The following is a 72,089-nucleotide window of genomic DNA, read 5'->3' as shown; positions in this document are numbered from 1 at the left end:
CATAAAGTCCTGGAAATAATAAGGTCTTTAAAAGAAAAAAAAATAAAATGAAAGGTAGGATTGCAATATAATTACGCAGTAACTGCTAGAATACAAAGTGGATGCAGTCTCTCGGCCACATTTTAAAGCTCAGTAGGGAGTGTGGGCAGTGTTAGCCTGGCAGCCTCTTCTCGGAGGTGAAAAGAACAACCCATTTAAGGATTTGTTCAGAAACTGTATGAAGCGAGAGAAAACGTTATCCAAGAAAGGGGGAGAAATGACTCAGCTGGCCAATAGACCTGGGAAGTTTAATCTTCAGTAGCATAAGAAGAGCAGACCAGATGGCCAATCAGATGCTTCTATGGGAAGCCTGAATGCAAGACCACTTTTCCCAATTCTGATTCCTAGGAACTGGCATTCAGAGGCATGTTGTTTCCAACACTGGAGGAAGACCATAGGCATTGTAGCCAGCAGCCATTTGCAGCAAGCATTAACGGCCCCTGGGGCAAGCCATTTCTTTTCTTGACATATAGAGTCTTTGCTTAAAAAGAAGGAAACAGTAGCAATACATCTTAAAATATCTGCAGGGTTGTCACATGGGAGGTGGAGCAAGCTATCTGAATAGAGGACTGTCTAATGGTGAAAGGTAAAGGACTCCTGGACAGTTAAGTCCAGTCAAAGGTGACTATGGGGTTGCGGCACTCTTCTCGCTTCAGGCTGAGGGAGCTGGCATTTGTCCGCAGACAGCTTTCCGAGTCATGTGGCCAGCAAGACTAAACCACTTCTGGGGCAACAGAACACTGTGACGGAAGCGGAAGCTATAATAATAATATATTATTTATACCCTGTCCATCTGGCTGGGTTTCCCAGTCACTCTGGGCAGCTAGAGCGCACGGAAACATGGTTTACCTTCCCACCGGAGTGGTAACTACTTATCTACTTGCACTTTGATGTGCTTTTGAACTGCTAGGTTGGCAGAAGCTGGGACAGACCAACGGGAGCTCACCCCGTCTCAGGGATTCAAACTGCCGACCTTCCGATCAGCAAGCCCAAGAGGCTCAGTGGTTTAGACCACAGCACCACCTGTGTTCCTAGAGGACTGTCTATTCAAGTCCTACCCTCTTTCTCCAGCAGGGGTGCCAACTTGAATAAAATATTGGGGGTATGTACATCATTTGAATGGCAATGTCCTTTAACATTGGTGGGGCCCAGCTCCCTCAAATACAATATGGGGGCTGGGGGCAAAGACCCCTCAGTCCCTAGGGGTTGGGTCCTATGTGCTCTGGAGGGTAGGACTCAAACCAATGTAACAATAGTAAGAACAGTTACTGTATACAGATGAAAGGGAAGCACAGTTTGAGGACCCCTTGCGAGATGCAGCTAAGAGGAGAACTCACAGGCTGAGAGACTGTGAGAAGAGAGGGATGAGACCAGGTGGAAGGGACACTTTCGTCAGTAAGGGATGAAAGTTGTTATAGTGGTGAGAGAGGATTTTGTAGTTTCTGTTTCTGTTTCTTCTTTATTTAGTTTCTCCCTCCCCCCCTTTATTTCTCATACATTAGTTTGTTCTTTTAATTGTACAGTGGTACCTCGGGTTACAGATGCTTCAGGTTACAGATGCTTCAGGTTACAGACTCTGCTAACCCAAAAATAGTACCTCAGGTTAAGAACTTTACCTCAGGATGAGAACAGAAATCATGCGGCAGCGCCACGGCAGCAGCAGGAGGCCCCATTAGCTAAAGTGGTACCTCAGGTTAAGTACAGTTTCAGGTTAAGAACAGACCTCCAGAACAAATTAAGTTCTTAACCCGAGGTACCGCTGTATTGTGAAAACTTCAATAAAAAAAATCCCCCCTCAAAAAGAAACAATGGATTGAAGTTACAAGAAAGGATATTCCGACTAAACATCAGAAAGAACTTTCTGACAGGAAGAGCTGTTCAACGGTGGAATGGTCTCCCTTGTGAGGTGGTGGTCTCTCCTTCCTTGGAGGTTTTTAAGCAGAGGTTGGATGGCCATCTGTCGTGGATGCTTTCGTTGAGATGTCTGCAGTTGGACCAGATCACCCTAGATGGGATCCCTTCTAACTCTACAAATCTATGATTCCATAAATATCCAAAATTAGGCATTCCAATCTTCAGCAGTGACAGGTTGTGTTGATCACGGCGGGTCCAAGATGCTTTCCTGCCTAAAGTGTTAAGGGTGAGGAAGGAATTTGATTCAGATCACATTTAAAGGTGAATCGGCCTAATTTGCACTTTCCAGAAATGATATGTGAACGAAAAACACAACCACCCTTTGGCATTTGCTCTTTTCTGAATTTTGCAGTGCCGTTCTCCAGCCAACCAACATATACTAGAAGGATGCTTAGAAGAGTTTGGACTTGATATCCCACTTTATCACTACCCTACGGAGTCTCAAAGCGGCTAACAATCTCCTTTACCCTCCTCCCCCACAACAAACACTCTGTGAGGTGAGTGAGGCTGAGAGACTTCAGAGAAGTGTGACTAGCCCAAGGTCACCCAGCAGCTGCATGTGGAGGAGCGGGGAAGCGAACCCGGTTCACCAGATTACGAGTCTACCGCTCTTAACCACTACACCACAGTGGGATAGGGATGGAGATAGATGCTTGCATTATTGAAAAGAACATACAGAAATGCATGCTAAGAAGGGAACCTGCTTGCAAAAGTATGTATAGTGGAGAAAATTGCATACAAATTGCTTTGTGACTTGATGAAGCTTGGGATCTCTTCCAACTCCACAGTTCTGATTCTATAAGAAATACGTACTAAAATGCTGACTGTCGTCATCCCCCCCCCCAATTTGGGAGATTTCTTTTCAATGCAAACTGATGTGGAAATGTGGACAACTGAACTTGACCAGAAAAACGAAAATCAGAAAGAAATGGACATAGCATGGTACCTCGGTTTAGGAACCATTCCTGAAGTCCATTCTTAAACCAAACCTTTCTTAACCTGAGGCACACTTTCCCTAATGAGGCCTCCTGCCACCAGTGCCCTTCCACCATTCGGATTCCATTCTTAGACCGGGGTAAAGTTCACAAACCGGGACACTACTTCCGGTTTTGTGGTGTTCGTAAACCGAATCATTCATAAACAGGACTGTTCTTAAACTGAGGTACCACTGTACAGTGGTACCTCGGGTTAAGAACTTAATTCGTTCTGGAGGTCCGTTCTTAACCTGAAACTGTTCTTAACCTGAGGTACCACTTTAGCTAATCGGGCCTCCTGCTGCCACCACACGGTTTCTGTTCTCATCCTGAAGCAAAGTTCTTAACCTGAGATACTATTTCTGGGTTAGTGGAGTCTGTAACCTGCAGCGTCTGTAACCTGAAGTGTCTGTAACCCAAGGTACCACTGTACATTGATTCACCCACCCCTAGAAGTGGTACAGCAAATTTATTTTTCATAACACCAAAAATCACTTGCCTGAGCTGTTCACCTCATGGTAGGGCTGGCAACAGATTCCATCTCACAGAAAACAGAGCTGAGAGGTGTGTGCGAGACAGGTGAGCCCATGCTGCTGTCTGTACGCTGCAGTTTGTGAAAACCAGCATTGATCTCGATGCTTACAATGTTTTCCCCTGAACTGCACTTGGAACTTATTTTAGGGGGGGGGGCTAGTTTTTCCCCTTCTTCTCACAGTACATACTACCCTCTAGTGCTTGCAAAAGTTTATTACAATGCAGCCAGTATATGTTATTGATCTATATCAGCACAATTAAAGCTGGTCGCTATATAGACAGTTGCGGGGGGCTGAGCCTGCTCTACCACCTTCAGCAATTTAAATTTAATTTAATTTTAATTTGGGCGGAATTATTATTATTTTATTTAATCTAAAGCCCACCCTTCCTAAATCAAAATTGGAAACAGAACTGTTAGATCCTAAAACTAAGAACTTGTCAAGAATGTATAACTTGCTGCTGAAATGGAACACTCAGGATGAAATGGTGAAATCTGTTATGATAAAATGGGCACAAGATGTTGGACATATCATTATGATGGCTGACTGGGAACAGTTATGGACCACAGGTATCAAGTTCACGGCATGTAATGCCTTAAGAGAGAATATAATGAAAATGATATATAGGTGGTACATGACACCAGTCAAGCTTGCAAAAATTTATCATTTGCCCGATAACAAATGTTGGAAATGTAAAGAGATTGAAGGTACATTCTTTCACCTTTGGTGGACGTGCCCAAGGATTAAGACTTTCTGGGAGATGATCTATAATGAAATGAAAAAGGTACTTAAATATCTTTCAGAAGAAACCAGAGGCCTTTCTCCTGGGCATGGTCGGCCAATTGGTGCCAAAGAAGGACAGAACTTTCTTTATGTATGCAACAACAGCAGCAAGAATACTTATCGCGAAGTATTGGAAGACACAAGATCTACCCACCCGGGAAGAATGGCAGATGAAAGTGATGGACTATATGGAACTGGCGGAAATGACTGGCAGAATCTGAGACCAAGGTGAAGAGTCGGTGGAAGAAGATTGGAAAAAATTTAAAGTTTAGCTACAGAAACATTGCAAAATTAAGGAATGTTAGAAGGATGTTGGAATGAAGTAATGTGGTTTTAGCAGAAATGATATAAAGGATTAGGTAAAAATGGATTTGTTAATTGGTGAAAGACGAGAATGTAAAATTACAATATATTAAGATAAATTAATAGGATAAAAACAAAGCTGGAAAGGATTTGCTGAAATATCTAATTGAACTAGAATACAAAAAAGGGAGGTGTGAGGAGGTCAAGGAAATAAGCAAAGGAAAGAAAGTTATATAAAGGTTTGATCTGTGTGGTTTTTAAAAAATTGCTTGTATTTTTCTGTATTTTTTCTTTTTTATTTTTTCTCTTTGTAATCTTTAAAAGTTGAAAAATTATTATTTAAAAAAATAAAATAAAATAAAGCCCACCCTTCCTGCCAAAGGAGCAAAAGGTTGCAAACACCAAACATTTAAGACAATGCAATTAAAAAGAAAAGAAAACCATATTTTAAATAGTTTTAAAAAACAAATTAAGAACATCTAAGAACAATAAAAAACCAATCACATAATTTCAGGGTTGCCAGGAACTGTATTTTTCAGTCATCAAGCACTTGGAAAAGCACAAATGTTTCTATGTTGCTCCTGAATGTTATTAATGAGGAATACAGATGTACAGTACCTCACCAGGAGGGTCAAGAAGGCAGTTTCTGCATGTGCTGAAGAGGGAAGTGAGGGGCAGGTGAGGTTTGTCAACTTGGGAAGGTAGCCCATATCGGAGAAGGAAAACTCTGCTCCTAAACTTCCACTGCCTTCTGGGAAATGTTCAGGAAAAGAAATATAGGGAAGTTTTTAATGTTCGATGTTTTACTGTCCTTAATGTGTTTAATCTGTTGGAAGCTGCCCAGAGTGACTGAGGCAACCCAGTCAGATGGGCAGCATATAAATTGTTGTTGTTGTTGTTGTTGTTGTTGTTGTTGTTGTTGTTGTTGAAGGAGGAGGAGGAGGAGTAAACTCTACCCAAATTTGGAGTGAAGTCAACTCCTGGTGCCAAACGTGTTGCTCTGTTTTCCTTAAGATCACACTTGCATAGCCGAGAGGAGGGTCTTGTCCTAGGGATGCTGGTGGTGCTGTTGTCTAAACCACCGAGCCTCTTGGGCTTGCTGATCAGAAGGTCGGCAGTTCGAATCCCCGTGATGGGGGGAGCTCCCATTGCTCTGTCCCAGCTCCTGCCAGCCTAGCAGTTTGAAAGCACACCAGCACAAGTAGATAAATAGGTACCACTGTAGCGGGAAGGTAAATGGCGTTTCTGTGCACTCTGGTTTCCATGATGATGTTCCATTGCACCAGAAGCAGCTTGGTCATGCTGGCCCCGTGATCCAGAAAGCTGTCTGTGGACAAACGCCGGCTCCCTTGGCCTGAAAGCAAGATGAGTGCCACAACCCCATAGTCACCTTTGATTGGACTTAACCGCCCAGGGGTCCTTTACCTTGTCCAGGGCAGCCCAGAACCTCCAAACACTCTGCCCAGCCAGGCTTGTGCCCAAGGAGGTGACTTCAGTGCTGCTAACACAGTGCTTTGACTTCACTCCCAGAGGCGCACTGCATTGTCTCCCGAGACAGGCAGATGCCAACAGTAAGAAGTGAAATAAAGGGATGCAGCTCTTGCATGCAAAAGGTCCAGGTTCCATCCCCCCAGCATCTCCAGGTAGGGTTGGAACTGAAATTCTGGAGCGCCTCTTCCAGTTAGTGTATAAAATACTGAGCTAGATGGATCAAGGGGTTTATTCATCATAAGGTAGCTTCCTATGCTTCTACACATCATGGGCACAGGAGAGAGGGCCGCTTGGTTTTCGCTGCCTGCAAAGATGCATTCCACCTTAATCGCATCTTCTCTCTCTCTAAAAAAGAATGAAATTCCATAAGGCCCAGCTATCTTTGCAGGGCTGGCTGGCTGAAGTGCCAACAACACGGATTAGCTGGAGGATTAATGGTTTCCTATCTCTGAAGCACAGGTACAAAAGCTCGCGAGGGAGAGACGAGCTCCGGAGCTGAAGCCGCTGTTGAAAGATTTAGAGGCCAAAGGACTTTTCTTCAGGGGAAGACGCAGGCCTGCAGAACACCAGGCCAGGTTGACAGATGTGGAGATTTGCCTTCAGAGGTTCTCTGCGTGGTCTTTTCCACTGAGTTTAGGGCAGCAGGATTTCTCCATCTGTCCTAGCATCCGGGGGCAGAGGGAGGCTGTTGCTCATCGCCGGCAATCCTTCCAGGGTTCTCTCTGCATCTCACTCACAACAGCAGTTCAGCTGGGATAGTTCAGTTGGTGGGGCAGGAGATTCTTAACCTTGGGGTCGTGGGTTCGAGCCCCAGGCTGGGCAAAATATTTTTACTCTCATGGTCCCTTCCAACGCTACAATTCTATGATTCTGTGAGATAACTAAGAGTCAGAAGTGGCTACACAAGTCAAAATGCTGCTTCTGACATTTCTGACTCTGAAGACAAATTGACCTTGCTCAGATGTGTCCCAGTCATTCTCCCCTTTTCCTCCAAAGTGTGAGAGAAGCCTAATAAAATGGTGGTACTATTACTTCCCTTGATCAGGACACCTCTGGTAATGCAGCCTAGAACAGCATTAGGTTTTCATTTTGTTTTTGCTGTTGCATCACACTGTTTTCATTTGTATGTTTTGATCTCATCCAGCATAACTCTTCTAATGTTTTTACCCTGTTTGGGACAATAACCTCCCACCCACCTACTTGTACCAGCAGCAGAAGGGGGAAGCTAGGTTTTATTAAGTTTCTTAATCCTCCAGGCTGGTCCTGATTCATTGCTTTGGCTTGCATGCTGAGAACTGCTGGAAGAATGCTTACTGGCCCTGGAGGGAAAAAGAAGATTGAGTGTTTATTTCACATTAAATAACCCTCATCCGAGAAGAGGAATCTGCCACTCAAGCTACATTCCCTTCCTGCTTTCATTTCCAGATGACATTCCCTCTGCTGTAAATTCTCCAGGATGCTGTTATTGGTTGACAGAGTATGGGAAACAAGCAAGACGAATCTGAGCTATTAAAACAGGATGGCAAATATGAGCTCCCATTGCTCTGCCCCAGCTCCTGCCAACCTAGCAGTTCAAAAGCACAACAGTGCAAGTAGATAAATAGGTACCGCTGCGGCGGGAAGGTAAACAGCATTTCTGTGCACTCTGGTGTCCGCCACGGTGTCCTCTCACGCCAGAAGCAATTTAGTCATGCTGGTCACATGACCCAGAAAGCTGTCTGCGGACAAATGCTGGCTCCCTCAGCCTGAAGCGAGATGAACACCACAACCCCATAGTCACCTTTGACTGGATTTGACCATCCAGGGGTCCTTTACTGTTACCTTTTACTGAAAACTGGCGGGATGAGTCTCATAACTTAAATGGAGGAATTGAGGGGTATAACCTGCCCAAAAGGAATAAACCAAACAGGAAGGGAGGAGGAGTAACACTATATGTAAGGGATGTGTACACTTGTGAAGAGATCCATGACCTGGTGCATGGAAGGCAGATTGTGAGCATATGAGTAAAAATTGTAGAAAAAAGAAACAACCCTGATCTTACTATAGGTGTCTGCTATAGATTTCCAAGGCAGACTGAAGACTTGGATGATTTCTTCCTAGAGCAGATATGGTAGTCATGGTAGACTTCAGCTACTCCAATATCTCTTGGAACTAAAACTCTGCTGAGAATGTAAGGGATCTAATAACACTGACTGGTAGAACTCTGTGCAGCATATTCTTGGACATTTGCCAAATAAGCATATATTGACACCCCTAGGGATGGATGTCTTGTTGGTTGCATACCCAGTTGGCTGCTGTTACTGGAAAAATCCGAGGGCTCCCTTGGACAAAAAGTAAAGACACCAACCAGAGTAAATTGGAGCAAATCAGCAGCCTGTAGGCTTGGCCTTTATTGACTGTTGCAACAGGGTGCTCCCCTCACTTGCAGGTGAGAGGAAAGACACAGAAAAATGGTGTGCAAGACCTTATAAAAACTTTTGAAATTCCCATCCTCTAGGTCAAGCCCACCCCCAGAAACATCATGCATACATTACATAAAGGAGGGGTTGAGGGAGGAGTTGTGGTGGTAACCTGAGTGTCCTGTCACCTGGCTGGTTCCCTTCTCCTCCTCCCCATGAGTCATTTTCTGAATACAAAAGGTAGTCGCAGTTTCCTGCCCCCTGAGAGAAGATCTGATCATTGTCCTTTGTTCCAGTCCATGCTGAATCCATTCCCATATGCAAGTTCTTTGTGATCTTGATTGTCTTCTGTCTAGGACCATCAGGGTTGGCATAGCAACTGGGCAGGGCTCCTGTGTATGTGCTGGTATGCTCAAGAGATTATGCCTGCCCTGTATCAAGCCTTCCCCATTTTGTAGTCCTTCCTTCATGGAGTAAAATAAAAGTAGAACAGTGCAAATCCGATGCATGGTTGATTTTCTATGAATTTATAACAGAAGCGTAGCGTATGTAGTGTGTGAGAAGTTTCTACAAACTGAATGATTGGGGGGGGGGATTCTTGCTACACTGCAAAGATTCATTATAAGGCAAAAGATGCACTTATTTCAGTACAGCACAAGGAGCCACAAGCTTGAGGGCCACATTTCCTACTGGGAAACATTTGGGGGCCAATTGCCAGTGATGGACAGCATCAGGGGCAAAAGCAGGCACAGCAGTAAATAAGATTTTTACCTGTGTACAGTAGGAGAGTTTTTGTTTTTGTTTCATACTCATACATTTATCTCTGTCCTCCAGACAAGCAACAAATATCAGCAGAGTAGAAGGACATATTCCAGTTAGGCAAGTACACCAAAGGAAGGTGCAAAGCTGGACTGGTGAGTGGTGCAGCTCAAGAGGGTGTGCGGCCTGGAGAGAATCCTGAGGGCCAGATGGAGAAGCCTGAGGGCCACATTTGGAATCTGGGCCTGAAATTCCTTCTCCCTGCCTTACAGCTTCTAAGATGCTCAGAGTCGATCCCCCAAGGACTAGCTACCCATTCAACACTTTTATTTGGTGCCATTTTTCCTAATTACGGGAAGAAAGATTGGCTCTGTGAAGAGAGGATGGTGTTCTTTAAACTGATGCCGCTCTGGGGAGAGAATTATACAAGTCCCAGACGGTCTAGGTGGCTGGTGTGCTTTGAAACACTGAAAGGCTACAATTGCGGGGATGACTCATAGTAGTTATATAAGTGAGTTTAGGCTGGAAGGATTGTTTATTGGTGAACATGAAAAAGCACTTGCCCCTGGTTTTCCCCCCATTGTTAAAGTGTAGTTGTCAGTGTATCTGTGATTGCACTTCATGAAAATGGCCTGGATTGATCTGGCATAGCTATACAAGGGACTCCGTTTCATTTCTTGCAAACTCAGTGCAAAGTTAAGGAGTTGCCAAAGAGTCACTGGTCCCCCTGTGTTTGGGCTTAATCTGCTGACTGGTTTACAAGGGCCACTAGAATCCATGTGAAGACCACTATTATAGAACTGTAGAGTTGGAAGGGATGCCATAGGTTATCCAGCTCAACCCCCTGCAAACTAACAAAATGAATTTAAGCAGGGACAAATGTAAGGTTCTACACTTAGGCAGGAAGAATAAGATGCACAAATATAGGATGGGGGACACTTGGCTTACTAGCAGTACATGCGAAAAGGATCTAGGGGTCTTAGCAGACCACAAGCTTAATGTGAGTCAACAGTGTAATACAGCGGGGGGGGGGGGGGAGCTAATAGTATTCTAGGCTGCTAGAATACTAAAAAAAAAGCTAATAGTATTCTAGGCTGATCCCTGGAAAAGACTCTGATGTTGGGAAAAGGAGAAGGGGATGACAGAGGACGAAATGGTTGGGCAGTGTTCTCGAAGCTACCAGTATGAGTTTGACCAAACTGCGGGAGGCGGTGGAAGACAGGAGTGCCTGGCGTGCTCTGGTCCATGGGGTCACCAAGAGTCAGACACGACTAAATGACTAAACAACAACTACTATTACTACTACTACATGGCAGCAATTCATGTCATTGAACATGACCATCATTCCCAGTGGGCAGTGTGTGGGCTGGGATTGGCCCATGGTAGCACTTTCCAATTTTAACTAAGGGTTCTTCTAGATAACTGCCATTTTGGGGTTGATTCAATGACATACCAGCAAATTCAGGCGGCGCAATCACAGTTGATTTGGAAGTTTCACTCAACACGACCCCTTCTCCAATAGATGAGGCATTTTTTAAGTTACCGTATTTTTCGCTCTATTGGACGCAGTTTTCCCCCTCCAAAAATTGAGGGGAAATGTGTGTGTGTCCTAAGGAGCGAATGCAGGCTTGTGCCATAGCCGCACGCAACCCCTCCGGCAGGGAGAGGCTGAACAGGGCTATGGCTTCTTTAGCTCCACGCAGCCTCTCCCGGCAGGGAGAGGCTGCACGGGGCTAAAGAGGAAGCCAAAACAGCGAGCGGGATCAATCCCGCTGCATGCAACCCCTCCGGCAAGGAGAGGCTGCATGGGGCTATGGCTTCTTTAGCCCCACGCAGCCTCTCCCAGGAGGGAGAGGCTGCACAGGGCTAAAGGGGAAGCCAAAACAGTGAGTGGGATCCATCCCGTTCGCTGCCTTGGCTTGTTCCATAGCTGCGCACAACCCCTCCGGCAGGGAGAGGTTGTGCGCAGCCTGTACGCTGCTCTTTGGGGCTGGGGGGAAAAGATTTTTTTTTCTTGATTCCCCCCCCAAAAAAAAACTGGGTGCACCCTATGGTCCGGTGCGCCCTATGGTGCGAAAAATACGATAAGTGATGGAGAAATGCAGCTGAAAGTGTGAGATAGCACTTGCTTTGATGCATCACCATCTAACCTCTCCACAAACAAATTGGAATGAATACTTCTTAAGTTGCTAATCTCCCAGCAAACAAAACAGGATGAACGCTCAAGAAACAGGTCGTCTGGAAGCACCCTAAGGTGTTGAGAGAGGAAAACCAGGCTGCATCTTTTGCATGCAAGATCCCAGATATGATGGGAAGTTCTCTCTGTTAGATGACAGCTGATCATTATTATTATTGCATCTGGCAAAATCCATTTGTGCCCAGCCAGCTGCTCTTTTCAGAGACAATCCAGTATCATTGCAGCAACTCGGCCCTTAAATCTTTGAAGAAATCTCAAACAACCTTCACGTTTCTCTAGCTCGGAGCCTTCCACATCTTTGAACGGGATGATGATGCTCTTTAAATCAATTTCTGCCAGAAATCAGACAGAAGTCAGTACGGAAATTCTAGGAGCGTGATGAACAACACTGCAGGAGAATACATTTCCCCTCTAATACTGTTATTGCTCAGACATTAAAACAGGACCTGACAAAGCAACCTTTTCACATGAGCTGTTTCCATTTCCCTTTTCATCATGAGAAAATAATTCCTAGCTTTTTAACAACTCTCAGAGGAATCAGAGCAACACATCGTTAGGATGATGGCGCCTATCTTCACTCTGGCTTTATTATTTTTTTACTGTTTCAAAACTTTTAACAAGACAGCAAAATCGAGTGTTTTAGAAAGTTGCAAAGACATTCCCTTCCTTTTATCCTCTCCAACAGGTGAACTTGTTGAACTACTTTGAAGCGTCTGAATGCATTAGCTTTTTATAGACAGGGGTAGAAAACCTCAGGCCCAACTACCTGGCCCCTGGGGCTCTCCCCACACCGCACCCCCTCCCTAGGTAAAGGTAAAGGGAGCCCTGACCATTAGGTCCAGTCGTGGCCAACTCTGGGGTTGCGGTGCTCATCTCACTCTATTGGCCAAGGGAGCCGGTGTACAGCTTCCAAGTCATGTGGCCAGCATGACTAAGCTGCTTCTGGCAAACCAGAGCAGCGCACAGAAACGCCCTTTACTTTTCCACCAGAGTGGTACCTATTTATCTACTAGCAGTTTGCAGCTTTCGAACTGCTAGGTTGGCAGCAGCAGGGACTGAGCAACGGGAGCTCACCCTGTCCGGGGATTCAAACTACCGACCTTCCAATCGGCAAGCCCTAGGCTCTGTGGTTTAATCCACAGTGCCACCCGCATCCCACCCCTCCCAAGACACATGCCCTTATCTTCCCCTGCTTTGCTTCCTCCTTCAGAATATTTGCTTGGCTGGAGGGGGGCCTTAAAGACTCTCCCATGCTTGGATAAGGAGGAGAGAGAGAGAGAGAGAGAGAGAGAGAGAGAGAGAGAGAGAGAGAGCGCATAACCTAATTCACAACAGTATATTTTGTTTCTCCACCTACTTTTGCCTCTGGTCCTGCCCACCACTGGCATGTCCCCTACTCCCACCCCCTGAAAGGAGTATGGTCTTCAGGGTGAAAAATGTCCCAAGCCTCTGCTTATGATAACAGTTTCCCCAGACCCTGATTGTCAACAACAGAGAAGTTACGTTTTCAGCGTCTGGCCATTCTGAATGCCAGACAGCACACCTGAGTCCACTGGTTTCTGTGGACTCAGGCATCCCTGACACTGCGGAGGTTCTGAACACTTTGCATTTCAGATTTATGAATGCAAGGCTCCTGCAGAAAACCCCCGCTGCTATTGCTTTTATACCAACCATAAAACTGGATGCAATAAACTCCGGGTTCTGCATTTGCTGGAGCACAGAATAGCAAAGGGCAAAGTCCAGCGATAAAGGCTGCTGTACTAAAAAGCAGTGAGCTGTAGGGCGAGGGGATGCAGTCTTGGTTTTCTCCCAGGTCCCTTAGCTCCCTAGCATTTGATCAGAAAGACTCTCAGCTGTCTATCTTGCTGTATGGATTTAGATGAGTAGGAGAGGATATATTATTTCTTTATTAACCTTCCTCCTTTTCTCACTTGTGTGAGAAAGCAATTGCCTATTTCAGCAGGGTAATATCACCATCCGTGTACCGCTTATCTTTAGAAGCCTTTTTTAAGGAGAAAATTGCATAACCTTCTAGAACAATTATGATATCAAAGGATGCTTTAGGCAGACTTAGGTCATCTTCCCACTTTATGTTTCCCTCTTAACAAAGAAATCACTCTCAGGCTGTTTAAGGGAACAAGAAAAATATAAAGTTTACTCACTTAAAAGTATTGCCAGGATTCAACAGTTGCAGTGTTGAAAAGAAGCCAGGCAATAACCCTTAAAAGTTACAAAAGTCCATACTCCAGTTCAAAATAGAATGTGCTCCCTGGAGGAGTGCTTAGCTACAGGCATTCTATGCCATCACAGGTGAGAAGAGTGTGCCTTGGCAGGAAGATTAAGTTTCTATTGTTCTCCCTCCCCACACGAAAGTTTAGCTATGGCATCATAGAGTCCTCTGTTTGTGACTCTCTAGCAATCAAGCATATGTACTTTGGCTGCAGATCCTCCCACATATCTATTGCCTAGACCAGTGGTTCTCAACCTGCGGGTCCCCAGATGTTGTTGGACTACAACTCCCATCATTCCTAGCCAGCATGACCAGTGGTCAGGGATGATGGGAGTTGTAGTCCAACAACATCTGGGGACCCGCAGGTTGAGAACCACTGGCCTAAACAGAGATGTATCTCCTGCCAGGAGAGGACATGTTCTCCACCTCCAGCATCCCCAGCTAAAATGGTTTTGCTGCAACTAAGAATTTGTCAAGAATGTATAACTTGCTGTTGAAATGGAACACTCAGGATGAAACGGTGAAATCTGCTATGATTAAATGGGCACAAGATGTTGGACATAACATTATGATGGCTGACTGGGAACAGTTATGGACCACAGGTATGAAGTTTACGGCATGTAATGCCTTAAGAGAGAATATAATGGAAATGATCTACAGGTGGTGCATGACGCCAGTCAAGCTTGCAAAAATTTACCATTTGCCCGATAATAAATGTTGGAAGTGTAAAGAGATTGAAGGTACATTCTTTCACCTTTGGTGGACATGCCCAAGGATTAAGACTTTCTAGGAGATGATTTATAATGAAATGAAAAAGGTATTTAAATGTACCTTTCAGAAGAAACCAGAGGCCTTTCTCCTGGGCATGGTCGGCCAATTGGTGTCAAAGAAGGAAAGAACTTTCTTTATGTATGCCACAACAGCAGCAAGAATACTTATTGCAAAGTACTGGAAGACACAAGATTTACCCACCTGGGAAGAATGGCAGATGAAGGTGATGGACTACATGGAACTGGCGGAAATGACTGGCAGAATCCGAGACCAAGGAGAAGAGTCGGTGGAAGAAGATTGGAAGAAATTTAAAGTTTATCTACAGAAACACTGTAAAATTAAGACAAAACAAATTCCTTCCAGTAGCACCTTAAAGACCAACTAAGTCAGTTCTTGGTATGAGCTTTCGTGTGCATGCACACTTCTTCAGATACACTGAAGTGGTATCTGAAGAAGTGTGCATGCACACAAAAGCTCATACCAAGAACTGACTTAGTTGGTCTTTAAGGTGCTACTGGAAGGAATTTGTTTTGTAAAATTAAGGAATGTTAGAAGGATGTTGGAATGAAGTAATGTGGTTTTAGCAGAAATGATATAAAGGATTAAGTAAAAATGGATTGTTAATTGGTGAAAGAACAGAACGTTAAATTATAGTATATTAAGATAAATCATTAGGATAGAAATAAAGATGGAAAGGATTTGCTGAAATATCTAATTGAATTAGAATACAAAAAAGGGAGGTGTGAGGAGGTCAAGGAAATAAGCAAAGGAAAGAAAGTTATGTAAAGGATTGATTTTTTTAAATTATCTGCATCTTTTTTTCTGTTTTTTTTCTTCTTTTGTTTTTCTCTGTTTAAATATGTTCTTTATTTTTTCTTTTTGTAACCTTTAAAATCTTAATAAAAATCTATTGGAAAATAATAATAATAATAAAATGAATAAAATGGTTTTGCTGCAAAGCTAAAAAGTAGAGGGTGGGAAGGAGTAGATCTACACCCAGAGTAGATGACAGGCAGCGTGGTGTAGTGGTTTGTGTGGGAGAGCAGGGTTCAAAATCCCATTCAACTACAAAGCTTGGGCCAGTCACTACCTCTCAGTCTAATTTCCCTCACCAGGTTGTTGTGAGGAGAAAATAAAGAGGGGAGAACCATGTGGGCTACTTTGAGCTCCTTGGAGGAAAAGATGGGATATGAATGCAATAAATAAAATAGTTGGCTCCTTGTTTTATCCGAGGAAGCTCCATGTGATGGTATCTTGCTGCACAATTTAAATGCCCGTCTCTACAGCACACAGGCAATGTGGGCTGTCTCCAGTGTTGTGCACATGGGTGTTCTGCTCATGCAACAGGACTTCTCCTTTGTGCTCACTCTCAAAAACTGCCCTGGAGAATCGTCCAGGCTTCTGGAGCCGATTTTCAGGGCACACAGGGGGAGAAAAAGGAGATGTACTGAAGAGGAAGTTCCATTGTGCAAGTGGAAGTCTGCTATGCAAGTGGAAGAGCAACACTGGATACGACGTTGGATAACCCACCAAGGGTTGAGGGACAGTTTGAGATGACCTCGGAAAGTGGTGGGCTCTCCTTCATTGGAGGTTTTTAAGCACAGGTTAGGTGGCCACCTGCCAGGGATTCTTAGTTGTGATTCCTGTGTTGCAGCGTGTGGATGAGTCTCGGGATTCCTTCAGTAACTATGGACAGGACCAATATGGATTCCCCTTCTTGTGTTGCCTAGCAGTTGAGGGCAGGAAATAAGACTTCCAGAGACCAATGGTGGTGGTCACAGTATCGTGCTAATAACATCGCACCCCTGGCTTTGAGCTCCACGTTGCTTGACGTGGGCAGAAAAGAGAACAAGAAGAGTTATCTTCCCTTTGGAGAAGGGCAAAGCTCAGTGGCAGAGCACCTTCTCCATATGCAAAAGATGTCAATGTCAATCTCCAGGCATCTTCTGCAAAAGGCCGGGGATGTCTGAAATGGAGAGCTGCTGCCATTCAGGGTAGACAACACAGGCTAGAGGGATCAACAGTCTCACTCAGTGTATGACAGCTTCCTATGACATCCTTTCAGACAGACAATTTTGTTGTTGTTTAGTCGTGTCCGACTCTTCGTGACCCCATGGACCAGAGCACGCCAGGCACTCCTGTCTTCCACTGCCTCCCGCAGTTTGGTCAAACTCATGCTAGTAGCTTAGAGAACACTGTCCAGCATTCTCTTCCTCTGTTGTCTCCTTCTCCTTGTGCCCTCCATCTTTCCCAACATCAATAGTTCTCTGTAAAGGACACATGACAACCCTAATCTGCAGCACCGAAAGTGTATACCTGATTACAGCTGCTTCTGGGGGAAGGGATGTACTGAATGCAGGGATAGCTCAGTCTGTAGAGCATGAGACTATTAATCTCAAGGTCATGAGTTGGAGCCCCAAGCTGGGCAAAAGATTCCTGTATTGCAGGTTAGACTAGATGATCCTTGTGGTTCCTTCAAACACTACAATTCTATGATCTCCAAGAACCAAGGCTGTTCCCCATCTGAAACTCTGGAGCACCAATCAGTGCATAAAATACTGCGCTAGAATCAGTGGTTATCAACCTGTGGGTCCCCAGATGTTGTTGGACTACAACTCCCATCATCCCTGAGCTCTGGCCTTGCTAGCTAGGGGTGATGGGAGTTGTAGTTAAACAACATCTGGGGACCCACAGGTTGAGAAAGGCTGCGCTAGAAGGACCACTGGCTCAGATGCAGCTCCTTATGTTGTTTCTTGTTAGTGTCGCTATAGTGGCTGCCAAGGCAGTCAGCAGCTGCCAGTTGAACTGAAAAGCAGGTGAGCAAACTCCAATTAGGACCCTACTCCCCCAAAATAATTTTTGCTTTTTTAAAAAAACCACACACATGATGGGTTGGATTGTTAGAGAGGTGATACCCAGAAATTTTTTATACTCAGAAATTTAATGATGCTAAGCCGTTTGTCCATTGATTTCAATGGCTATTCACAAGGGACACCCTCAAGCATTCTAACTTGCTCCAACAGGTTCTCTGAGCTGGATTGCACCCACATACTTCCATCACAGCCTTGACTCCTAGTAGCATTCCCCAACCCCCCCAAACCGCCCCCCCCAAAAAAAATCTTGCAAGCTGTCATTTTCGGTAATACCAAATTCTATGCTTGCATGGTTCGCTTAGGGGCACGCAGTTTCTGAGACTGCACAGAGTGCAAGTCCCTCAGCATTGAAACACCAGAGCCTGCCACACCTTTTAAATTAGGAATGACACTAGCACTTCGAGATGGGCTCAGAATTTGTCATTTTAGTTTTCCCACGAAAGGCAGGCAGTGGACAAGAGCAAGTTGGGAATCGGTCTCAATTTGTATACAGAAAGCACTCTGGGTATATTTGATAAAAATGAGCAACACCGACATTTTGCAAATCATATCCACAGGTTCTCTCTCTCTCTCTCTCTCTCCACCCCCCCCCCCCCCGGCTTCCCAAAGGTCCTCCTTTACAGATTAGCTCTTTTTAAAGGTACCCCAATCTACACAAGCAACCAGCTCCGTTTTGCGTTACTTGATTTTATTTCCATTCATAATGAAAGCAAACCGAAACACCATCAAATTCCGCTATAGCTCGTAAAGCTCATTTACGAGCGTAACATTTTATGTATGCCTGTAAGTAGCAAAACTTGTCAGCAGAGAATCATTGGTAATTATTTGCAGAAAATATATTCCCGTAGATATTCTCTCTCTCTCTCTCTCTCTCTCTCTCTCTCTCTCTCTCTCTCTCTCTTTTTTTTTTTTTGAAAAGCTGCAGTAACTCATTAGCAGTTGCACAGAAAAAGCTAGGGTACAACACAAGTAAGAGCAAGAGAAGTAGTAGGCCAGCATTGTAAAAATAAGTATAAATATAGCTTCTCTCGGGATAACTACGGTTGCGATGGAAAAGAACCACCTTTAGACACGCCTATTGGGGGGGGGTGTCTCGATACTTCATGCCCTTGATTAGCTGAAACTCCCTCCCATTTCACAAACTGATGGCCAGAAAGGTTAAACACCTCTTGGGCTTCAGAATTTGATGTGTGGCTCTTTGGAACCATAAAAACTTTCAAGGTGAAAATAGTCATAGTAAAAAAGAAGATCAAAGTAAGGCCTTTTTATAAATGGGGAAATGCGTTGTTCTGCTCATTTTGCAGCTGAAGTCCGTGTTGTTGATAGCCCACACAGAAAATTGCACAAGCAGTTTGCAATTAAAGAGAAAGCAGCAGAGAGACAAAAGCAAAGGGGGCTGAACCTAAAGAAAGAAAAACACAAGGGCTGTGAAATGACTTTTTCTGAAGAAGGATTTATGTATGAAGTCGGCATGACTGCTGGAACCAGCCTAGGAGAAAATACATTCTGGAGGATACCAACAGCAGCAGTTGCTTCTGAGTAACTATACACAGAACTCCTTATCACATGCTTTAGAAATAATAAGAGATCCGTTTAGTAAAAATCAAGGACCTGCCATCATACAATGGACAGTGGCTTGTTTTCAAGAAGCGGACAGGGAAAATATCAGATTTGTCATGGCTGCAGCAAATCCCCTATAGCAAGCAGTGGGGTTCTGTGGCTGAGTCACTGCTGCATACCAGGATGGAGAATGGGAAGCGGTGGCGAGGTTGGTGCGGTGTAAACGTGTTGCCAGGATTGGCTCTGCTGGCATCCTTGCACCGCACCAACCTCGCCATCGCCTTGCCCCTCCCAGAATGCAACTCAGATGGTTTAAGGTCACTTGCCATGGGACAGACCCAGTATGCCTTTTGCTAAAGCATTTGCTGATCAATGAAACAATTAAAAACATCCAGGGAGAACACTCCTCTTTGCTCTCCCGGCATAAACTTTGGAGTGTGTTTTAAATCATTTCCATCTATGCAAGTTGATCTAAAAGCTCCACCTACCTGTACAATATGGGCAGGGCTTGGCATTCAGATAAAACATCTGGACACAGTGTGAAAGAGACACAGCTGGCCTCAGGCACCACTTACAGCCTCTGCCAACCTGGCACCCTACAGGTACACTGGACTAGAACTCCCACCTGTCCTAGCCAGCATGCCCATGAAGTGCTGGAGTTGATTACAACAGGGCCAATGGAGGGTAGGATTAATAGAATCATAGAATCATAGAACTGTAGAGTTGGAAGATGCAGTCCAAAATATCTGGAGGGCATCAGGTTGGCGAAGACCACTCTACTACTTCCAACTGAGTCTTCAGACCTCACTGCACTGCTGGTGAATAAATTCGGTGTTTTGTGAAAGCTGCATACATTACAGTTCCCTCCTGAAGATATCTGTGATTGCCTAAACACTCTACAGACACAGGAAAGCTTAATGATTCGTTTGCACGCCACTAAGCTCTGCCTGATGTACTAGACCAATAGGATTTGGCACCAATTTCTATGTCAAGGACAACTGTCCATCAAAAATAAAAGCCGAAAAGCCCATAGCAGAAACAAAAAGCAGTTTTACATTAAAGTATATCCATTCTTAAAGCTTCCAGATAGTTAAAGAGTTTTAATAAAGTGATTTGAGGAAAGTTGTAAGAAAAAGCTACCAAGCTCCAGGATTTCAAATAATCACGTTTAGTGGTAGATTTATTCGTTTGCTATGATGTACAATTATGTCTGGACAAAGGAGCCACTGAAATGAAACCTGATGGCTTTAAAGCTGAATTCAGAAGACCGTTGTCAATTATATTCGAGAAAAGAAAAATCAGCAGGTGAGCAGCACAGAGGGAGGTGGTATTTCTGCAGTGGCATGTTCGGACGGATCCCCTCCTCCTCCTCCTCTCACAGCATTTTCCTCTTCTCAAACTCCTTGAGGGATAAAGATGGAGACAAGGTTTCATTAGAGTTGGGACAAGCATTTGCCAAACCATCCTTTCTGTCAGTTTACCACCTTTAACATCTGCAATCTCTTCCATACCCTGGGCCCTCTCTGGCCGCTCTGCCCTTCTTAATAACATTGGCTGTTCTGTTCTCAGGCTCACAATGGGCTTGCAATGACGTAGCTGGAGAACACTAGGAACATGCTCTGTTGTCACAGAGAGGCCAGGTCGCTTCACTGCAGGGAGCTCAACTGACAGCTTTAGACTCTGAGCAGCTTCTGAGGGTCCGTGGCAACTTTTGGCAAACTGACTGCAATCTTTGATGTCCCAACTATGACTTTTGCTATTTTTCCTAATCCACATTGCAAGGGAGCAACAGCCGCTGTTAACTCTGCCGGCTCAGCTCTCTCCCGCCTCCTGTAGGAGCCAGCGATTAACAAGAGCAGGCACCGGCAGAGTTGTGGATATTTTCATCATATCCACATCATAATCCAATCCAATTAAAAACAATAAACTAAAATAAAAAAGCGACCAAATTATAGTCCAAATTGTAATTATTAATTTTTCTGGGCTCCCCATAGTCTGGACCACTGAAGCATATTTCCAAATCTTCGTTCCTGTCAGAGAAACTGGTTTTATCAAGGAAAAATGTATAACTGTGTCCAAAAGAACATTGGTTTTGCTTAATGAAAGCAAAAATCCCGATGCAAAATCCCCTGATAAAAACAGGGTGGAACTGGCAATGAATAACAGTTATAAATAAATAAATAAGGCACTCTGCTTACCCTCAGCGTCGCTGGGACCAGCGCTACAACCCAACACCCACACTCTTACATGAGGCTTGACCAACCCACGTGAAGGGCCTTGTGTGAATATTTGAGTGAATGCGTGAGTGTTTGAACCTCTCGGTACCAATTTATTAATGTATACTTGACTATATGAAATAAATGTTACATGAAAGGTGTGTTGTTGTACCTCAGAAATACATACAACGTGTTCCAGGCCTTTATCATCTGTCCATGGCCCACCACCAGTTCCTCCTTGTCTTTGCTCTTTTCTGAGAGTATTTATTAGTGTTGTTCATCGCCAGTTCCATCCTGTTTTTATCAGGGGAATTTTGCATCAGAGGATTTTTGCTTTCATTAAGCAAAACCAATGTTTTTTTGGACAGTGTTATACATTTTTCCTTGATAAAACCAGTTTCCCGCTTCGCCTGCCAGCATATCAATTCTCCATCTCCTTTTGGGCCTAACATTCATACTTGACATACATGATGATGGTGATATATCATGACGTTGAAAACCAGATTGCCCAGCCCTAGTGGCCAAGTGGGAACCTGAACCCAAGTATCCCTTGTTCATCTCCAACAACCTAAATCTGCATACTTTTACCACACCTGTTGCATTGAAAGAAACCCAACCCAACAAAAACCTTGTTCATAGGAATGAAGCAGAACATATTTCACAGTGTCCAATATTTCTGGCAACATCCTGGCAAGCTCCATTGCCTTCAAGTTGCAGAGAAGCAGCACTGTGTCCTTGAACTTCTAAATGGCTGCTGAACTAACCTTGTATATAGTAGAGCCCAGCTGAGCAGGAGACATACTGACGACGACGCCAGCATTCTGTAGGGCAGCAATTTTCTCTTTCGCTCCACCTTTCCCACCGGCAATGATAGCCCCTGCGTGGCCCATCCTTCTGCCTGGAGGCGCAGTGACTCCAGCTATAAACGAGACAACTGGCTTGGCGTCTGGACCCTGTGACAAAAGGGGAATCATTTAATAGAGGGGCGAGAGAGAGAAAGCAGAGATACAACTATCCCAGTGAGCACAGTTTTTGGTGTGGTTGGACAAGAAAAAGACATCCAAACCGAAGCACCAGCCTGAGGATTAGGGGCAGAGATAAGGAAACGGCCTGAGAGTTCTGGGCAGAGAAAAGGAGGGAAGTGAGTGCAACAAAATTCCCGTAAGGATCAAGCTTGTATAGCTCATGTATAGGCCACCAAGGAAATATTTAAGTAGTTTTGATTTTAGAAGCCAGCTCCTGCGGTAGATATACCAAGAAAAAGTCCACTTTAGGGGAGAGGGGATAATGATTACAGTTACAATTTCATTTTTGGTGCCGTTTGCTAATTGTTTTGCAAGCCAAAGTGTAAAATTGAAGTACAGTGGTACCTCGGGTTACAGACGCTTCAGGTTACAGACTCCACTAACCCAGAAATAGTACCTCGGGTTAAGTACTTTGCTTCAGGATGAGAACAGAAATTGCGCAGCAGCGGTGCAGCGGCAGCGGGAGGCCTCATTAGCACTTTACCTCAGGTTAAGAACAGTTTCAGGTTAAGAATGGAACTCCAGAACGAATTAAGTTCTTAATCCGAGGTACCACTGTAGATGTGTAGTAGCTGGGCCATAAAAGCTTTTGAGTGAAGAATAATGTGCAAAGGCTGACTCAAGAAACCAAAATCCAAATCTAGCCATGTTTTGTGGCCTTGAAGAAGCTCCTGGGACTGGTCCAGTTATTCAAGAAACCTCAATATGATCCGCCCAAGAGTTTCCAGAGAAACAATCATGCAACTCTGGCCACCTATGGACTTGACCACAGCTTCCTGGCACCATATTCCACAAACATGGGAAATCACTTCCAAGTAAAATGTGACTGTGCGCAAAAAAACCATCTGGATCAGGTATTACTTTTTCCTTATGGGACAAACACAGATTCTGAATGCCTTAAACCTGCCCCTAAAACAATTCATGCAACACTGTGGGTGATATTCAACCAAGTCCTACTCATTTTAGATCCATTGAAATTAAAATACACATATGTTATGAAAAGGTAAAGGCCCCTGACAGTTAAGTCCAGTTGCAAACGACTCTGGGGCTGCAGCGCTTATCTTGTTTTACTGTCCGAGGGAGCTGATGTTTGTCCGCAGTTTTTCCAGGTCATGTGGCCAGCATGACTAAGCCACTTCTGGCGAACCAGAGCAGCGCATGGAAACGCCGTTTACCTTCCTGCCGGAGTAGTACCTATTTATCTACTTGCACTTTGACGTGCTTTCGAACTGCTAGGTTGGCAGGAGCTGGGATAGACCAACGGGAGCTCACCCCGTCTCAGGGATTCGAACTGCTGACCTTCCGATCAGCAAGCTCACCCCATCGCGGGGATTTGAACCGCCAACCTTCTGATCGGCAAGCCCTAGGCTCAGTGATTTAGAGCACAGCGCCACCCACGTCCCCACACATATGTTAAGTCATGCCGATTACCTTCTGAATACCACCTTGTATGTCTCAAATAAGTAATCCACACATGCTACTCTCAACCCTGTGAACTATTCCGAAGTTTGTGGGCTCAGTCTGGTTGTGTGAGCAAATTTCACTCTCTCATTGCCCATTTGCCTGTGTAGGCAATTTGGGGAACTGTAGCATTCGCTACAAAATGGTACCACTGGAAATGCGCCTGCAGGCTAAATTTATGGGGTGAATCTTCCTTTCCATTTGGTGAGATAGTCTACATCGTTATTTTCATTAACGGGGAACGGCGAGGAGCTAGCAAATATGTAGCTGCATGTAATAACCACTTAATGCTTTTACTCTGCAAATGCCAGGCTTTCAAAAGGTTATTGATTAATCTCTCTGCTGGGCTTGGTGTACTTAATTGTGCTACAGGCAACTTTTGTTTGAGTCATGAAGAGAGATTTGGGATGCTTCTGGATGGCAGCTATTTTGTTGGTGGGATACAACTGCATAGTGGCAAATTCAGGTTGCAGAGTTATAGTTGATTTGGTGCTTGTGTGCAACAAATCCACTTCGGACTGGGCTTTTGGTGTTTTGGCAGTAAGGAAAGGGACAGGGAAATGCACTGCAAAGTGTGACATCACATAACCTCGCTGCAAATTTTATGCAAAGTAATCAGGATGAACATTCCAACATTCATGCCATCTGGAAGCAACCTCAGTTCTTATCCTTAAGAGGTCACACAAGTACATCTTTGGGATTTAGCTTCATCTTCCTCGTGCAACATTCTAGCGAAGGGTGTAAATTCCTTCCAAGGGGACCCTTTCGACCCAACCCATTGACTTTAAAAGAGTGGAATACAAACAGGTGAACTTTTAAAACAGTTATCACTCCTCCCTGCTCAATAAGCAGAATGTGCACAGGAGACACTCTCTCAAAGCATTTAAGCTTACAGAATTGTTTTCCCTAAGGAACTGAGCGGCATCCTCTTCTGCGTTTCCACCAATCTCGCCTATCAGTATAATTCCTTCGGTGTGCGGATCCTTCAGGAAGACATCCAGGCAGTCAATAAAATTTGTTCCATTGAATGGGTCTCCTCCGATGCCTGAAAGGTTTCAAAGAGTCCTATTAAGAGCAGCACATTTCTTCCAGAGACCAATTCTACTAACAGGGGCTACAGAACTTTCAGGATCACCAACTTGAGTTGCCCACTTTCAGTTAAGGATAACAAACAGTCTTGGAGCGTCATTTCAGCTATTAAATAGCTGGCAATTGGGTCGTTCAGTTCTGCCCCTACCAATATTTCTGGTTTCAGAAAAGGACAACAAAAAGTTGGTATATGGCTAATAAATAGTGAGTTATAAAATATAAGCAGCTGCCTTGAAACCATCTATGTTGATAGGTTCTCAAGAGAAGTCATTCTTAACCCTATGACCTGCAAACCTTTAAGAAGGGATCTTGCGGATTGAATTTGGGGTCTTTTACATCTAAATATCTACACCTCCAAAGGGCTGAACCACAACCTTTACATGCAGAGATTTTAAGTTGCCTTTTCACAGATCTTTAAGCCAGTTCCCAACTTGTACCTTGTGATACAGAGCATTCTCCAAGGAAGTAGTCCTGCCAGAGCAAGGATCTTTGCCTCTGTATAGGAACTTCCCTTCCCACTCTGTTCCCTTCCCCTGTTCCAGGGGTTGCCTTTGGAAGCAGATTTGGAGGAGGTGAAGAAGGTGCCCAGGGAGAGGAGAGGGAAAGTTCCATTGTGAAAATGGAAAACCTTGCACAAGTGCAACTACTTTGATGGATGCTGCCCTACAGGTTGGAAAATATGGCTGCAAACAGCAACCAAAAGAGCTGAGGGAAACATTTTATATGGTAGCCAATGTTACTCATACTCTGAGCAGACCCACTGAAATTAAGGTACATTATTTGCTTTGGTCAGTTAATTTTGATGGGTCAACTTTGCACAGAAATTAGTTGGGCATAACCCCATATATTAGATGCAGAATTACCAAAATGATGTAAAATCACAATCTGTTTCCAGCAAAAATTGTGAAGAATACAACCCTCAGATTAAGTTAAAAGAAGATTGAAGCATCACTCCTTTCCTTTACATTACATATTTAGCACAAATCGTACGTATTTATGAATACCCTCTTTTAGCACAGGAATTGGTACCCAAGGCCTAAGGCAATCCTTCAGCAGGCTACAACTCTGAAGGAGGAATGCAGTATCTAAGACTTGGCTTAAGTCCCCACCTTCATTTGTAGCAGTTAAAATAAGATAAAACCTTTGGGAACTTATGAAATCCTCCTCTTCTGGATTCTCACCCTGGTGTTGAAATTCTCTTGTGCTGGGCACGTTTACCAGAGCAGAACTCAAAATGTCAGACTCAGTTAACTGTTCTAGAGGTAAATTGCCAGAATTTTGTAAGTCAAGTGAGAGAGAATTCCTGCTTCCTTTTCTGCCTCTTTTCAATCAAAAATGCCAAAAGTAAATTAGACAGTGAATTCGTGGAGGCAACTCTTTCTTTTTATTTGCACAATAACACCAGTTTGGGAGACATGTGCAAACTACAGACTGAACCTCCTAAATCTGAAATTCTGGAATTCAACCCGAGTGGAACCAAAGGGATGCCAAAACAGATACAGGGTAAAAGAGTGAAGATTCACTCATCTCCTCTTCTAAGAGAGACTGATCTTTCACTCTCACTTGCAAATTGAACTCTCATGCATATAATCCATCCACTTGTGGCCCCAGTCATCAGACGGAGCCTCCCCAGTTGTGTCTCCCCACCCTGTTCACAGGTGCCATGGGGGGCAATTTGGTTTAGCACTACTGCAAAACGCACATTTAATGCAAAGTGGGATGTGAGTTAGCATTTCTTAAGTGGTTTCTAAGATCATATGTATTTTCTTACACACTGACTGAGCCTCTCTCAAACCCACCAACACAGAAGGATTGTCCCAGTCCAACTTGAGTTGTCTGATGAACAGCTTCGTATGTCAGAGTGCCTGATCTCGACACAATACCTGAAGGGTTTGGAAAGGAGAAAAGAAAGAAAAAAGATATATAGATAGATATACAATAGCTATACAAATTTACATATAGCAACTTACGTAACAAGCTGACCTTTGAACCTTGTAACTTCTAATTTCATGATCAGCACATAACATTCAAAAAGTATCCTTGCCATAAGTTGAAGATAATGTAAGTTAAGTTACACTAAAGATTCCTGAGCCACACAATGCAACGTAAGACAATGTAGGAACATTATACCAGCAGCCCCTGAAGCATAGGCCCCACACCAAGAGCAGCTTCGCAAAGATTTCCTGTTGTCTGGAGTTTACTTATTCAAAAGTATAGAGTGTGTAGAAGGGTGTCATTGTGACATTGAAGAAATGAAACCCCACAAGAACTCAGCAAAGCCTGTTGTGTTATCAACCACTGTTTGAAACTTAAAAGAGGACAGCAGTCGACTTTGAAACTGCCCATTTAAAAGAGCATGGCGTTTGAGTTTCGAAATAATGCTCACCCATGCGGCACATGGTTTTTATATGAAGTGCCTGCCTTTGCTGCATGCGCGAAAATAACAGTGCATCACCACTTGAGGAATCTAAAATCCAGTCCTTAAGTTGGGGAGAGAGCACTCAAGCCAACCTGGGGGTTCTCTCTCTTTTGAAGCCTGCATATGTCATGATGGCATGGGTTAGCACTTAACAGAGGCTGCAAACTAAGGGCAGACTTGGTTGGATATTTCAAGACTGGACTCAGTTGGGCCTTACTCAGAAGACTGCCATTCCAATTTCCCCCTCCGAAGACTTTGGGTTCTGCATGGGAGCACTTGGCCCTAGCTAATATGATAAGATGGCACACGTGTTTTATTTGAATTTGTCCCTGAAGCAAGCTCTGCTGCTTCAAACCTGCCTCTCTTATAGTTCCTGTACAGGACCTGCCAAATCAAAAGGTGGTGGGTATGTAGACATCGTCAACATTGACTAATATCTTGACGGCTAGGGTGTTAAGCCAAATGGAGACCCTATTGTATTAGAGCGAATATAACTGCAGGTTTTTATTATTGTTGTTGTTATTATTTTTCAAAAACACACCAGAAAAATCTTTTGAGATCTTACCAATTCTTCCTTTCTTGTGAATGTGGCCAGGCATGATACCAATTTTACATTCTCCAGGCTAAAAACAAAACAATCGTGATTGGCATCATTTCATACACTTATCCGAAGTCACAACCGCAACCTTCCTCTATAAGACTCCTTCCCAGTGTGTTTTTAATGCCCAAAGCGACCTCTGAACTTGCTGCAAGTCCTCTGTACTTTGCACGGGATTGTGGGGCATGTTCCAGGGCAGAGGCAGCCACCCTAGTGCCCTCCAGATGCTGATGGAAGAGGATATGCAGTCAATCCTTATGGAGTGTTCACTACACCTTGCATGAACAGAGCACACTGTCCCCATGGCTCCAGGAAGATCAGCTGCAGCATGCAAAGCACGGTGCAAGAAAGCTGATCTTCTCACTATTAAGCTCCAGGGGTCCCCAAAACGAAGTTTGGAAAAGGATGGTTTTTTCATTATAGTAGTAGTAATTTTATTACTTGTACTCCACCCATCTTTTCTATATAATTTTTTATTAAATTTTTTGTTATACTAAAATGCCCATTTTAACATCCTTAAAATATCAATGACTTCCTTTCTTCTCCTTCCATGGTTCGTTTTGCTTATCATAGATAATGAGAACAGAAATTGCACGGTGGTGGCAGTGGGAGGCTCCATTAGTGAAAGTGCGCCTCAGGTTAAGAACAGTTTCGGGTTAAGAACGGACCTCTGGAACGGATTAAGTTCGTAACCCAAGCTACCACTGTATAGAATTAGAGAACAAGACCATATGTTTAGAGAAGAGTGGAAAACGTTTATTGAATATACGGGGGGGGGGGAATTGTGCACACCTGAAAACGTTGGCAGCGTTAAGATAAATTCAACAGTGTAAATAAGGTTTGATGGATGTATTAATGGAATACTGAATTCTTTAGTTTTTGTAAAATACACAGGGATTTATGATATGCAAAATGAACCCTGGAAAGAGAAGGGAAGTCATTGATATCTTAAGGATGCAAAAATGAGTGTTGTAAATTGTAAAACAGAAAATTTAATAAAAATTATATACATATATATTTTAAAAAATGGTCAGGGAAGCTGGGAAGTTGAGTCAAGCAATACTGGGAGAACACTACAGCTCACAAGGATGGTGCCTACAAGACAGGCAAGCATTTTAATCAGGCGGCACGCTTGCCTTTAGCCAAAATATATAGGCTTCTACTTTCTTCAGAAGACCTCCGCTAGTTTTAACTTCACTTGAGCCCTTACGTTGATCACTCCTGGGCAATTTGGGCCAACGAGCCGAGTCTTGTCCTGACGAAGCAATCTGTGTTTGACACGCACCATGTCCTGCTGGGGAATACCTTCTGTAATGCACACAACGAGGGGGATTTCTGCGTCAATGGCTTCATTGATGGCAGCGGCGGCAAATGGTGGCGGCACATATATTGCAGAGGCAGAAGCACCCGTTTTCTCTTTAGCCTAAGATACAATTACATTTTAAAAAAGAAGAAGAAATCATCGATCTTTCAAACTGTTTGGCACTCCAAAAGAATATTCTCATCATCCGAAGCAGAAATTTGCCTTCTACTGCACGGATATTTGGTGAAACATTTAGATGATCTAGTCTGGATGTAACCAAGATGTGGGATCAGTTCTCATATAGCAATATATTATTACCTCCCTCACGGAGTTAAAGACCGGAAGCCCCAGGTGAGTTTTGCCCCCTTTGCCAGGAGAAATCCCTCCTACTAGATTGGTGCCATATTCCAGCGCCTGTTGACTGTGAAAGGTACCCTGCAAGAAGAAATCAAACATAACAAAAACTAGGTTAAGATAGGAGGACAAAAGTGATCCAAAGCTAGACTTCTCCTGCACAAGGCCAGTGAAAGAAATGGGAGCTGCATGAGAGCCAGAAACCATGATCCATTTTTTTTAAAAAAATCAAGCATACGCTGCTAGCATGAGGTGCTAGATTTCTAAGTGCAGAGGAATAAATGCTTGGCTATTTTTATCAAGCCTGGGAAGCATGTAAATGTGCCATCTCAAACCTGCAATATTAAGTGGCACAGTCCAAACAGAGATATTCAATTGTTCTAAACAGTAAATTCTGTATAGTCAGTCTGGGTCTTGGACTAAACTAGGGGTAAGGAACCAGCATCCCTCCAGATGTTTTTGGACTGCAATTCCATGACTTCTGACCATTATGCTGGCTGGGATTAATGGAAGTCCAATGATAACTGCAAAACCACAAGCTCCTCACTCCTGGACTAAACCAAATACTCCCAAGTCAATTCTGCTGCTTTCCTTAAAAACTGAAAAGTCGAAAGCAGAAAAATCCACAAGTTAACAGACAAGGAATATGCCCTACTGCTTTCTAGAACTAAGGCACAGCTTCATTTCTGTGACCCATGATGGATCAGCATTCCAAACATTAAGTGTGGCATGAGAAGCTATAAATAGAAGACACCATTTGCAGTATAGGCAGATACAAACTGTATGTAGGAGAACAAAAAATGTGTTTCCTCTAGTTTGTACTGACGTTTACAACTTGAACAATGGTTTCAGAACTAGATCTGTCGACCAGTTCTAATTACAACACATATGCAACATAAAAATAACCTTCCATGACCTTGGGCTCTACTATTAGTTGGACTAAGACTTCTCCCAATCCACTAGCTCAGTCACTAGAGCAGGAAACTCTTAGTATTAGGGCCGTGGGTTTGAGCCCCACGTTGGGCAAAAAGGGACCAATATTGCCTTCACACTCGGAAGATCTCAGGAGCATCTAGTTAAGCTACTGCGGTCCTTCGCTGTAAGCCAGCAGGCCTCTTATGATGTTCATGTTATTCTACCTCCAGGGATCCCTACAAACATCAGCATTCCTAACAACAAATCCATGTGTGTATCAGAAGACCTGGTGCCCCCAAACGTCTTAATGAGTGCCCAGTTCTTATCGAGTGCAGGTAAGTGGTTAGGTCTATGGGGCAGCACTGGTATGGTTCATATGTCACATGGCACAACTATGCTGGCTCCTAGAGAAGAGCTTGCAGCCTTTTTGCTCCTCCACAGGCTCTGCCAAATGTCTCTCCTTCTTCTGAGTAGGTGAGAGGAGGTGTTGCACCACCCAATTTTGACGCCAGGCTGGGAGGGGGGTGTATGGGTCAGTGTGGGACATCAAGGATTGACTTAGCACGTCTTCTGAACCTGGGATCGTGATTAAGGTGTCTCCTTCTTAAACAAGACCTGAAGCCATCGAACAAACATTGGCTACCGATTGTGATTCAGGAGAGACCTTAACCACAATCCTGGATTCAGAGAACTTATGAAGTCAAACCTTGGCTTCACTGCCAAGGAGATCTAAAAAGTCTGGGGACGGGCAAAGTGACTGAGATCTCCTCTTTAACAGCCAGCACAACTTCACATTCACAATATACCACAATATGTCATTTGCAGCCAGTGCTCTGCACAAGCTGGGAACATGTCCTAGAATACACCAGAAATTTCATCCCAGCTGTGCATTACGGGGAAGACGAACAGCAGCAGCAAGCTGTCTTTCAAGGAAGCTGGTCTGCCATCCCAAATCTTGCTAATGGACCATTGCAAAGTTCACCGAAGGAACCCCAGGGCTCCTCAAACCCAGTTTGAAAACCACTCTTCAACAGTATGAGAAAAGGTACAGCCAAACACGTACCTGTTTGCCGGTAAAACCCTGACAAACGACCTTTGTGTCTTTAGTGATGTAGAGATTCTTTCGTGTGGCCAAATAGGAACAATGTCGTACCCCATTTTTCTGCACTAGGGGAAAAAAATACAGAAAAAGCTCGATCACCTTATTTTGTGAACACAGGATAAATGCGCAGCTCAGAAAATTAAACTTTATCATACTTTTTTTGACAAATTGCAGGAGAGCCATGTCCATGCTTTTTAAAATGAAAAAAGAAAGCAGATCATTGCACCTTTAATATTAACACAAACAATTTTATTGAAAGAATAGGAGCTTTCAAAAGCAATTACCTAAGTAACTTTCAGAGCACGATGCTATTTTTCCAAAACCATGTCCATCTGCCAATTAGCTGACATCACTCTGAATGATGGGTGACATCAGCTGATGGTTGGGGTTCAATTCTGCATTGGCTGATTGTGTCAGTTCCCCACATGGAATTGACACGTGCAGCAAAAGCAGCAGTATTTGACCCATGCTCATCAGTGCGGGATTGAATCCTGCTGAGATCATGGCAGGGAGCAGGACTGAAGTCTCCGCTTATCAACTGATGAGTGGAGACTTTCAATCCTGCTGGGTGCTGCTTCAAAGCCGTTTTGCAAATAGTTCTGCCTTCTTCTTAGGACAGTTTCTCGCAATCACATTTTAACCTTAGAGGATAGGTTCTAGCAATCACATTTTAACTGGACCCTAACATTTGCAGTATAAGGAAGAAATCATAAACTTCATTCAGGCCGCAATAATAATTTATAATTTGTGTTCTAACACATCAAGTCATATGTTGTTTCCTCCCCCCCCCCATCAAATTTGGATTTTCAACAGCAAGAGAATGAAATCTAAAATTGTGTAAGGGGCAGCATTTGAAACCATGCGCTTCCTTTTGCACAAGTGCAAGTACCTGTCATTCAAAAAGCAGTTAGGGATGGCTCAGAGCCCTTGAAGCTCCAATTAGCTCTAATTAGGCTGATCAACAATCTAATAAAGCTGAAATGCTGTAGTTTTAAGATGGCACAATTTAATCAATGGGCTTAAATCCAAGTATTCTAGTCCCAATGAACTCCAGAATGGGTGGGCGCTTTACACTCATCATCCTGAAATATTAACTTCACCAAACAAGTTCTGAGACTCACAAAACTAATTACTGTAGCAATTGCTATAAAGCAGCATTGTTCATTGTGCTCTAGTTTAAGCAGATACGTGTCTGCAGTGTTCAACCCCTGCACATGCCAGGAGACTGGAGAGGGGGAGGGGGTTTGGGGGCTGCAACCACAAGTCACAGCTGTTTACTAAGAACTCAGTAAAAACTCATGTTGGTCAAACTAGATAGATGCATATAAACTGGGTGGAATCCAATGCTGTGTGAGTGAATGTTCCCTTGGCCAATGGGATTTTATCATCCTCCCTTCTGCACCACCCCATGCACCCCTCACATCTGCTCCAGAGGGTCCCCAAATCCCTCCCCCCCAGCAGATTCCGTGTACATGCAAGAAGAGAAAAGGGAGGTGAGGTCCCGTTTCACAAGTCCATTCTGCTCATGCAGGGACAGCAAAGGATGCAATAAAAAAAGAAAAACTGATGGTGTCTCATGAAACTCCAAAAAGAGGGAGGGGAGGGGAGAGGAGAGAGAGAGAGAGAACAAGGAAACGTGCAAAACACAGACACCTTTTTAAAAATTCTACACTCTTCATCCAGGCAAACGTGAACAGCACCCAGGAATACATCCAGGAACGAAAGAAAGAATGAGAGCATGGAGAAAGGCGCCACTCAACTTTCATGATATTGTTCCACTGCAAATGTGTACTCTTGGTTTTCTCATTGTTAAACTATAGCTATAAAGCCATAAAAAGCAATTATGGTTGAGATGAGGTGCCTTTCCCCCAGTAAGAATTCAACTACGCACCAAACCTCACATGGCCTGTGGTTTTTATTTTACCTGGGATTTTTGGTTGTTTGCTTTTAGTTTAATGGAAGAGGGGGAATACATCTCAAGGAGCAGCAAAGTGTTTAACTACAGTGGTGCCCCACAAGACGAATGCCTCGCAAGACGGAAAACCCGCTAGACGAAAGGGTTTTCCGTTTTGGAGGTGCTTCACAAAATGAATTTCCTATGGGCTTGCTTCGCAAGACGAAAATGTCTTGCAAGTTCCTGCAGGTTTTTTTCCCTCCCCCCCCCCCTTTTCTAAGCCGCTAAACCGCTTATCTGCTTATCCGCTAATCTGATAAGCCGCTAAAAGCCACTAATAGCGCTAATCCGCTAAGCCGTCAATGGGCTTGCTTCGCAAGACGAAAAAACCACTAGACAAAGAGACTCGCGGAATGGATTCTTTTCGTCTTGCGAGGCACCACTGTAATGTATTTTTAATTCCGAGGTAGCACTGAGTGTGTGGTCTGGGGAATTAAGATCTGCACCAATGAGTGCCCAGGCAACAAACAAAACAACCCAACGGGAGTGGAAGATTTTGCGGTACAAGCATGCCACAAACACGTGCTTGCATACATTTGAAGTCAACCAGCTGTGTTACAGCAAAGGGCTGAAACTCATAGGCAGAGCACATTTTTGCATGGCAAAGGTTGCAGGTTCAAGCCCCTCCCCCTCCTCTGAAGCATCTTTGGACTTGGAAAGCCCCTTCTGAAAACCCGGAGAGCCTTAGTGTAGACAACACTAAGGTAGATGGATCAAGGGTATGACTCGATATAAGGCAGCTTCCTATTTTCCTAAGTAAGGTAAAGGGACCCCTGACCATTAGGTCCAGTCGCAGACGACTCTGGGGTTGCGGCACTCATCTCGTTTTACTGGCCGAGGGAGCCAGCGTACAGCGGACATGTGGCCAGCATGACTAAGCCGCTTCTGGCGAACCAGAGCAACGTACGGAAACGCCGTTTACCTTCCCGCCGGACCGGTACCTATTTATCTACTTGTACTTTGACGTGCTTTCAAACTGCTAGGTTGGCAGGAGCAGGGACCGAGCAACGGGAGCTCACCCTGTTGCGGGGATTCGAACCGCATACCTTCCGATCGGCAAGCCCTAGGCTTTGTAGTTTAACCCACAGCGCCACCCATGTCCCATCTTCCTAAGTACTTATTTTAAATCTACAGATAAAATTTTAGGGCTCAGATCAACTTAAGATGGCAGGTGCCACGATGCTTTGCATCATGCTCAGTGACTATGGAAGAAAAAAGGTTTAATAACAGTAATTCTTACAAGGTGGGAAGAAGGCGGAGATCTGGGGTGAAGCAAAAAAAAAAAAAAGATCTGGGGCTCACGCCTAGCTACGCCACTGGAAGTAAAATTCCCAGGCAAAATTAGCTTAGCCCAAGCTAGAAACTAGTGTTTGCTTGAGATTGATAGCACCTAAATGTCATGATTGCATCAGACGAGCCTCCCTGGGGAGAGCCTTCCACAAACAGGGAGGGACCCTGGAAAGGTCGCCTTCTCATGTCGCCACCCTCCAGACCTCCTGCGGAAGAGGCAAATGAAGACCTGCGAGGATAATCACAGGATCCAGGTCAGTTCGTATGGGGAGAGGCTGTCCTTGAGGTACTGTGGTCCTGAGCCGTTTAAGGCTTTCTAGGTCTAAACCAGCACTTTGAATTGGGCCCAGAAGCAGAGTGGAAGCCAGCGCAGTTGGACCAGGATGGGTGCAAGATGCTCAAACCATCTTTCCCCTTAGCGACCAAACGGCTAAACTTCTGCACCAGCTGAAGTATAAACACACATAACTAGGCTTTAATCCACCCAGGTCAAACACTCAGTTTGGCACAAATACCCCATGTGTATTTGCATACAGACAGAGGCTGGGAGCCTCAAGGACACCCCTCTGGGGTAAAAAACCCTGGCTACCACACACACCATAGCTTGCTTTGATTGATTTCATGTGATTGATTGATTGATTGATTGATTATTGAATTTATATACCACCCTATACCCGGAGGTCTCAGGGCGGTTCACAGAAAAGATCACAATATATAAAATAAAAATAAAAACAATAACACAATAACACACACACCAAAAAGAGCCACGTTTTAAAAAAGGCATAGGATGTCAATCATATCACCCAAAGGCCTGGTTAAAAAGGTGTACAATGAAGGTGCCAGGTGAACTTCCCTGGGGAGAGCATTCCACAGATAGGGAGCCACTGCAGAAAAGGCCCTGCTCTCGTGTTGCCACCCTCCAGACCTCTCGAGGAGGCAGCACACGAAGGAGGGCCTCAGAAGATGATCTCAGGATCCGGGTAGGTTCCTATGGAAAGAGGTGGTCCTTGAGGTATTGCTGAGCTGTGGCTCTGATATGCAGACATGGGTGTAGCCAAGAGGGGAGGCAGCTGCCACCCACTAAATCAAGTATATCCATCAAAAATTACTTAACTAACTCAGGTTCTTGCCCACCCCCAAAAAAACCCCGCATTATCATTATTAGCCTGTGCTGAATTCATATGCAGCCCTACATGTCTTATTTGTGGCCAAAGACAGCTCTCAACTCATCTGAAGGCAGCCCTGTTTAGGGAAGTTTTTAATGACTGATGATTTAATGTATTTTTAATCTTTTGTTGGAAGCCGCCCAGAATGGCTGGGGAAACTCAGTCAGATGGGCGGGGTATAAATAATAATAATAATAATAATAATAATAATAATAATAATAATTAGTATTATTATTATTATTTGTACTGTTGCAAATCCCCTGAACGTGCAATATCCATACCTGCTTCCCTTACCTTTAATTCCATTTCAGAACAGAAAGGGGGGGGAGAGAGAGGGAACCCCCCCTCCCCGAAAAGGGCAGAGAGAAGGGTTAATTTTTTTGGGGGGGGGAGTAGTCCAGCGTCACGTGACGAGACCCCCTCCCGTTGGCCCCGCCTCCACCGGCCTGGCCCCGCCCCCGCCCCCCGCCGGCAGCCCCTCACTCACGGAGCAGGAGGAGGCGGCCGAGGCCTCGCGCGCCCACGGCGCCGCTCCCGCAGCAAGACATCGCCCCGGCGCCTTCGCCCTGGCTGCCAATGACAAGGGGGGGCCTTGCGAGGCCGGCCCCTTCCTGTCACGACATCGCCACCCGGTGCGCATGCGCCAGCGGGGCTTCTGCAGGCAGACGACGAAAGTGCCTGACAAGGGAAGTTTGTGTATATACATATATACACCCACAGAGGTGAGTAAGTGGCCTATCACGGTACGGGCGTGATTTGCTTATTTCGGGGCAAGGTTTCCCGGGCTAGAAGCTGAATCGGAGAGGACGCGAAGGGCAAGAGAAGCAGGCGGTTCCAAGGGCAGCCGCGGTGGGAAAGCCAAGGGGACCGGAGGACCCCGGCCTCCCGAAGCGTTCCACGCTGCCGCAAGGGGTTGTGGGGGCTGTAGTTCTCGCGTTGAAAGGCGTATGGGAAGTCCCGTTGCACTCAATGGTAGCTGGGTAGTTCGCTGCGCCCTTAAGGGAGGCATATTGCTCAGCTGGTAATTAAATACAAGATTTCATAGCGCTGCAGTCTGCTCATATGCAGCCTTCCTCGGGAATCCCAGTGCGTTCAAATGAGGTTTACTCCCAAGTAAGTGTGCCTAGGTTTGCAGGGATTGCTTGCTGCCAGAAAACCCCATGCACTCTTACCTGCAGTTAAGTCCCATTGTATCCGGCTAGGTTTACTCCTGAGTAAGCGTGCATGTGAGTGTGGTGCATGGCTGGAAGTCCCAGACCCAGTGATCAAAGTCCAATGAACCCTAATAGAATTTACCTCTGAGCAGGTTTTTTTTTTATTGCATTTATTAGGGATTTCCTTAATATGCAATAATAATTAATATTAATAATAATCAATATTGATAACAATTAATATTAATAATTTATAATCTTATTATTGGCGGTAGAGTCAGGACAGGGGCAAAACATCTGCACCGTATCTGTAAGAACTCGGTCACTTAATATGGCAGCATCAACACTTTGGAACTCCCTGCCTATTGATCTCAGGCAGCTGCCTTCACTTTATTTTTTTTGGCGTCCGCTGCAGACGATCTTATTTAGACAAGCCTACCCATATGTTTAGGAAGTTTATATGAGTATCAATTTGTTTTAATCTATTTTATTGTGGTTTTTTAATTTGTTTTTTTAATTATGGTTGTAACTTTTTTGTGATAATTCTGTTTTATATTATCTGTAAACCACTCTGAAATCCCCCCCCCCCCACAAACAAGCGGCATATAATTTTTACAAAACAAAAACAAGTTAATAAAACAAAGGCCTTCAAAAGGGGTATTTTAAAGCTGGAATTTTTTTGGAAAAGGGCAGCGTTTGGGTCTTTTTAGAGTGCAAAAAATGAGAATAAAGTGGGGCACAGCAGAAATGTATAAAATTATGCATGGTAAGTGGGGAGAGAGACATTTTTCTCCCTCTCTTATAGTAAAAATAATAATTTATAATAATAATTTATTATTTATACCCCGCCCATCTGGCTGGGTTTCCACAACCACTCTGGGTGGCTCCCAACAGAATATTAAAAGCACAATAAAACATCAAACATTAAAAACTTGCTTAAACAGGGTTGCCTTCAGAGGTCTTCTGAAAGTCAGATACAGTGGTACCTTGGGTTACATATGGTTCAGGTTACAGACTCCGCTAACCCAGAAATAATACCTTGGGTTAAGAACTTTGTTTCAGGATGAGAACAGAAATAGTGCTCTAGCAGCATGGCGGCAGCGGGAGGCCCCATTAGCTAAAGTGGTGCTTCAGGTTAAGAACTTTGCTTCAGGATGAGAACAGAAATCGTGCTCTGGCGGCAGCGGGAGGCCCCGTTACCTCAAGTGGTGCTTCAGGTTAAGAACAGTTTCAGGTTAAGAACGGACCTCCGGAACGAATTCAGTACATAACCAGAGGTACCACTGTAGTTGTTTATTTCCTTGACATCTGATGGGAGGGCGTTCCACAGGGCAGGCGCCACTACCGAGAAGGCCCTCTGTCTGGTTCCCTGCAACCTCTCTTCTTGCAACGAGGGAACTGCCAGAAGGCCCTCGGTGCTAGATCTCAGTGTCCAGGCTGAATGATGGGGGTGGAGACGCTCCTTCAGGTATACTGGGCCGAGGCCGTTTAGGGCTTTAAAGGTCAGCACCAACACTTTGAATTGTGCTCAGAAACGCATTGGGAGCCTCGTGGACATCAAATAAAGCCGATGTTGGAAAATTCAGAACAGATAAAGGAACATACAGTGGTACCTCGGGTTAAGAACTTAATTTGTTCTGGAGGTCCGTTCTTAACCTGAAACTGTTCTTAACCTGAAGCACCACTTTAGCTAATCGGGCCTCCTGCTGCCGCCAAAGCACGATTTCTGTTCTCATCCTGAAGCAAAGTTCTTAACCTGAGGTACTATTTCTGTGTTAGCGGAGTCTGTAACCTGAAGTGTCTGTAACCTGAAGCGTCTGTAACCCGAGGTACCACTGTACTTCTTCACACAGCACATATTCAAACTTTTGAATTGGTTCCCACAAGAGACAATGATTGCTACCAACTTGGATGGCTTTAAAAAAGGATTGGGTAAATTCATGGAGGGCACGGCCATCAATGGATACAAACTATTATGGCTGTACTCTGCCTCAATGGTCGGAGACAGCAAATTTCTTCTGAATATCAGTTACTGCAAACCGTGGCAGGGAAGAAGGCTCTTGCTCTCAGGTCCTGCTAGTGGGATTCCTGTAGGAATCTGGTTGGCTGCTGTGAGAACAGCATTCTGGGTTGGATGGGCCTTTGGCGTAATGCAACTTCTTCTTATCATCTTAACATACTTTATCCTCAGATGTGGATAACCCCAAGGAGTGTTTGTCCTTGCTGGGAAGGTGCCCGGGGCTGTAAAACACTTAAGAAAACAAAAATTCACTCCAAGAATTGCTTCTGGGCTGTAGGTAAACACTGTCTTCAAAGGCTATAAACTCAAAGAAAACCGAGAAATAAACCAAAGGCCTTGAAAGGCAGGCTAGACTTTGGTCCTTTCCTGTCTGTTTCACAAAGATGAAGAAAGTCATGCAGTGTGCAAAGGCTTCTGAAGCCAAGAACTGCTCTCTAGGAGGGATGTGGGGCATAACCCTTCCACCTCCTTTAATTATGTTTATTCCCAGTAGAGATTCCGGGGGGGGGGGGGAAGTTTGGTGATGCAATTATAAGGGATGCTAGGTATATGCAATATGGAAGATGTGCTGCAGTGACACAGTTCAGTCAAATATTGATTAATTATAACTTCACAGAGTCGAATTATGGGTGACTTGCGCGCACAAACTCTGGCACCACAAATCAATCTATCTATCTATCATCTATCTATCTATCTATCTATCTATCTCTATGTATCTATCTATCTTCTTCTTATTGTTTAGTCGTGTTCGACTCTTCGTGACCCCATGGAACAGAGCACGCCAGACACTCCTGTCTTCCACTGCTCATGTTAATAGCTTCGAGAACACTGTCCAACCATCTCGCCCTCTGTTGTCCCCTTCTCCTTGTGCCCTCCGTCTTTCCCAACATCAGGGTCTTTTCCAGGGAGTCTTCTCTTCTCATGAGGTGGCCAAAGTATTGGAGCCTCAGCTTCAGGATCTGTCCTTCCAGTGAGCACTCAGGGCTGAGTTCCTTAAGAATGGATAGGTTTGATCTTGCAGTCCATAGGACTCTCAAGAATCTCCTCCAGCACCATAATTCAAAAGCATCAATTCTTCGGTGATCAGCCTTCTTTATGGTCCAGCTCTCACTTCCATACATCACTAGTGGGAAAACCATCGCTTTAACTATACGGACCTTTGTTGGCAAGGTGATGTCTCTGCTTTCTCAGATGTTGTTTAGGTTTGTCATCACTTTTCTCCCAGGAAGCAGGAGTCTTTTAATTTCATGAGTGCTGTCACCATCTGCAGTGATCATGGAACCCAAGAAAGTAAAATCTCTCACTGCCTCTATTTCATCCCCTTCTGTTTGCCAGGAGGTGATGGGAACAGTGGCCATGATCTTTGTTTTTTCAGCCTAACCTCTCAGCCTAACCTACCTTACAGGGTTGTTGTGTGGATAAAATAGGGAGGAGGAAAACCATATATACCATCTTGAGCTCCTTGAAGGAAAGGTGGGATCTAAATGTAAATAATAAATGTTAGGAGAATGTGATAGCAAAAAATGTTCTTGAGAGGTACTGGCTACCCCTTAAATCGGTGTTTCTCAAACTAGGGTCCCCAGGTGTTGTTGGACTACAACTCCCATCATCTCTAGCTAGCAGGGCCAGTGGTCAGGAAGGATGGGAATTGTAGTCCAACAACACCTGGGGACCCAAGTTTGAAAAACACTGCCCTAACAATTCTTCATACCCTTAAACTACAGTTCCCAAGATTATTTAGGGGGAAGCAGAGGCACCTTGGAGGGAGATCATGTTACAATTTCAGGACCATGGATAGTGCCCTTGCCTTAGAGGTCAAGCATCAAACTTGTCTCAGCAAGTCCCTGCAGCAGCAGAACCAGTTAGGCGGTCATTGACTGTAGCCTCTCCCTCCGTGTTATGTCTCCTAGCTAGAGATGGAGAAACCTGGAAGAAAAATAGGGAAAGAAGCTGTTTACCACCCCATATGTCTTCACATCCCTATTCCTGGCTAGATAAAGGACTGGTGCCACCTTCAGAAGTAATTGCCTCCTTTGAGGCAATGGGGTCTCCAGTTCTCTTGACCCCCTGAGAAGCCTGTGGACCAGTCACCAAGGCATAAGCGACTCCCCAGGGGAGCTCCAACATCTACGGGCCCACTTGAAGCAGACCAGGAAGCAGAACTATCCCATCCTCTGAGCTGCAGTTCCTAAAGAACTCTGCCTCCTATGAGTGCTGGTCTGCAGCCAGGGCATAAATAAGGAGATTTCTATATTAGCGCAACTGGCATGCCTCCCCCCACAAAAAACAACCCAAAAAACACCCTGGAATTTAATTATGAGGAGGGTGCTCAGATTTCTCTAGAGCAGCCTTTCTCAACCTGTGGGTCCCCAGATGTTGTTGAACTACAACTCCCATCACCCCTAGCTAGCAAGGCCAGGGCTCAGGGATGATGGGAGTTGTAGTCCAAGAATATCTGGGGACCCACAGGTTGAGAACCGCTGCCCTAGAGCATCTGTTCCCTGGGTTGGTTTGTGGGGGTTTTGGCCAAGGGGGAGATGTCTATTAAGAGCCAGTGTGGTGTAGCGGTTAAGAGCGGTAGTCTTGTAATCTGGTGAACCGGGTTCACGTCTCTGCTCCTCCACATGCAGCTGCTGGATGACCTTGGGCTAGTGACACTTCTCTGAAGTCTCTCAGCCTCAGTCACCTCACAGAATGTTTGTTGTGGGAGAGGAAGGGAAAGGAGAATGTTAGCCGCTTTGAGACTCCTTAGGGTAGTGATAAAGCGGGATATCAAGTCCAAACAACTTCTTCTTCTTCTTCTTCTTCTTCTTCTTCTTCTTCTTCTTCTTCTTCTTCTTCTTCAAACCACTTTAAACCTAGAGTGTTGATAGGTTTTTAGAAATGTGTCTCACTATTTGCCACCATGCCTCAAAAGTCCACCAGGTGTCACTAGTATTCTGTTGTGTAAAGGCCTGATTCAGTTTTGAGACTGTTCTCAAAGGGTAGGCATCCACTTGCATAAATAAATTATTTCACTTTGCCCTTTGCAACATGGGGACTCGTGCTTAAAAGGCAGAGGGAAAGCAGAGGGCAGAACTGTCTCAGCCCAGTTTAAAAAGCAACAAAAGAAGAGATCCCAGGGTGACTTTTCAGAAAGGCATAGTATCAGTTTGCCTCTCTCCTCTCTTCTCCCAACTTTCAAGCAAAAGAGGACTACTTTCAAACATGAATTGGGGGAAATATATATGGAGGATCAGTCTGTTGTTCGTGACAGCTGAATGGAGCCTCCTTGTTCAGCAGCAGTGTATTTTGGAATATCCAGAGGTGAAGACAAACCGGAGGGGAGAAATTCATATATTCTGCTTGTAGACATCCTAGCAAAGTCTGGCTGGCAGCAACTGGAAATAGGATGCATGATGGGTTAGCCAGAAGCATAGCTGTTAACTTTTCCCTTTTCTTGCGAGGAATCCTATTCGGAATAAGGGAATTTCTCTTTAAAAAATGGGAAACTTTGACAGCTATGGCCAGAAGAGCCCTGCCACAGAAGGCCAGAGGGTCATTTCACCTAATATTTTATTTCCAACAGTTGTCATATCAATGATGATTTCAGTTATAAACTCCTGGTCTGCAAGGGGGCACACAAGCTTCTGGAAAATTAAATAAGCCCTGGTGGTTGTTCATTAGAATTAGAGATTTAATCCCCAGGACAACCCTGTAAGGTAGGTTAGACTGAGAGGCAGTAACTAGCTAAAGGCCACCCAGTGAGCTTCATAGCTCAGTGGGGATTCGAACTCTGGTCTTCCCGGTCCTAGTCTGACACACTAACCACTACACTACACTGACTCTCTTGTTTTACCAATTGTCAGTGAGCAGCAGCAATGAATTTACACCAAATGCATGTTTTATCTGCCTCTTCATTTCATCTTGCTGCTCTTTCAGACTTTAACCCACCCTTTCCAACATCTGCTCGCCGCTTTTCCACTTCATTGCAATGAGCCTTTGATGCAGCCCAGGGTTTTAACCTGATCTTTTGGAAGAATGGAGGAGAACCAACCTCACTGATCTGCCTCTCGGGGGCAGAGAGGACCAGTGGACATTGCCAGGTGTCCGCACAATCCCGTCTCGTTGGACTGGCTGTCTTTGCAAAGCCCTCTGTGTTTGTAGGAAGGTGCCCAGCTGGGAGAAGAATGGATCCCTTCTGCCTCTTGGGTTTGTTTACTTACTGAGCTGCTGGACCAGCGTTTAACTAAACTCAGTACATCATGCCAAGATTCAGTCAAATCATGCAGGCCCTGGCAGCGCTGAGCAAAAGGCGAGCGCAGAAAAGGAAAGCATCCCAAAGAGACTGCGGAACATCTGCTTTGCATGCAGAAAACCCAAGGTTCAACCCTGGTCATCTCCAGGTTAGGGCTGGAAGTGACTCCTGCAGGGCAAATGCTACTCATTGACAACACTACTGAGCTAGATGGAGCAGTGGTATAAGTCAGTTTTCTATGTTCCTATGTAGAGATGCAGACAGGAGTTTGTTTTCCTTCTCATAGAAGGGTAGAGTTGGGACCCCCAACTCCCAGCAATACAGGAATCATCTTTGGTTTCAGATAGTACATGGGTAAAGGTAGAGGGACCCCTGACCATTAGGTCCAGTCGTGGCCGACTCTGGGGTTGCGGCGCTCATCTTGTTTATTGGCGGAGGGAGCCGGCGTACAGCTTCCGGGTCATGTGGCCAGCATGACTAAGCTGCTTCTGGCAAACCAGAGCAGCACACAGAAACGCCGTTTACCTTCCCGCCGGAGCGGTACCTATTTATCTACTTGCACTTGACGTGCTTTCAAACTGCTAGGTAGGCAGGAGCAGGGACCGAGCAACGGGAGCTCACCCCGTCATGGGGATTCGAACCGCCGACCTTCTGATCAGCAAGTCCTAGGCTCTGTGGTTTAACCCACAGCACCACCCGTATCCCAGTACATGGGTAAACGAGTCTAAAAAGCCAGGGGACACAAATTTGCAGGCCCTCTAGTGGCTAGGTTGGCTCATTTACCAGAAGTAACGTATTTAGTGTTAATTCTGGAAGTGTACACTCGATTCTGACCAAACTAAGCCTCCTGATGTATATTTTGCTCTAGGAAGCACACACAAACCAGGACGCTGTACACAATGCATTAATGAAACAATACATTTGACATTTAAAAATTACAATTGCAGCAAACCATGGCAGAAAACATCAGGTTTTGTTTTTTTTAAATTTTTTATCTTATCACTAAAAGCTTGTTCTAAATCAGCAAATTTCATTCACTCCCAAGAATTCTGGAAACTCAGGTTTACTCATCACAGACCTAGGATTCCCAGTGTCCTAAAGAAACTACAGCTACTCAGAGAGTCTCTTGAATATTGTGTGTTTGTGTGTGGTTTGTGTTTTCCGTCACCTGCATATCTGCTGTGTAGATCTGATGCAAGTCTCTCTCTCTCTCTCTCTCTCTCTCTCTCTCTCACACACACACACACACAAACTTCCACTCTCCTTTCCTTCTGCACGAACAGCACATTCTTGTGGGAAGCTTTACTGGAAATTATTCACCTATAAAGCACCCGCTTCACTGTTAACTTCCAGGAGAAACAGGGGAAAGAATGTTGTGTATCGCGGTGGTACAGTATTTCAGCTGAAAAGGGCATCTGGCCTCATCTCGCTCTCTTTGCTCCGAAAACAGTGATTCTGCCTAGGCAGAGAACGGGTACTGTGCTTACGTTGACATGGGCAACGGGTAGAAAGGGATTTCACAAGGAAATGGCACCGCACCACTGGAATATTTGCAGAGCAGGAGAGAGAAGGTCTCTCAGGAGGCACCTGCCACTACCTCATCCTTTAGCTGGCCATTCAAACCTCCAGCAGGTGTCTGTGCTCTGAGCAGAGCCTCGGGAAGGAACCAGTTGACACATATCTGTGCTTTCTTTAGAAAGGGTCAACTATGTCTCCTTGGATAAACCAAGCAAATACTTGACTGCACAGTTTTGCAGATGACCCAGAGAAAAATGGGTTTAAAGCAAACAATTGGGTTGCTTTTTTCTAAAATCTCTCTGTGTGTGTTTTGTGAGTGAGGAGCTGAAGGATTTGATGCTCTTAGGCCTTTTGTTCTTGATTCAAAAGCTGAGTCTGAGGCTCTTGCTTATAAAAGCAGCTTCTGAGAAGGACTTTTTGATGAGGAGCCAGCACTGCCGAAACACGCTTGAAACCAGCATTGCACCAGAAGATTGCACCTGAAATGAGCCCTGGCACTAACCTTTTGCAGAGCTGTTGCTGGGGATTAGATGTGAGCTACTAGGGATGCGGGTGGCGTTGTGGGTTAAACCACAGAGCCTAGGACTTGCCAATCGGAAGGTCGGCAGTTCGAATCCCCATGACGGGGTGAGGTCCCATTACTCAGTCCCTGCTCCTGCCAACCTAGCAGTTCGAAAGCACGTCAAAGTACAAGTAGATAAATAGGTACCACTCCAGCTGGAAGGTAAACGGGTTTCCGTGCGCTGCTCTGGTTCGCCAGAAGCAGCTCAGTCCTGCTGGCCACATGACCCGGAAGCTGTACACCGGCTCCCTCGGCCAATAAAGTGAGATGAGCGGCGCAACACCAGAGTCGGTCACAACTGGACCTAATGGTCAGGGGTCCCTTTACCTTTACCTGACTAGCCTTTTGCTGGCCTCTCGGTCTGAGCAGTGGCAGACCCTGGGGTCTCAGATTGCAGGGTGCCCTGTGCAACCCCAAAATTTGGCACCCCTGCCTCTCACACACCGTTCTAAATAATAATTGCTGCATCCCCTGTGGCACCTCTGAGTCTCTGCCCTCAGTGCCACTGAACCAGTCGTGCTCCCTTAAATCCCCCTCTGCTCTGGAGAAGGGATGATGAGGTTACCACTCCTTCTCCTTGCTCATTCCTTTGCTGGACTTTCCAGAGGTGGCAGGTGAACAGGCAGAGACCACAGGGAGCAGCACCTGCAGCAGAAGAAAGCCAACACCAGGCAGCTGCCAAAGCCCAGACTCCAGCAAGGACCTCACTGCCAGTACCTGGGACAGGCCATAGCTCAGTGGTGTAGGGATCTGCCTTGCATGCAAAAGTTCCTGGGTTCAATCCCTGGCATCTCCAATTTGGGCTGGGAACATCTCTTTGTGAAACCCTAGAGAACCGCTGCCCAGAGGTGCAGACAATCCTGAACTGGATGGAACCAATGGTCTGACTCAGTGTAAGGCAACTTCCTGTTAGAATTCCTGATCCATGATTGCAGTCATGGGATTGTTGTCTATCACATGACGGTATATGTTTTGACTCCACAGAGTGGGAAGTGACGGAGACAGGATGTTTGTGTTACTGTGTTCCGTGAAGTGGAACTATTGTCCTTTGTTCTTTTTCTCTTTGCTGTCTGATGCTAGAGAGAGAGGGAGCCATGTTGCAGTGCTCCGTGTGTATGTAAATATGTAAATATGTAAATAAAGTAGATTAGCCAAAATGCTGAGTTGCTGAGGTCTGTTGCGCATGATGCGCAAACTCTGCGGATCCCTAAGTGTGCCGATGTCAGTTGGCATCGGTCACTGTGATGTTTGGGCAGAAGAAAGCTTTTGAAGCTCCCAAACGATCGACCAGAAGGAAGAGAACATGCCAGTTGGGCATGTGTCTCTGCCAAGGTCCTACTCGAGTGTAGGCCGAGCTCCTGACACTTCCTACGTTTCTCATACAGGGATGGAGAACTTGTGACTCTTCATCCCTGAGCACTGGCTATGCTGGTTGGCTGGTGCTGATGGGAGTTGGATGGCTGTGTGTCAGGGCTGCTTTAGATGAGATTCCGGCATTGAAGGGAGTTGGTCTGGATGACCCTTGGGGTCCCTTCCAGCTCTACAGTTATAAGACTTGTGCCCAGACTTGTGCCCCAGGGAGGTCACTTTGGTGCTGGTAACAGAGCGATTTGACCTCACCCCCAGAGGGGCACTCCATCGCCTCTTGACTGAATCACAAACACGTAGTCGGCTAAACACTGAGAACCAGTTCCAGCTGTTCAATGAGTGTTGATGTGACAGTCGGCTGTCAGTTGCAAACACTGCCTTTGGAATATATCTCATTGAGCTCTCAATCTCATTCACAGCTTGGCTTTTGTTTTCCACCTATAATCAGCCTGAGCATATACATCTCTTTAAAAAAATAAAATAAAAAATCAAGCAAAGTCTAAATGACTTCCACTTGGTGGAATTCAGGAGTGCAATTTCTGTTTTCCTCTCAAATTGTCTCCACATGTTTGTAGAATTTGACCTCATTAGTACGCTTGTAGTCTGTAACATTAGCATTAAATCATTCAAGGGCATGCAGCCCGCCCTCCCTCTGCCTTATAAAGAGTGTTCGATTTAAAAGAGCTGAAAGCCAGTTGATCTATAGATGGGTTTCATTATTCCTAGGGGAGTGGGGCAAACAAACGCTAAATTGTTTCCGGGGATATTTAAAAGGTATGATCTCAGTTGCTCAGATTTATGATGGGAAACCCCTCCAGAATTTTACCATTGGTAAAATCGGTGGCAACTGCAGTGATGTCTTTAAAGTGAAATAAAAATAGGGGCATAGGATCAGAACCAGACCATTGGGTCTACCTAGTTCAGTTCTGTCTGCACTGACCGGCAGCTGCTTTCCAGGGTTTTAGGCAGGAAGTTTCTCCTAGCTCTACCTGGAGATGTCAGGAGTTGAACCTGGGACCTTCTGCATGCAAAGCAGGTGCTCTACCACTGAGCTGTGGCTGTTCTCCAATGGGCTACGCCTACTGAACTAGGGAAGGGGACCTTTGGCTCTCCAGATGCTCTTGGACTCCATCTCCCATTATCCCTGACCCTTGGCCCTACTGGCAGGAGCTGATGGGAGTTGGAGTCCCACATTGTCTGCAAGAGAGAGGGCATAAGTTCTCTATCCCTGCAATTTAGTACTTTCTCTGGTAGCACAATGCATAATGATGCTTATCAGGTTCATCTTTGCAATCACCTTGGAGGTACAGTGGTACAGTGGTACCTCGGGTTACATACGCTTCAGGTTACAGATGCTTCAGGTTACAGACTCCACTAACCCAGAAATAGTACCTCAGGTTAAGAACTTTGCTTCAGGATAAGAACAGAAATCGTGCCCTGGCGGCGTGGCGGCAGCAGGAGGCCCCATTAGCTAAAGTGGTGCTTCAGGTTAAGAACAGTTTCAGGTTAAGAACCGACCTCCAGAACGAATTAAGTTCTTAACCCGAGGTACCACTGTAAAGGAGAAAGTGAGGATGTGATTTGATCCCCGTTCTCCAAGGTCAAAGCTTCTAACCACTGAATAATGTGATCTATCCTGCTTAATTCAGAATCCACATGTCACTATGGGGTGTCAGCGTGTGTAAAAACCTCCTCCCTTCCAAACTCTCTTCTGTTTGTTCTTATGTGCAGCAGTAAAACTGCAGGCACATTGGCGAAGCTAAGCAGGCTCTGCTTTGGTTTAAAATGGATGGGGGACCGCATACTGAGGTTGCGACATTGCAGGGGGTTGGACTAGATGGCCCTCGGGGTCCCTACCAACTCTGCAGTTCTGTGATTCTATGTCCCAGTCATGTTGTGTTGCAAAGATCCCAACAAGGGCACAACCACATCTAGTTTCCCCAGAACCTTCAAAGTGACTAGGATTCCTTCCTACCGTTCCATACAGTCTGTGTTGGAGGAAGATCAGTTCCCTGAGGGGACAGGTTGACCTCAATATGGGACAACCGAAGCTCTATTTTTTAATATAACAATAATAATAAATGGTGGTGTCCAGTCACTGGTTTCTCCAAGCTGTCAGGCTTGTGAACCGCTGACAACAGTGTTACATTTGGAATGCTTATTGGCTGTCCATCTTGAGGCTAATAGCAACCAGCTTTCCTGCAGTATGTTATGTGCTCTGTTGGCATGATCCTGTCCTATTCTCCTTGCAGCTGCATCTTTTGCCCTTCAATATGGCTAGACATCACACAAGCGAGCAAAAACTTGTTGGCCTTAGATACAGTTCTTCACCAAAGGAGGGCGGGGGGGGGGGGTGATGAAGAAATGCACCTTGAGCTTTGTTCAAAGAAGCTGTGCAAAGATCCAGCAGAATAAAATAAGCAGGCTGTTCTTGCTTTCTTATTTTTGCACCTTCAACTGGATTGGTAGCATAATTCCTGGTGATCCCATCTCTCTCACCCACCCATTTCTTTTTAATTTTCAAAAGAAACGTTATTAAATGAATGGTTTGTATACGACTACAATCAAGAAAGAAAAAAAATCCCAGAACTTTTTGCCATAATATCGTAACTACAACAATTAATGAAATAAATAAAATAAGATTGTTATCTGTCTGTTGCTTTCCAAAAATGTTTAATAAACCATAACTCATCAAACCAATCATTGGAGGGGGTTAGACTAGATGTTTTTTGGCCCCTTCCAACTGTACTTCCAACCTTCCATGATCAAATGTAGCCAGACTCTGAAGAGAATAAGCAGCTGAGATTATTGGTCCCATATAAGGGCAAACAGTCTTCTCCCCATGCCCGATTTTTAATCTTGTTTAATTTATTTCTTTAATCAATCTGGTTAATGTTTTTGTAGCCCACCTTTCTCCTGAGCTGGAATTCAAGGTGACTTCCAACATTTAAAAACATCATTATGAAATACATAGTAATGCAAACGAAGTAGTTAAAATACACCAAAACACATTTAGAACCAGCAATTAAGACACAGTTTGTCCTGACAGCAGCCCAGTGAGAATGCAACATTTGCATCATATTTTCCAAAAGCCTGTCTGAACGGGGAGTTCTTCAGCTGTCAGCAGAAGGATAACAATGAAGGAGCCAGTCTAACTTCTCCTGGGAGCGAATTCCACAACATAGGAGCAGCCACAGGAAAGACTCTCTCATATCAGCACCAACCAATTATAGCATCTAGATCAAGGGAAGTAATAGTGCCACTGTATTCTGCTCTGGTCAGACCTCACCTGGAGTACTGTGTCCAGTTCTGGGCACCACAGTTCAAGAAGGACACTGACAAACTGGAACGTGTCCAGAGGAGGGCAACCAAAATGGTCAAAGGCCTGGAAACGATGCCTTATGAGGAATGACTAAGGGAGCTGGGCATGTTTAGCCTGGAGAAGAGGAGGTTAAGGGGTGATATGATAGCCATGTTCAAATATATAAAAGGATGTCACATAGAGGAGGGAGAAAGGTGGTTTTCTGCTGCTCCAGAGAAGCGGACACGGAGCAATGGATCCAAACTACAAGAAAGAAGATTCCACCTAAACATTAGGAAGAACTTCCTGACAGTAAGAGCTGTTCGACAGTGGAATTTGCTGCCAAGGAGTGTGGTGGCATCTCCTTCTTTGGAGGTCTTTAAGCAGAGGCTTGACAACCATATGTCAGGAGTGCTCTGATGGTGTTTCCTGCTTGGCAGGGGGTTGGACTCGATGGCCCTTGTGGTCTCTTCCAACTCTATGATTCTATGATTCTATGATTCTAACCATGCCACTGATGTTGATGTGTCCGAGAGAAGGTGCTCACCTGAAGATCTTAGCAACTGGGAAGGTTTCTGTAGGGAGATATGATCTTTCAGGTAGCCTGGGCCCAAGTAATGAATTGTGGATTTTTCAGAGGAAAACACTGTTTCCATCAGAGTGCTTGCCCACCTGCTTTCCCCAAGGCCACATGAAATTGGGTTGGCACTGCTTGCCTAATTAGGGTTGAACCTAATATTCTCTGCCCACCAGCACACAAGAGTCCTTGCACTAGTGGATGGTACAGTTTAAATGTCGCACCACAAAGGAATCCAAGGCAATGGTTGTGCTAGTTCTGGCTGCACATCAGCTCTGGTTCTTGTGCAATCTACCATTGTGTGGCAAGGTCCCAAACCATGCCGGGAAGTGGAATAAAGACACATGAAACAGCATTTTAGGTTAATGAGCGAAAAAGACCACAACTTTATTGGTTACAGAATGTGAGTGGTATTGGCTTAGGCATTGGAAACCACACGACTATATCTGACTCCTGCCCATCCGCAGGAAGTCTTGGAAGGGTTAACCACCAGTAGGGGGAGCCCTGCTGATGCACATCAACTAGAAACTCCCCCAGGGTCCTAGCCCCCCCCCCCCCGTCTGGGGCTTCGGACAGAGACCACATCCCTCAGACTCCTTTAATGGAATTCCCTTGAATTAGGAGGGGTAGGTGATGGCCAATACCTCCCCTCACCTCCAACCGAACACTCCAATGCCTAACCACCAAACCTTACAAAGTTGTGACGATTTGCTATGAGGTAGGTGAAAAACCAAGTGGCTGGTGCCAATTTGCCAAGTGGAAAAAAATTCCTACCAGGCCCTTTGGACAACCAAGGTGACCAACCGCAAGGTCAAGAAATAAAGAGCCTAACCTAAGGGAGAGAGGGAGGGAGGAAGAAAAAAGGGGGCTAGTCCTTGGCCGCGGGCAGTTTAAATAGCCTACACCACGCCCCCAGACCGTCTGGATTGGACGGCCTAGGGATGACGTGGCCGAGGACCCCCTGATGGAGCAGGGGCTACCCCCCCCCCTTGCACGTGGGGTGGGCTTGCTCCCAGCCCACAGCATCATTTCCCCAGGAATGGGAAGTGGCTTTTCCAGATATCCCCAGGGAAGAGGGATTGATTGCTAAACCACTCTGGGAATTTCAGCTCTGCAAGGAGAATAGGGGGTCTCGTAAGAACTCTCGGGAACTTTAACAAACTACATTTCCCAGAATTCTTAGGGGGAAGCCATGTCTCTTTATAAGTTGTATAATCCTGCTTTAAATGTGTGGTGCAGAAGGGGCCTCAGCAGGATGAAATGTCCTGCTTCAAGCAGCACTAGGAAATGGGGGGACAGAAAGAAAGAAAGAATAATTTAAATGTCTTCTTTGCTACAATAATTTGCTTTGGCTAGCACAAAGGCTTTTAAGACCTGTTGGTTCATTCAGAGGTCAGGGAACATTTATTGAAGGAGTCCTTAATAATATCTTTTCAGCCTAGCCAAGTCAAGTTTATTCTATTTCCCCAAACCCCATATCACTTTATATATTTGACATATTCTTTATAGCCCACCCTTCATCACAACAGGTCCTGCCACGAAGGAGGAATGGAATACTAAATGTAACAATAGTTGAGTTAAAAAATAAAAAAAGATCTCTCCATCGCGTTATTGCATGGACCTTCCTGACATGCAATTCAACAGTCTTCCTCACCAGGAAGTGTTTCAGAGGTGGCTCTGGATTGGAAGATTATGGAATGCAATCACAGGAAGATCAGCTTCTAACAGAAGAGGAGGGGAAATATTCCAGTGTTTCCAGAAGCAGAGAGACAGGCAGACTCAGAAGCTGCACGGCTGAGACAGGAGCTACCCAACTATGAGATAGTAGCTAAGCAACCAGAAGGGAGGGAGCAGCTGGGCAAGACATCAATCGAGAGTGGGGAGGGAATCCCTCCCTCCCCCCAAACTTGGAGGACCGAGCATGTCAGAGAACAAAGGAAACGCAGGGGAGGGGCAACTTCCTGTTGGTGCTTTTCTTGCTGAGGAAGGGGGGGGGTCACAGTGAGCAACTGATATCCTTGCGGAGGGTTGCTTTTTTGCGCTCGCAACATAATGCTGTAATAAAAGGACTATAAATCTACCAAATCCTTGTTACTTCTTATTGGTGACCTACCAGAAGGGAGAGGGGAACTCCCGTACTACTTAACAAAATGTGTCACACAAAGATAAAGGCAAATCCACAGTAAATTTGTTTGCTCTCTGATCCATTAGGGTTGACTGAAATCCAGACCTTCAGAGGGGCAGCTGTTAATGCTAATTTTGCAAATTACAATGATGGGTTCCCATTTGTCCATTGCAGACCCTCACAGGGGGAGTAGAGGTGTTTGGGTGGACATATTGCAAACACATGGATGAAAAAGGGTGGAAGAATCGGGGTTTCATCACATGTGCATTATGGAGAGGAATAAATGGTACTCCGTCATCCCCATCTGGGATTCACGCAGTCCAGGCATTTATGAGGAATGTTTATTAGTATTAGTATCATACCCTCCAACATTTCTTTGATAAAAATATGGGCATCCTACTCATAGCTGTCAACTTTTCCTTTTTCTTGCGAGGAATCCTATTCGGAATAAGGGAATTTCCCTTTAAAAAAGGAAAACGTTGACAGCTATGATCCTACCATACTCTCCAACATTTTTTCTGCTGAAAATAGAGAAGTTCCAAGGAGAAGCAGTACATTCCAGGATCAAATCAGAAACAGTGATGGCTTCTCTAAATCCGGGACTGTCTCTGGAAAATAGGGACACTTGGAGAGTCTGTAGAATTAGTATTACCCACCTTTCACCCTAAAGTTCCAGTGCTGTTTACAACAATTAAAACACAACATTGGCATTAAAGCAGAACATTACACAATATTAAGAACGGTTTAAGCACATCTGTCTTAGAGGGAGGAGAAAAAGATGAAATGAAAGAGATCTGAGGTGGAGGAAAGTGCTATTCTTAGGCTCAAAGCAGTGAGCTATTTTAGATACCGGATGTACAGAAAGCAATAAAAGAACTTGGCTTCTTGCTTACACACACACACACACACTCTGTTTCGCAAATGGTATCACAAAATGTGTTAATTGTTTCACTTTATCTTGAAAGAAGCTGCCTGCAGATCTTGCCGGATGGCCTAATTCTGTATTCTTTCTGATGTAGACCCGATAGCAAATACCTTGCATGTTATCTTCAATGCCTAGGGCCCCATTTCCCCAAAGTTGGATTGACATTTTCATTTTTGGAAAAGACAGAGAGGGTTGCCTTCTGCACAACCTACTGACATTGATAGGATTGAGGTTCCAGTCCTAACCATACTTACTCAAAAGTAAAGCCTATTGAATTTAATGGGCCTCATTCCCAGGTAGTGGGATTTGGCTTGCATCTTTAATCATGTCCATTAATCGTGTCCATTAATTTCAGCATGATCATTTCAGCCCAGTATCATGGTTTCAGCCGAAGGCACGTCCTGAACATAAAGGAGCCATGCACTGTTGTTGGCATCTGTCTGTCTCAAGAGATGGTGGAGTACACCTCCAGGGATGAAGTCAAATCACTGAGTTAGCAGGATCTAAGTGACCTCCCTGCACAGCATAGTCAGCAACTTAAAAAGCAGAGACATCACCTTGCCAACAAAGGTCCGTATAGTTAAAGCTATGGTTTTCCCAGTAGTGATGTATGGAAGTGAGAGCTGGACCATAAAGAAGGCTGATTGCTGAAGAATTGATGCTTCTGAATTATGGTGCTGGAGGAGACTCTTGAGAGTCCCATGGACTGCAAGAAGATCAAACTTATCCATTCTGAAGGAAATCAGCCCCGAGTGCTCACTTGAAGGATAGATCCTGAAGCTGAGGCTCCAATACTTTGGCCACCTCATAAGAAGAGAAGACTCCCTGGAAAAGACCCTGATGTTGGGAAAGATTGAGGGCACAAGGAGAAGGGGACGACAGAGGACGAGATGGTTGGACAGTGTTCTTGAAGCTACCAGCATGAGTTTGACCAAACTGCAGGAGGCAGTGGAAGACAGGAGTGCCTGGCGTGCTCTGGTCCATAGGGTCACGAAGAGTCGTACACGACTAAATAACTAAACAGCAACAACAAGTGACCTCCCCAGGATGCAAGCAGTGTTTATGGAGGTCCTGGGCTGCCCAGGCAACAAGATCCCCTCCTGGTGTTGCTGATGTGATCAAAGGAAAGCAGAGCAATATATTTGGCACCAGCTTGACTGCAGGAGTTGCCAGAAGGAAGCATACAAGGCACCATTCAACTGTCTTAGGGACTCCACTCCAGATTTGTGTTTGGTTCACTCCTTAGCCTTTTCTTCCCCTGAAGATATTCCACAAGGCAGCAGAGGCTTAGGATCAGAGATTTCCTTCTCCTAGATGGGCTACTTTTCCAGGCTGACTAAGTTCACTTGAACCTAAATTCCGTTCTCCACATTTCCAAATCAGTTTGAGATTATTATTTTTAAGTTCCCATGAAAATTCATCATTGTTTAAGTGCAAATTCCTCCTCATGTACACATGCTCAATATATACATTTTTTCCCCAAAGCAGTTTTCCCCAGTATAATGCATTTGAGTTAGTTATTTTCACTAACATATGCAATTTTATGCACGCTTTACCCTAGTATAAATATTTCTGTACGCATCACTTGGCTGGAAAACTGAATTGCAAAATTCAGAGAAGTACAAAATTTAAATAATGGCTGCACTTTGGTGCACGCTTCTGAAAGCATAAATTAGGTCACTTCACTTTTCAGTGTGAACCTAATTGAATTTCTCCTCTATTCCTAATTGTAACTACCACCCCCTAGAAATTTTGAAATGAATGGCAGCATAGAATTTTTTTTAAAAAAATAAACCCATTTGAAACACGCACTCTAAGAGCAATAAAATAAAATGCATTTAACATCACAATTAGTTTAGCCATGTGAATTTGAGTTGCTGTACTCCCTGCTATTAACTTCATAATATTTTTGAAGTGGTGTAAGTATTCAAAGGTTGTCCAGGTCGCTTGGAACATCTTTAAGAGATTTCGGAGAAGGTGGGATAATTTTTAAGCTCTCTTACTGTAAGGACGGCTATGGGCCTTTGTAAATGCATCCAGGAACAACCCGTCTGAATGACTTCAGCTTCCTGCTTCTGTATTGCAAAGACAAATGTAACTCGTCACTATGGGAATAGAGTATTTGGAGTGAGATACATTGGAGTATCCAGCAGGGCTCAGAACTTGGCCCATTTGTCTGATGTGCTATCCAGGATGTTCTTCAAGTCAAAGAGAGAGAGGGGGGAGGGGGAGAGGCAGAGGCAGAGGGAGGGAGGGAGGGAGGGAGGGAGGGAGGGAGGGAGAGAGAGAGAGAGAGAGAGAGAGAGAGAGAGATATCCTCTCTATGTACAATATGCAAAGTAGATAGATCGATAGACTACATACTTGTGATGGTAGATAATTTTGTCTACCTGGGCTCAACCATAACCAGAAATCTCTCTATCAACGCTGAGCTGGACAAGCATATTAGCAAGGCAGCTTCGGCAATGGCTCCCTTCTCCAGAGGTTTTGGGAGCATGTGATGCTAATGCCCAAGAAGATGAAGGTTTTCCAAGCTTGCATGCTTGAGCATGCTGCTTCATGGAAGTGACTTGTGGGAAACTTACGCTTGCCAGGAACAACGCCTCAATGCCTTCTGTATGCACCGTGCCAGGAAGATTTTGGGCCTCACGTGGCAGGAATGAGTCTCAAATGATGCGCTCTCCCAAGTCCACAATCCCAGCATGTTCACACTTCTGCCTGTCTATGCTGGTTTGGTCATGTCCACAGAATGGAAGATGGCAGGATCCTCAATGTGACATGAAGGCTGTCAACATTAACCCTGCCATGAGGGAATCCCACAGTGCCGAGAGACAGGGAGTCAGGTCATGTATCCATGGCAGTGACGAGAGGAGGAATGACACCTGGGAGAATCACAGAGAAGAAACACCATGGTGCACCTGTGGCAACAAAACTAGGTGCTTTCATCTGCCCCACCTGCAATGAAACATGTCTCTCTCATATCGTTCTCTACAGCCAGTGGCAAAGCTTCATGCTCCGGCACCGGGGGCAGAGAGCAGGTGAGGGCGGGGCTGGCTCATGTCCTGCGGGTGGGGCGCATCACCTTCAGGGGCAGGGAGTGCGTCCTGGGGGAGACTCCTCTTCCTCCACCAGTGTCTACAGCCACAGCAGGTGCTGCAACTCTCCAATGGTTTGACTTTAGCCCCAAAGGAGCACTCTTCTAACGCCCCCTGAGAAAGCCGATTCCCCTCTCAGGGAGTCGACGTTGCGGGCAGATCATAAGCCCAACCCATGCAGGCGGGGCTTAGGTAAAGCCAGTGTGGTGTAGTGGTTAAGAGCAGTGGACTTGTAATCTGGTGAGCTGGGTTCGCGTTTCCGCTCCTCCACATGCAGCTGCTGGGTTACCTTGGGCTAGTCACACTTCTTTGAAGTCTCTCAGCCCCACTTACCTCACAGAATGTTTTTTGTGGGGGAGGAATGGAAAGGAGAATGTTAGCCGCTTTGAGACTCCTTTGGGTAGTGATAAAGCGGGATAGCAAATCCAAACTCTTCTAGGTAGCTCCGCATCACAGAGAGTTCCTGGCCGCGTCATTTCATATTGGCCATTTTGGTCGGCCGAGGGGGGCATGGCTTAGCCCATTTAAATGAGCCGTGGCCAGGCTCTTGCTCTCTTTTACCTCGCTCCCGCTTGCACAGTTTTCCCTCCCTCCCTCCCTTATCCTTTGACCTTCCTATGGACTTTGGTTGGTCACCTGTTGGCAAATTGGCACCAGCCACTTGGTTTTTCGCCTGCCTCGTAGCAAATCATCACAACTTTGTAAGGTTTGGCGGTTAGGCATTGGAGTATTCGGTTGGAGGGGAGGTGGCAGCCCTCACCTACCCCTCCTATTTTGGTATGTCCTCTGTCCAAAGCCCAGACAGGGGCCAGGGCCATAGCACGACTCCAATAATAATAATAATAATAATAATAATAATAATAATAATAATAATAATTTATTATTTGTACCCCGCCCATCTGGCTGGGTTTCCCCAGCCACTCTGGGCGGCTTCCAACAAAGATGAAAAGTACACTAAAATGTCACATATTAAAAACTTCCCTGAAGATGTCTTCTGAATGTCAGGTAGTTGTTTATCGCTTTGACATCTGATGGGAGGGCGTTCCACAGGGCGGGCGCCACTCCCGAGAAGGCCCTCTGCCTGGTTCCCTGTAACTTGGCCTCTCGCAGTGAGGGAACCGCCAGAAGGCCCTCGGAGCTGGACCTCAGTGTCCAGGCAGAACGATGGGGGAGGAGACGCTCCTTCAGATATACTGGTGACCCTGGGGGAATTCCTAGTTGATGTGCATCAACAGGGCTCCCCCTATCGGTGGTTAACCCTTATTAGACTCCCAGCAGGCGGGCAAGAGCCAGATACAATCATTAGTTCCAATGCCTAAGCCAATACCACTCACATTCTGTAACCAATAAAGTTGTGGCCTTTTTCAGCCCATTAACCTAAATTCTGGTGTCAAGTGTCTTTATTCTAACACGGGGACCTTGGTTCAGGACCTTGCCATGCAAAGACAGATGCCAGCAACAGGTCAAATATCATCAATAGACAGATGCACACCCACCCACCCATTAAAGTCCTATCCACCCATAGGTTGAAATGATAAAGGCCAGGAAGAATTTGCACCATGCACTATTTCTGCATGTATTAATTGCCCCTAAAAACTGATTTCCACCTTCTTTGTTAGATGCAGGAGCAAGCCATCGGAAAGGAGTTCAGGAAGCGATACCAGCAGAAAGCTATTTCTGCAGCTGCACTGGGTTCTCCACACATCTTTTCACCACCTGGATGGCTGTCCATTAAAACATGTGATTTCCAGACCCTGTTGTGCACACTTTGTGAAACATCTTCGTCGAATTAGGAGGAGTGTCACGAGGCTGGCAGATACACTGATCTTGAGCTTCTTGGGATCTTTGTAAACCAAAAGCCAACACAGGACTGGAATTCTGCCATGCTGAGGGCATCAATCACAGAATATAGACACAACACGTAGGCTAATAACTGTTAGAGCATATATAATAGAATAATGATATCATTCAAAAAGTAGAAATAAATCAATAGGAGTTCATATATACAATGTAATAGACTAGTGGCGCAGAACGCCAAGCCATGTGTTCAAGATAGGTGTCAAAAGTCAAAGGTCAGTCTCACAATGGTTATTCAGAGGTTACAACAGAAGACGTCTCAAAAGTCTAAAAAGTAAACTTTTCTCAATAGTTTTTCAAAAGTTTCAGTGGAAGAGGTCCCAAAAGTCTCAAGGACAGTGTTTCCAGAATGATACTACTGTTTCGTGATAGTCTTCATCAGCTGAAAATACAATACAAAGCATACAACCAATGAATGATAACAGAATTGAGCTACCCGCGTACACATTGTATAGTAAAACAGAATATACAAAACAAAGTGTATAAAGAAAGGTACGTACCCAATATTTTTCACAAGAATATGTAAGTAAGATTCATGCTACTGATCAGTGCTCACTAGTAGTGTAGCTGCTGATACTTGCAACTCAATTGCATAGGACATGGCAAAGACTTGCAAGCCCCTGTCTTACACAGTGATGATGAAAAGGGGGACTGTGAAGAAAATTGTGATTACCAGATGTTGACACCTTTCTCTCCCACTTTCTATAGTTTCATATCGTATTCTCCTACTTTTCTGTATCTAATATGTAATCAAAGCAGCAAGCGTGATTAAGTCTGCATAGAATCAAGGTACAGTTAAAGTGCACTGCTTCTCCCAAAGAATTATGGGAACTGTGGTTTACCCCTCATAGGACCACAATTCCCAGCGCCCATAACAGTTCCCAGCACTTTTAGGGTGAAGTCATATGCTTTGGCTTTCTATCTATCTCTCTCTCTCTCTCTCTCTCTATCTATCTCTATCTATCATCTATCTATATCTATCTATCTATCATCTATCTATCTATCTATCTATCTATCTATCTATCTATCTATCTATATCTATCTATCTATCTATCTATCCATCTATCTATATATATAATGTTATATTTGTTTTTTAACAAATCTAAACATATATGTAAAAATAATTCATATATATCATATATCAAGATTGCTCTGAATCTCTTGACTTCCCCCATCCCTTCCATGGGTCCTAATCATAATATTTACAACTGCATATCAATACTTATCCAAATTTTAACCATCCAAATTATCCATACTTTCTGTTACTTTAAAAGTGTGATTAAAATCCTGCTAATGTTTTGACCTGCTTACAGTGGTCTCGTAAGTACGTAAATTATAAATTTTTCCCATTCTTTTTTACAGTTCTTGTCCTCTTGGTTTCTGAGCTTCCCAGTTAGTTTTGCCATTTCGGCATAGTCTCTCTTGCTTTATTTTTTAATGCTCATTTGTTGCTTTTTAGTTTTATTTATATGGAATTTTCCCCCACATTCTAGAACCTAGAAAGCTGCCAGATGCTGTGTGGGACCGTTAGTCAGCACTTCCTACACAGACTGGCAGTGGCTCTCCAGGATTAGGCAAGGAGTCTCTCCTAGGTCTACTTGGAGGTGCTGGGGAGTGAACCTGGGACCTTCTGCATGCAAAGACAGATACTTTGTCACTGAGCCACAACCCTTCCTTCCACTGAGCCATGGCCATTCCCCTTTCGTACACCGCCTTGGCATCGTTTGACAAACCGCAGTGGAGAGGTTTTTTTGGTTGTGTTTTAAATGAAATAAAAGAATAATAAAGCATTTCATCTGAGAGTATGATGGAGTGGGAACCAGCCAGCCCTGGGTCACTTTGCAGGTGCAGAAAGGGCCTGGAAGTGTTTCAGGACTAAAGCCATGATCATGTAGGGCATGTCATCTGACCATCTGGCCAAGGGGTGAAGTCAACCCAGAATTTGTTCCACTCCAAATGCTTTAAGCGGAAGTTGCAAATCCTGTCCAGGCTGTTAATTCTGTAATGTTATATCCATAAAAGCATTGGAGACAGGCTGGGTTAGGGTGGGGAGGGTGGATTTATCTCCCTTTCCCAGGTGGTGATGAGCTTATGGTCTGAGGCTTAATTATTCCTAGCTCATCTAACTTCTGCCCAAGCTCATCCGCTGTGAAACCATTTAATTTCTGTGAAGATAATTTGCAAAATGTACTGAATCTGTATATTGTAAAAAAAAAAGGCAGATGTTATAAGAGGACCCCATTCAGAAAATTTCAGATCACACACACTACTCAACATGTTTGTCCGACAAGTCTAGTTCTGTTCTTCTGACCATCTAGCCTTAAGTACAGCTGAAATGATCCTCTCACAGTCAATGATAATGGGATCTTTTCTTCTGTAATTAAGTCCCAATTATGCCTAACAAGATTGACCCCAAACCTCTTGCAGTATGATCTATGCAATCCCATCTGTGTGTGGATGTTTCCAAGGCACTCTTCTTCATTGCCCACCCTTAATCCTCGATTAAGATATAGCAATTGATTAAGTTATAACTGGAAGAAAGGGCCATAGCTCAGTGGTAGAGAGAGCTTCTGCTTTGTATGTAGAAGGTCCCAGGTTCTGAGATACATGTGTTACCAGAAAGATGCTGGAGGAATCTGAGCTCAGCCCTGAAGCTTCTTCTATGAGACGTGCTCCAGGGATGCAGGGAATATAGCCCATGCATTGAAGAAGCTGGAGCAAAGAGCTTTAGACAATAGCTGCTGGTTCAAGAGATCTGATGACCAGCACTCTGATCTCCAACCCAGTTAAGGCCCATTCTTAGCCATTTCCAAGGCATCTTTCCTAGGGAGGCCCCCTTTGCACTTTGAGAACCGAGTCTGCCAGTCTACAGAACTTCTTCAGTCTTCTATTCAAGCCCAACTACAAAGTGTTCCTTTGATGGGTTGCTCCCCTCCCTTGCTTTTAGCAGATGCAGATTCTAGTATTATCTCAGACAGCTGCTTCCCACACCTCCAGATGAATCATGGGTAATTCCAGTTGATTATCACGGGTCTCCATGCAGGAGTTCAGAAGCTCTCCTTGATCTTCCCCAGCCTTATTTTCTTCTGCTCTCACTTCTGTCTGTTCCCCTGGCTTCCACCCAAGCCTTTCTCGGGAACAGCTGTGACCACATGGCTTGGGTGTGTGTTTGCCGACTGGAGTGTATTATGCACATTTTCGCTATAAACCTGCTGTTTCGATATCTGCAGTTAGGGTTGGGGGGAGAAATTTGGCTTGGCGCACATTTGAATAAGAACCTATCTCATTTGTGCTTCCAGGAGGAATGTGTGAACTGAAACATAGATTTCCTTTGAAACTGACAAAGGAACACAAGAAGACCCTGCAGGATCAGGCCAATAGGTAACTAGTTCAACATCTTGTTCTCACAGTGGCCAACTAGATTCCTGTGGGAAACCCACAAGAAGGATTCAAGACAAGAGCCTCTCCCTGCCTGTGGTTTCCAGGAGATGTTCTTCCATTGCTTTCTCCCACTGTGGAGAAAAGAGCATAGCCACCATGTCTAGTAGCCATTGATGTTCCTCTCCTCCATGTAGTACTCCAAATTTCTTTCCCCCCCCCAATTTTTTATTCATTTTATAACACAAATAAACAACACAAACAGAAAAACAAACAATACAAACAAATTCTTGTCTTGTCCTTATTTTGTCTAAACATTGTTAGGTGAGCTTCCCTAAGTCCGCCTATCTGATTTTCATTGCACCTCATCTTTAGCAGTTTACATATATCATAATTTTTAACCTTTTTTCCCCATCACACTTTTACCATAAAAATCTTCACATATTATCCCTTACAAATAATACTGTTTTAAAATACACTGTCTTCTACTTCTAACCCTACAGCCTATATCCCCTTCCAAAGCTATTCTAAGATTTAAATATTAACATTTCCCCCCCCCCCAGATATTCTTTAAACTTCTTCCAAACTTCTTCCACTGTCTCTTCTCCCTGATCCTGGTGTCTCCCATTCAGTTCGGCAAGTTCCATATAGTCCATCATCTTCATCTGCCATTCTTCGATAGTTGGTAAATCTTGTTTCTTCCAGTTCTTCTCCAGTAATATTCTCGCAGCAGTACTCCAAATTTCTTCATGCCATTCTCCAACCGAAAACGTGTACAAAAATGTGTATATTGTGGGAAATTGCACATTAAAATGCAGGCATTCCTGAAAACAACATTTTAAAAGGGAGTGAATTAGGGCTGGCTCCTGAACCATTTCAATTAAAGAATTTAAAGCGGATTGGTGACCTTTTCCTTCAAAATTACAGGAAGGGCTTCATAATCCAGCTTTGCCATTTCCTTCATTTCAGTGCAGATATTTTCATTATAAACAGGCAGTGCTTTTTTCTGGGGGGGGGGCACAGGGGGATGCATACCCCTAAACATTTTGTGAATCTTTGTACTTTTGTATGCTTACTGTATTTATTTTCCCTGATTTGAACAACAAAATGGTGATTTTCTTGAGCCAAAATGAGAGTACCCCTAAACATTTATATTTTTTTAAGGGGAAAAAATGCACTGTAAACAGGTCTCAATTTTTGCACCTACACAAACCCATGCACCAGTTTTAATTGTTCTCTGAGATGTGGAGGAGACGAAAAAGGGAAAACAGGACATTTCAGGGTCAAACCGAAACCTGGATGGCTTCTGTAATTTTGTGACTATCCCTGGAAAACTGGGACACTTGCCGGGAATGAAAAAGTTCATCCTCCTAAGGCTTACTTGTCTGCTATTTAACTACATTCATGCATTCAGCTATGTGATTTTATACACACACACACACATTATTATTATTATTTTGGAGGACTGGCAAGGTACAAAGAAATGGTCTCATTTAGTTTTATGTGGAAACCCAGCTGCTTGACGAATTAGCAATGGCAAAGCTGGAAAATATGATTTTGTGATATTTTTATAACAGGGTTAACACACAGCCAGCACAGGTGGCACCACAATTAGTGCATCACGTCGAAATCAGCCTACACGGTGCGCACAGACTCATGCATCCGTTTCTGGGGCTTAGCTCAGCCCAATTCAGAGAGGGCTGTTGTTCACATGGCAGATCCTACTGCTCATTTGGCGATTTCATCCCATGGTGCCTTTGTGATTTAATGCAATTTGGATTAGAGTCACTGCCAGCACATCAGCCAGAACGAAACGGGAAGTGAACTTGAAGGGTCTTTCTTGGATGAAACATTAGATGATAAGTGGATGATAAGGGGGACACAGGTGGCGCTGTGGTCTAAATCACTGAGCTTCTTGGGCTTGTCGATCAGAAGGTTGGTGGTTCGAATCCCCGCGATGGGGTGAGCTCCCATTGCTCTGTCCCAGCTCCTGCTAACCTAGCAGTTTGAAAGCACACCAGTGCAAGTAGATAAATAGGCACCACTCCAGCGGGAAGGTAAATAGCATTTCCATGCACTTTGGCTTCTGTCACAATGTTCCATTGCACCAGAAGCGGTTTAGTTCTGCTGGCCACATGACCCGGAAAACTGTCTGTAGACAAACGCCGGCTCCCTCGGCCTGAAAGTGAGATGAGCACCACAACCCCATAGTCACCTTTGACTGGACTTAACAGTCCAGGGGTCCTTTACCTTTACCTTTTACATTAGAAGAGGAGTGGGAAGCCCCTGTGGTCAACTGTGGCCCTCCAGGAATTTTCATCTGGCTCTCCAGATTTGGTCCAAGCATCATATGCTCCCCAGATCACACTTTTTCTTCCAGGATCCAATTGCTCACTGGCTCCTGCTCTATGGCCTTGAGTGCTATTTTATATTATTTATATTTATATTTATATTTATATTTATATTTATATTTATATTTATATTTATATTTATATTTATATTTATATTTATATTTATATTTATATTTATATTTATATTTATATTTATATTTATTTATATTATTTATATTTATATTTCCGAGCACAATTCTGAGCACAAATCAAACTGTTGCTGCTGACCTTTAAAGCCCTAAAATGGCCTCGGTCCAGTATACCCGAAGGAGTGTCTCCACCCCCATCATTCTGCCCGGACACTGAAGTCCAGTGCCGAGGGCCTTCTGGCTGTTCCCTCACTGCGAGAAGCCAAGTTCCAGGGAACCAAGCAGAGGGCCTTCTCAGTAGTGGTACCCGCCCTGTGGAACGCCCTCCCACCAGATGTCAAAGAGAACAACAACTACCAGACTTTTAGAAGACATCTGAAGGCAGCCCTGTTTAGGGAAGCTTTTAATGTTTAATAGACTATTGTATTTTAATATTCTGTTGGAAGCCACCCAGAGTGGCTGTGGAAACCCAGCCAGATGAGCAGGGTATAAATAAATTGTTGTTGTTGTTGTTGTTGTTGTTGTTGTTGTTAAACACCCTTCATCACAAGATCCCAGGACGGTTCACCCTGGTCCCGTGCCAGGGGTTGGAAATGTCGGGCAGATGCCAAGGCCCAGCATTCCAAAATGAGCCACAGCACCACCTGATTAGGATACCAGGAAGGGAAGTGAGGGCAGCAGCCATCACTGTTCCCTCATCTGCCCTCAGAGTGAAAAAAATTGAAAGACAAATACAAAATACAAATGAACATATAACACTTAAAGGTAAAGGTACCCCTGACCATTAAGTCCAGTCGTGGCCAACTCTGGGATTGCGGCGCTCATCTCGCTTTATTGGCCGAGGGAGCCGGCGTACAGCTTCCGGGTCATGTGGCCAGCATGACTAAGCTGCTTCTGGCAAACCAGAGCAGTGCACAAAAACGCTGTTTACCTTCCTGCCAGAGCGGTACCTATTTATCTACTTGCACTTTGACGTGCTTTGCACTTTGACGTGCTTTGACGTGCTTTTTGAACTGCTAGGTAGGCAGGAGCAGGGACAAAGCAATGGGAGCTCACCCATCGCGTGGATTCGAACTGCTGACCTTTTGATCAGCAAGCCCTAGGCTCTGTGGTTTAGACCACAGCGCCACCCGTGTCCCCATGTAACATTTAGGAACAATTTAAAACACTGCCTACGCACAAATAAAAACACCCACCCAGGGGTGCCAAATATTGGGGGATGGGGACAGGTAAGTGCCACCCTACATAATTGATCATATGACATGGCACAGCACATACCATTTGAATGGCAATGCCCATCAACTTGGGGGACACACAAATATTTTATTGGGGGGGGGATGGATCTCAGCCGCTACCTCATCTTGTGGGGAGAGTTCAACTATGTGCTGTGTGAAGGAGCTTCTCTTACCTGAGCTGAATCTTCCAAAACTCAGCTTCATTGGCATGGTCACAGGTTCTAGTATTGTGGCAGAAAAATGTCCCTCTGTCATGTCTCTCCTATACTGAAAACTCCCAAACTTTTCCTCAACTGGGAGCCCTGGATATTCGGAGAAGTGTTCTTATCATTCGATGGTGTTTTTCTAGCAGGCTTATCAGATCCAATGACCGCAAACTTGCCTGTACATTGAAACTCAACTCCCAGTCAGATTATGCACCGCTTCTTCTTCTTTTTGCAATGGATTTTTGATGCGGAATAAGTCCACCCCAAACTATGCACTTTGCTTAAAAGATCTGTAGGGGGGGAAATGAGTGTGTTACTGGTGAGTGCATCAGAAAGCACTGAAAAGGTGCGTATTTTATGTAAAAGGTATGCATTTTTCATAACAAAGCCTGCACAAGATGACACTGTCATAGGATGGAATGGAACAGAATGGATCAGCAATCTTGAGACAGGATTGAATTAGCTGCTCAGCTCATTTCTAATGAAGCTCAGCATCATGGTGCTGATTAATCTCCATTCTGAGCCAGACGTGCTCCATCTCTCTTCTGAGCCAGATGCCCAACTGCATCATCATAATAAAATAATGATTTTTTATTTATATCCCGCCCTTCCCGGTTCAGAAAACTGGGCTCAGGGCGGCTAACAACAAATTTAAAACACTTAACTGATGCAACAAAAAACAGCAGAAAATACAGTATAAAACATGAATAACAATAATTCAGAATTCAAAAATCAATTTAGGGGGGAAATCCATCCAATAAACATTAGATGATCACCAGGGCTAGCTGGCTAAATTAGTCCTATTTAGGCCAATGAGGAGACCAGGGGAGAATTAGCTGTGGGATCCCAGAGCAGATAATCTTCATAAAAAGGGGAAAGGGAGGGAAGGAAGGGGAATAGAAGATCAGGCTAAGTTCAAATTGAAAGCCAGGAGGAATAGCTCTGTCTTACATGCCCTGTGGAAGGAGGTTAAATCCTGCAGGGGCCTGGTCTCATGGGACAGAGCATTCCACCAGCTTGGAGCCATCACTGAGAAGGCCCTGGCCCTGGTGGAGGATAATCTGACTTCCTTAGGGCTTGTGACCTCTAAGGTATGATTATTCATGGACCTTAAGGTCCTCTGCGGGGCATACCAGGAGAGGTGGTCCTGTAAATACAAGGGCCCTAAGCCTCAAAGGGCTTTAAAGGTCAAAACCAGCACCTTAATCCTGACCCAATACTCCACCGGGAGCCAGTGCAAGCACACAAGTTGTCCATGCATACTGCTTCAGGTTACTTTCTTGAATTGTTCTGCCAAAGAACAATTCTGGCAAAATTCAAGACAATGGCTTCCATCCTGAGGCATGTCAGTTCACCTACAGTCACCTAGATGTCCCCCCACCAAAAAAACAACAACAACACATGACTCCCTGATGGATGCTAGTGGTGGCTTTTGAACAATGAGAGCTAGTGTGGTGTAGTGGTTAGAGCATCATACCAGGACCTGGGGGACCGGGGTTCAAATCTCCACTCAGCCATGAAGCTCACTGGGTGACCTTGGGCCAATCACTGCCTTTCAGCCTAACCTACCTCACAGGGTTGTTGTGAAGACAAGGAGAATTGTGTGCACCACCCTGAACTCCTTTGAGGAAAGGGGCTGCTGGGGGAAGGGAGAATTGCCCCAAATTGGGCTTAGAACCTAAAATAGATTAAGTTAAGGAAATTCGTGGGTGGAAAATCTCTTGTCACCTCCTCAAAACAGCCCCCTGTGTCTTGTTGCACGTTGTTCAAAGGGACCCCAAATTTCCATTGCATTTATATGTTGATTTGAAGCATTCAGTGTGTTTTGTATTAGTTATAATCCCCAGAACAACTCCGCAAAGTAAATCAGTATTTTTATAATTACTGTCCTCTATCTACCTATCTACCGTATTTTTCGCTCTATAAGACGCACCAGACCACAAGACGCACCTAGTTTTTGGAGGAGGAAAACAAGGAAAAAAAATATTCTGAATCTCAGAAGCCAGAACAGCAAGAGGGATCACTGCGCAGTGAAAGCAGCGATCCCTCTTGCTGTTCTGGCTTTTGGGAAAGCTGTGCAGCCTGCATTTGCTCCATAAGACGCACACACGTTTCCCCTTACTTTTTAGGAGGGAAAAAGTGAGTCTTATAGAGCAAAAAATACGGTACTTCTTTGGAAGCTATGGACATGAGTTTGACCAAACTGCGGGAGGCAGTGGAAGACAGAAGTGCCTGGCATGCTCTGGTCCATGGGGTCACGAAGAGCCGGACACGACTAAACGACTAAACAACAACAACATCTACCCACACAACTTTGATTTAATCCATCGTACCAGACTCTTCATAAGTCTTGCAGTAATAATTCCCTTCCTCCTGTGCTCTTTGGAAGGCCTCCACAAGCTTTGAGCTGATACAATGGGATGCACTTACTTAGTTAAAACCAGCCATGTAAATGGATTTGAAGAAACTCGAACCTCAAGATTGCAACACTGTGCTTTGCTTGTGTCTCTCACCGGGCTGCAATGGCATCAGGGGCAGAAAAGGAGGGTTGGTTTTAAAGCCCCGACGCTCCCCCTCCACAAACACTCTGCCTCTGTGAATTACTCTTTGCACCACAGACTTGGGTCTTTAAAAAAACAAGACACCAATAATAAACCACCCCGATTTCAGCTGTCAGACAAACTGTATTCCAGGAAAATTGGCCAAGCCCCCAGAAAAATGGAACTTACTAGCAGAAAGTATTAAAATCATAAAACTTTTATAGAATTCTTACTTTATTATACTTCCATCCCTTGGTATTTAGTGTATGTGTGTGCATATATATATATCTATACATAGTACACAAATCATATACTGCCCGATTTATTTTGGGCTTCTGTCAGTTTCACTGGCAATGCAATCCATACAAGACGTGACTGGCTCATCTCATTAAAATGCAGTAGATAAAAAAGGGAGGGGGGATGAGGGGAGACATAGAATCTTAGAAATGTAGAATTTTAGAGTCAGAAGGGATCCCGAGGATCATCTAGTCCAACCCCCTGCAATGCGTGAATTTGCAGCTGTCCCACATGGGGATCGAACTTGCAACCTTGGCGTTCTCAGCACCATACTTCCACCCATCTCAGAGGAAATGGGGCTCTCACAAGATCAAGAACACATTGTGCATGGCTCTGGCTCTGGTGTTCCCTTTTAGAGAAGCTGTTTATAAAGTGTGCTGCACATCATGAAGGAGAGAAAGGGTAAGAAGGTTGTGACCAAGGGAGAGGTGATCTGCTTCTTGGGCATGGCCATTCAGTATGGTGGACTTCAGGTGGTGGGACATGGCCAAAAGTAGCTATCAGAAAGCATGGCCCTTTATGTGGCCCTTGGTCTAATGTTAACTCTGCAAGCCATCAGTTCAGACTTTTGCAGACAGCCACTTGCATATTCCTTGCAGCCCACTAGGAAGGACGGGAGAGAGGGAGAAGGTCTATCAAGCCTGTAGTCCTCCAGATGTTTATAGATTCACAGAATTGTAGAGTTGGGAGGGCCTCTGCGGCTCATCTAGCCATGCGAGCATTCCACAAACGGGGAGCCACCACAGAAAAAGGTTCACCCTCTGAACCTCTCAGAGAGGGGTACACAGGGCCTTAAGGTCAAGAGCAACACCTTGAATCAGGCCTGAAAATGATTAGATAGCCAGTGAACCTGGAACATTGCTAAGGCAATATTGTCTGAATGGGTCACACTAGATGATAATCTACGTGGAGCATTTCAGACAATCTTTTTCTGAATCTGGGGCCCTCAGATGTTGTTGGACTACAACTCCAAACATTCCCCTGGGTATCATGGATTTGTAGTACAACAACATCTGGAGATTCAAATTTGGGGAAAGCTGTTCCCCAAATTTGGGGAAAGTTTCTGAGCACTTTTCAAGGGTAGCTTCAAACAGAGCATAATCTAAGATGGAAGTGAGCAAGGCACCATCTGTACCACATGTTCAAAGAAGTATCATACGGTCATGGCTTTCCCTGAAGACTCCTAGGTCCTGTAGTAGAAGGTGTCATGGGTTTTGAAGAAGCTCAAACTCAGGACGAAAGGGAGAAATGTGCTAAGAGGAAGGCACACTTGGCAAACCCTCACTGTGATCAACTCCCACCCGGAAACTTATGTCCCCACTGTGGAAGGACGTGTGGATCCAGAATTGGCCTCCACAATCACTTATGGACTCACTTTTAAAACCATGTTTATGGAAGACAATCTTACTTGGCTACGAATGATCGAAGAAAAGAAGAAGAAGAAGAAGAAGAAGAAGAAGAAGAAGAAGAAGAAGAAGAAGAAGAAAGGGTGCTGAGAGTTATTAGGAGACCTCCTGTTCCCCGCACAGAGCTAGTATTTTCAGAGTTCCCTGGGAAGAGGGATTGATTGTTAAACCATTCTGGGAAATGAATGAAAAAAGCTTTGATGGGGGGCAGAGGCAAGGAGATAAGTGCTAGGAAGGAAATATCCTAGCTGCTCAATTTACGCATCTCGGCTGCTCTTTAAAGCGAGAGGAACAAAGCAAGCAAAAACAGGTTGAAAAGGGAGTTGTGAAGGAAGCTTGGCTAGGCTACTGAGGCGGCAAACTGGATTTGGAGCTGCTCATGGAACGGCCTTGCCGGATCAGGTCCCTGATCCCCAAAGCATTTTCCAGTGCATCGAAGCAGCTGTTCTTGGGATGCTTTGAAAGAAGAAGGAAAAAAGGCCTTGTAAAAATGAAAGTCAAGTCCATTGAGTGATTCCAACTTTCTTTTATTTAAAAAGGAAAAAATGCAAGGTATTCCTTTTGCTTAAATCTGAAGTGTTGGGGTTTTTTTCATGGTAAAGGTTGTGGTTATTGGCTGTTTGGGTGAATTTGGAGAGAGGAGAGAGTTCTTGATTCACCACTTTACTACAGGGCGTGAAAGACATCTGTGTGCTATCAGTCAAGTCTGAAATACATGAAAAAAACATATGAGATATAGCAGCAGATACGATTTCCCCAGTGGATTTTAAGAAGGAAGTCCAAAAATTATTGCAATTTGGGTGTCTTCTGACTGGTTTATCCATGCAGGTAGGGAATTGTGGGCTACTGGAGAGGGGTCTATAAGATGTTACTGCAACAATGATAGTGGAATCTGCTTTCTTTGTTGTTATGCAATGGTTACCCAATGTTACCACATTACTGCCAACTGGAGAGGCACTTTGAATGTTGGAAGATTCAGAACAGATAAATGAAAATACTTCTCCACTCAGTGCATAGTTAAACTATGGAACTTGCTCCCTCAACAGGCAGCGATGGCCGCTGACTCAGAGCTGTGACAATCACAGAACAGGGGTCTCCTAAAAACTCTCATCACTCTCAAACTACAGTTCCCAGGATTCTTTGGGAGAAGCCAAGGAATGTATAGTGTATGGTGAGGATGGGGCCCTAGACTATCTCCCAGAATCCTATGCAAAGTGGTGTGGGGGTGCAGGGGTTGGACTAGATGACACATGGGGTCCCTTCCAACTCCATGACTCTATGATATGCAGAAAGAGCTCCTTCAATCAAAGTAGAAAGTTCAAAAATAAATTGGTCTATACCAGGGGTTTTCAACCTTTTTTAGTCCACGGCTCCTTGACCAACTACATTCTTTCTGTTGCACCCCTGTGCGGCTCAGGCACCCAGTTATGTCACCCCTTGCTTGCAGAGTTGGCAGACTCTCACCTGAAGTGTGGGTGGGTTCCCATGAAGCAGGACACAGTGATAACAGCAAGAACCTTTATTGAACTAATAGAACTGGACAACAGGGGCAAAGCAACTGCTTATATACATTTCTGAAGACCTGGGCCACTCCCACTCTCAACGTGACTGGCTGTCTAAACTCCCACGCTGCAAATCATAACTCAGAGTTTAAGGGCCAGTGGCAGGGGCCCAAATCCTCAAATGTTCTGTGATTGGATATCATGCATCGAATCAGAACATAGGGGCTCAGAGTCCTTAGTCCAGAACTCAAGCTCAGGCAAACACAGACCACTGCAAACATAACGCATCCTTTTTTGAGCACCCTCCTTTGTGGAGTGTTTCCTCAGCCTCCTCTCCTTGAGAGTCCTCTGGGCAGCTGCTGCTGTTGTCCCTGGTCTTTGAGCTGCCCCCCCTGCCCCCAAAGAGAGGTGCCTCCTCATTTTGCCCCACAGGGACCTGAAACTTGTCTGTCCATTCCCAACAGCAAAAGCTGGTGGACTGGCTGGGCAGGCTACCTCAGCTGATTGCTTGCTTACTCTGAGGCCACCCCAGCTCCGGGTAACCAGCACCCCCTGGGCAGAGGCACCATTCTCCTGGGGAGCTTGTATCCAG

At 44.8% G+C, this 72,089-nt stretch overlaps 1 protein-coding gene across 2 annotated transcripts; it reads right to left on the bottom strand.

Moving 5' to 3' along the window:
* Positions 1 to 19,978: 19,978 nt before the first annotated feature.
* Positions 19,979 to 36,358, bottom strand: SUCLG1 (succinate-CoA ligase GDP/ADP-forming subunit alpha; the record flags this gene model as incomplete). 2 transcript variants are annotated; one of them, XM_081877110.1, is made up of 9 exons in its annotated part: positions 19,979 to 20,228; positions 21,807 to 21,995; positions 24,422 to 24,573; positions 26,417 to 26,500; positions 27,602 to 27,659; positions 28,845 to 29,057; positions 29,256 to 29,372; positions 31,270 to 31,368; positions 36,206 to 36,358. In XM_081877110.1, 9 exons carry the CDS (start codon positions 36,356 to 36,358, stop codon positions 20,202 to 20,204), a joined length of 1,092 nt encoding a protein of 363 aa, XP_081733236.1. In that variant the 3' UTR covers positions 19,979 to 20,201. The 2 variants fall into 2 exon arrangements, with proteins under 2 accessions (XP_081733236.1, XP_081733237.1); XM_081877111.1 differs by having other exon boundaries at positions 31,270 to 31,373; positions 36,206 to 36,336.
* Positions 36,359 to 72,089: the final 35,731 nt, after the last annotated feature.

The sequence above is a fragment of the Podarcis erhardii genome (assembly GCF_964252035.2).
Source record: "Podarcis erhardii genome assembly, chromosome: 9".
Taxonomy (NCBI): domain Eukaryota; kingdom Metazoa; phylum Chordata; class Lepidosauria; order Squamata; family Lacertidae; genus Podarcis; species Podarcis erhardii.
The sequence above is the reverse complement of the archived record's forward strand: the minus strand, read 5'-3'. Positions and strand labels throughout refer to the sequence as shown.